The sequence below is a fragment of the Elaeis guineensis genome, chromosome 15 (genome assembly GCF_000442705.2).
Source record: "Elaeis guineensis isolate ETL-2024a chromosome 15, EG11, whole genome shotgun sequence".
NCBI classification, from domain to species: domain Eukaryota; kingdom Viridiplantae; phylum Streptophyta; class Magnoliopsida; order Arecales; family Arecaceae; genus Elaeis; species Elaeis guineensis.
In genome coordinates, this window is record NC_026007.2 from 7,560,898 (window position 1) to 7,632,986 (window position 72,089).

Genomic DNA, 72,089 nt, shown 5'->3' on the forward strand with positions numbered 1-72,089 from the left:
CAAAATATGCAAATTGCAATGGATTGAAGCAAGCATCTCAGAGTTAAAATATTTATTTTGATGATGTGATCAAATCATTTGATTTCATCAAGAACGAGAAGGAGCCATATATTTATAGAAAGGTCAGTGAGAGTATTATCACATTCCTCATATTATATATAGATGAGATCCTCCTGATTGAAAATAATATTTCCATGCTAACTTCGGTTAAGATATAGTTGTCTAAATAAATTCTCCATGAAAGATCTTGGAGAAGCATCCTTCATTTTGTAAATAAATATCTATAAAAATAGATCTAAAAGGATGCTAAGACTCTCGTAGAAGATGTACATAGAGGAGGTGCTGAAAAAGTTTGGCATAAAAAACTCCAAGATGAGGTTGCTATCCCTTAGGAATGGGATTCATCTCTCCAAAAAGATATGCCCTTGTACATCTGAAGAAATTTAGTGCATGAGCAAGATTCCTTATACTTCGACTATAAGGAGCCTCATGTATGCCATATTATATATACGCCTCGATATAGTCCTTGCTGTAAGTATCACAAGTAGATATCAGTCAAATCTAGACTAAAAGTACTGGATAGCTGTGAAGAATATTCTTAAGTACTTGAGAAGGACTAAAGATATGATCTTGATTTTTGAAGGAGGAGAAGGGTTGAGGGTATAAGGATTCATAGATTCAGACTTTATATCTAATGTTAATGATAGAGAGTCTAATCAGGGTGTGCTTCCTTATGTAAAGGAGGTTTGATCTATTGAAAGAGTTTCAAATAACTGATCATTACAAATTTCACCATGGAAGCTGAGTATATTATTGCTTTGAGGCTGCTAAAGAAGCCTTCTAATTTAAGAAGTTTATTGCAAAACTCGATGTAATGTCATCAGATGTCATAACACTATACCGTAACAATAATAGCACTATAGCTCTAGCTAAAGAGCTTAGGTCTCATCAAAAGTCTAAGCACACAAGTGATGGTTTCATATTACTTATGACTACTTCGAGAAGAACTATATCGAGGTGCAGAGCATAGACTCCATGAAAAATATGGCAGATGCACTGAGTGAGTCACTTAGCCAGCAGAAGATTGAAGTGTATCTTGAGAAGATGGGGCTTAGATATATACATGATTGGCTTTAGTGTAAGTAGAAGATTAATAGATGTATATCCTAAGATATAATTTTATATTTGATATCTATGATATTGGATTATTTATTCTATTTATGTTGTTTATATGTCTATGAATTATCTAAAAAATTAATAAGATGATGACACATATTCTCAAGAGTTAAGAATTTGAGGTATGTGTCATTGATGATTAATTTTTAAATACTCTTGATCGATGGATCATCACAGACATGGTGATTGATCTAGATAGATTGATGCATGGATCATTTTTCTTTAGTATAGATGAGTCTCGAATCTACAGTATGGAGATACTGGAGTAAGAGTACAGATGGTTGTTAAAGAATAAAGATATCAAATGTGACTAGTATGAGAAGCCACTTAGATGTCTACTCATTCCTTAGTGACTTATTCGATGCTGTAGTAGTGTGACTAGTCTTTTGACCTATAATACCTCGACTATTCATAATAGGGTTACTATAGTTTAACTACTACACATACATTTGGTCTCCTAGCCATATGGATCCTTATAGTGCATATTAGCTGTAGTTGGTTTATTGTAAGAATAGGATGTGCACCTATATAAGATCTATCATCCTTGGTAGAAAAGAAAGTTAGTCCTATGTAATTTATGAAATCGAGTTCAAAAGATCTTGACTAGGGCAATGTGATAGTAGAAAAAAATTTTTATAATTTTTACATCAGGAACTCGAGTCAAATAAATTTGACATATGATAGATGATGAGATTTGATGAAAAATTTTATAACCTCCATCATGTTAGAACTCATAATAGAAGAACTGAATCATATGGTAACTGCACTTAGAGATTTATCTATTCTATTATACTAGAATGCCACTACATGCTGCTAGGTGTTGCTAATGGATTGTGAGATTTATGAGAATTATTTTGATGGTCAATAATTCTCATTGGTGGAGTTGAAATTATTTCAATCCATTGAAAGGAGTTTCAATAATATTATTGATGGAGATCACAATATTTCTCACTATCTGATAGAATAGAACCTATGGGATCACATACAAAGAGGTTGTATCCTATCAGATAGTTGGATTTAATTTGATATGTCAGAGTTGACATGATCAAATTCAAAGGCAATTGAACTCTTTATGAGATAAGAATTTTGATTTGATCAATATCCAGACCCCTTGAGACTCTATTCATCAAAGTGTTTGATGAGCAGAAGGACTCCTCTCCCCTTTAGATGGTGCCACATTATTTTCTTACATCAATAGTTCAAATTAAGAAAAAAGTCTAAAAGGTAATTGACTCATAGAAGGACTCTTCCCATGAGATGTTGGCGCTCCATATTCTTCATGCTAAAAGGCAAGAGGGCATGCATCCAAGAGAGAGTCCTCTCTCAAGACTCCTATCCCATGCCCTCTAGTTTTCACACCAATAATTCCTCATGCCACATAGGTTTTCTAATGTGAAGAGTTCACACCTCCCTTTGATCACATCAAATTGTGGAATCCTAATCGAAGAAGGAACCTAATGCCTCTAGTCTTTCATACGCCCATTGCCTCACGTTAAAAGGAGTTTTAACATGGACAAACTGGGTGATGCACCTCTTAATGAGATCACACTGAGATATCTAATGCCCAAGGGGTTGCATGCATCAAAGCTCTCATGCCCCTAACCTCTCTCTCTCATGAAAGTGGTTTCATATGCCAAGGCTTCTCACATGAAAGAGTTCATGCTCAAAATTGGGTGCCAAGGATTTCACGCTCCAAGAGTTGGGTGCAAAGATTTTTGTATGTCCAAGAGAGTTGGATGCCTTATCCTTTTACATATGGAAGGTGTTCCATGCCTATGAGTTGGGCACACGTAAAATAGAAAATAGATAAAGGCACTGTTGATTTTCTTGAGAAGAAAAATCAATAAAGGCTGAGGAGTTAGATTTTCTTGAGAAGAGAATCAAGAAGGATCATGAAAGGTTTCTGATCGGTTCATGTGTGGAGCATAATCTATAATGGGAAAAGGCTGAAATTCTTGAGAAGGATTTTCAACATAGAGAAAAAAGAAATCCATCATCAACGAGGATCTCTACAAGGAAGCTAGCACCCCGTTGAGATCAGATACTCTGATCAGATGATGACTTTACGTGGATATTTGTAGAGGTCGGATGCTTGTGCAAATTAAAAGAAACTATGAAGATATCCACAATCATCAGATTGCGGTGAATAACTATCCACACAAAGGTGAAGATCTGATCTTCTTCTTAATCTTAATCTTACTAACTATGAGGGATCCAGGATTGACTCAAGATGAGATCTCGTATCATAATTAATCTGAAATTAATTTTTATTCCACTGCATGATTAATTAAATTTTTATTTTATCCTTCTACTGTGCATATCAATCAATCCCTAGTTTCTCACAGATAAATGAAGGCTATATCCTGTAGATGCCAAAAGTCGATAGCTCGGGTCACTAATGCTCTAAGAAATGAATCCTAGCATCCTAAGAGAGTGGATCAGTATAGCCTTAAGGAGATGGTCTAGGCTGGCTAGATGGAGGAGGGTTTAGTGTCGCCAGATAACTGTTTCTGATCATGAATATCAATGCTCATTGTAGTGATAAGCTATATCAGCCTGACGGACTTAAAAAAAAACCTCCTAGAACAATGATAGTGCCTCCAACAAATCTCTCCTCACCTGTTGTATGTTTAATGTGTACCGCTAAAGCTCTATACAAACTGAACCAACAATCCTCATGGAGAGTCTCTCAATAAGTGAATCATCATCCACTCTATCAAATGATCGATCTGAACTCTCTGGATGACTAATCTAAGAAGGAGGAGCTATCTCTACCTACTTTGCTAACTTTATTAGATCCTCAATCCTCATATGTGCTATAGCATGAGTGCTTGCATGCAAAATGGAATCTTTCGAAGAATGTGATACATAACTATAATGTCTCCCTTCGTTACGAAGAAGATCCCACTGATCATGTGATGTAGTAGCCGCATCTCTACACTTAGCTGACTGGCACTAATATCTTTGATACCCCCAACATCATCTCGATCTAATATAAATCTCAAATGTATTTCTTTATAAACTAGACTTCCAACTCATCCTCTTAATTTTCTAGCTAATTACAATTCCTTCTTGCTTCATTAACTCAAAGTCTATTTTTCTACTCATAATCATTTCGAACCTTGGTCCTTCTTTCTTGCATGGGAGAGTTACTTGGAGAAGCCCTAAATCTTGAATTTTTGCATAGAACTTCCTCTTCCTTTGGATGAATTGCTTCCAAGCTACCATTGGAGAATAAGGACCATAAGAATCGAGTAGAAATAAAGAGAGAAATTTTAGATTTGGTGGGAGAGGGGTTTGAAAGAATTTATGGCTTGAGAAAATTGAAAAAGGAATGATAGAGTCTTGGAATATTTTCAATTAAGAAACCCATCCCAGACATAGAGGTCAACTCCTACTAAATCAAGAGTTGGCTCCTGAAGAGGGTCGACTCCAGTAACACTAGGAGTTGACTCCCTAAGTCTAAAAGTTGACTCCTCAAAATAAAAAATAGTTCAAAAATATTTGATCTAAGAAAAATTGGCTCAAACAGAATAGGATCAATGGTAAATCAAATTAATGATCAAAAATGATATTTAAATCAAAATAAGTACATCAATTTGGGGGATCAAGAATTAATCAATCAAAAATTTAATTATCAATCAAATCAGATGACATCAAATCAAGAAAAAACTAGATAAGGGCTCTAAGGGTGAGGTTCAACTAGGGGATTAAAAAAGTCCTAAAAATCAAACTAAGATGCAATCATGCAAATAACAATGTCAGGCAATGATCTTTTATGAATAAATATCTTATCTTGAAGTTCTTAGATTATGTGATTTTGTGAAATTTCAATAATTAGGTATCTTATGGGAATGTTAAGATTTAATTTATAAGATTTACATACAAATAATTTCTTATGCAATCAAGCTTATTTTGATTCAACTCTCTTAATAATTAATAATCAGAAGAATTAAGAGAGCATGTAGTTTTTTAAGATAAAAGTATATACTTGTTATGAACACTATCAAAACATTCAAGGTAAAGAATAAAATCATCATAATATATATTCTAGTATCATGCATGCACAAGTATTAATAGAACATCAAAATCAATTAATTTAGCAAAATAATATTAGCAAATAGTGATGGTATGACGTAAAAAGATTCAGTTTTTATCAAACACCATCATCCATCTATTTTGAATTCTCAGCATCCATTTTTCTAAAAGTTTACCCCTTTCAAAGCATTGGATGCTTACACACCTACAAATAATCATTTTCTAGTTTTTGGTATGCAAACTTTCTTGCATCCATAGGAGTTAGTGCTCCTGATTCTTTTTAGAATCTAAATTTGTTTAACAAAAATATGACCAATTCTATTAAAATTATATTTAAAAATTTTATAACCTACTTTGTTACATTTAAAGTATGAAATAAAATAATTTTCATGTGATGCTCTAGCAAATGTGTTTTTGACTAATTTTTATTTTCTCAAAGGATTAAAACCAATTCCAGCCTTACTAAAAATAGCTTTTAATTATTCAAAATCAATTGAACCTTTTGAGAACTAAATATGAACTGTTTAGCTATACACTTCAATGTTTTAATCTCCATTCTTAATTTTGCATTTTCTTTGACTAAACACTTTTCAGATTTTAAAAGATTTTTCATTCTTCAGCCAAGGATTTATTTTTTTTTCAAAAATTTATCTTGTTCAATCAAAAGCTTATTCTTTTCTTCAACTAAAAATAGATTTGACCTTTTAATCTCTTTATTTTTCAACCTTGATTTTTTGAAATCATCCATAAGTTCATAAAAGGCTTCAAGTAATTCTTTAAAAGTAAATTTAGAGGAGTTTTCATTGTTGACCTCATCATTATGAGCCATGAGACAAAGAACTATAATACCTTCCTCCTCCTTAGCCATCAAGAATAATTTGTCTACTTCTCATTCATTTTTTCATCTTTCTTTTCTTTGCCTTACTCATCCTTAATCAATGCTTTCATTTTTTTTTTAATTTCTTCTTCTTTTTTTTTTCATCCTCGTAAGCTATGAGGCATAAGTTGGGGAGTACTTCTTTATTTTCTTTGGAACTTAATTCTTCTTTTTCATTTGCTTCCTCATTGATTGCTTCTAATTTATCCCATATTTGTTTAGCTAAAATATAATAAAAAATTAAATTAAATTTATTTATGTCTAATGAATAATAAAGCATACTCATGGCCTTAGCATTTAGTTGGAAGATTTTTTTATCATGTTCAATTAATGCATTGGGTTTGTGTGGGCCATCAATTATAATTCTCCATAAATTAAATAATGTACTTGTATAAAAATTTTCATCCTAGCTTTCCAATAGATATAATATGAGCCATTAAAAAGTGAGGGTCGATTTATAGAATGACGTTCTATAAAATAATTTAATTTGGATGGTCATGATCTTTGGTTCAAGACTGCTAGGTCAACAAAAATATAAAAGCGCATGCTTTGATACCACTTATTGCCCAGAAAGGTTAGCCACCCAAAAGGAGAGGATGAATTGGTTTCTTTAGAAACTTCTACTAATTCTAATAAATAAATAATTATGTGCTTCAATTTAAGCTAATTTAAGTAGTGATAAGATATATGCTATGAGTGTTGCCCAGATATAGCAACCTAAGTGGGGGGGTGAATTAGATTCTTTAAAAATTTTAACTAAATTAGACCTTAAGCAAGTATGTACTCTTATCTAAGCTAATTTGTGTGTTTGATTTGTGTATAATGCAAGCAATAGTGAAATCAAGATATAACTAAGGATATGTAGAAACTAAATCAAATTAAACAAAAATTAAAAGCATACAAGATAAGAGAAAAAAGCCATAATACAAATAAGATAATTTATAGTGATTCGGTGCAATCCTGTACCTACGTCCACTCCCCAAGATTTTCTTAAAAATTTTACTATAATCTTTCTAATTATAGTGTGTTTGTTTTTTTTAGCTCACAAATAAATTCAGTTGATTTTTTGAGATCACCAACCATAATTTTATATCGATAGTTTTTCAGACTCACTATCAATTCAGTTGATTTTTCAGGCTCACCAACCAAAATCTTACACAATTATTTTCTGGGATTAGAATTAAATCTAGTTGATTTTTTGGGGCAACCAACCAAAAACTAACAAGTCCAATTTCGGGCTTGGATGGGCCTAATCCTCAGATTTTTTTTTTCCAAAAAAATTTGTAAAAAAAAATAAAATACAAAATAAGATTTTAGCATAAAATAAAAACTAAAATAGAACTTATTTGAAGCACAGAGAAGAAGCTGAATGATTGATCTTTTGAAGCTTTGTCTTCTCTTCTTTGAAGCTTGAGAAGATATAAAAATAATGAAGATGAATACTCTTGAAAGTCCACTGAAATCTATGCTCAAATTCCTCTTTTTCTTTTCTTTTTGAATATTTCAATGATTCTCACAAAAATAAAAGATTCTCTCTTTAAATCCACTTAATCTCACTTTCCAAATGATTCTCTAGCTATTTATAACCTTAGAAGAGATTGAAGAATGAGTTTTAATCGTTGAAGTTCTTGAAATAGCTGTTAGGAACAAAAGCTAACTGTGGAAGTGATTGAACGGCAAAAAGTTGTAGTTCTAAAAAACTAGCCATTACAGTTACTGGGTTGACTCAATTGATCTCTAGATCCAAAAAATTTAGTCTTCTATCTTTTGCTACCTTCTGAGGCTGGATCGACTCAAACTTTCACTGGATCGATTCAGTTGGAATGCCAAGTATGCCAATGTACCATAGTAGACTCAAAACCTTTCAGGATTGACTAAAAACCTTTCAATATTATTTTTCTTCAATTTTTGACCTTCCAAACTTGAATTTTTTGGCCCCAATCCTATCTAAATATATTTGCTTCCTTCAATTTTATTTTCTCTTCTTCCAATCTTACTTTCTTCATACCGAGCCATCCAAACTTGTGTGAATTTATTCTGTTAAGTGCTTTAACATGGTATCTTGAGAGAATTTATCCTTAAGATAAATTTTTCATTTTGAATACTTGAAAAATCCTCTATCCAATCTTGAAACAAATGATTAGAATCATAATTACTCAAAGTTTAGCAATCATCAAAATTAATCATGGGTTAACAATGAACAACAGTAAAATTAAGATAATGAATGTAAAGCAAGAAAGTAAAATAAGGAAAGCAAAGTACAATACAAATAATTATAAATTTATTGTGGGTCGGTGCAACCCCATACCTATGTCTACTTCTCAAGCTTTTCTCAAAAATTCTACTATAATCAGTCCAATTATAGTGTATTTATTTTATCTGAATACATAAATAAATTCAATTATTTTTTTAGGATCACCAACCAAAATCTTATAAGTCAACTTTTAGGCTTGGACAGGCCTAATCCAAGTTTCTTTCATCCCAAAGAAACTTGAAAGAAAATTTCAAGAATATAAGATATAAGATTTTCAGTACAAATAAAAATAAAAAAATAGAACTCTTTTGAAGCACACAAAAGATGCTGAAGGATGGTTCTTTTGAAGTTTAATTTCTTTTCTTTGATGCTTGAGAGGATATAGATGAAAGTGGTGAAGAATTCTCTTAAAGGCTCACTCAAAACTCTACACTAATTTATTCTCTTTTTCTCTTTCTGAAGAATATTCAATAAATACTCCAAAGAATAATATACTTTTCTTTCAATTCTCTTCTCTTGGCTCTTCATTGAGTTTAAAAATCTTGAAATCCTTTAAAAGAGCCAAACTACTCATTTTTAGCCATTAGGGACTGAAAACTAGCCATTGGAGGACTTTTGTGCAAATCTATAATTTTTGAAAAACTAATCGTTGGAGTTAGAGTTGACTCATGGACTGTAGGAGTCAGCTTGTAGACTCTAGAAGTTAGCTCATGGACTGCATTTAGAAAATCTACTCTATCTTTTTTGAAAGTGTCGACTCAAGCTTTTCAAAAATCAACTCAAGCTCTGTGCCATTTGGTGCCAGTATACCGGAGTCGACTCGAAACCTCCTAGAGTCAACTCAAAATCTTCCAACTTCATTCTTTTTATATTTTAGTCTTCGAACTTGAATTTCTTGATCCAAATATTTCCAAATGATATTTGCTTATTCTAAGTGTATTTCTGTATAATAAGCCATCCAAATTTATGATAATTTATTTTTTTAAGTACTTTGACTTGGCATCCTGAGAGTATTTCATTCATGGATATTTTTTTTATTGTGAGCATCTAAAAAATCCTACATCCATCCTTAAGACTCATGATTAGTACCATAATTACTCAATATTTTTTAATCATCAAAATCAATCATGGGATTTATAATGAGAATCAAATAAATATATACATAGCAAGATAAGTAATAGAACAATGCACAAGACGAGCAAACACAAACAATACAAACATTATAGATTTATAGTGGTTCGGTACCAAATCTAGTATATACATTCACTTCCCAAGTCTTCCTACTCAAAAATTCTACTATAATCCTCTTGATTACGTATGATTATTTTGTTGGGCCCACAATCAAATCCAGTTGATTTTTCTGGGTTAACCAACCAAAACCTTATGTTGATTGTTTTCATAGATTTACAATCAATCCAATTAGTTTTTTCAGGCTCATCAATCAAAATTCTATACCATCCAATTTTTTGCTCTTGGACATGCTTAATCCCAAGTTTCTTTTTTCCAAAAAAACTTGTAAAGAAAATAGTAAAACAATTGAGTACAAATGCAATAAGGTGAAGCTTAAGAAAATGGAACTCATTGAAGCTCGAAGAAGTCATTGATTGATGCTCAATTTTTTGCTCTTGGACATGCTCAATCCCAAGTTTCTTTTTTCCAAAAAAACTTGTAAAGAAAATAATAAAACAATTGAGTAAAAAAGCAATAAGGTGAAGCTTAAGAAAATGGAACTCATTGAAGCTCGAAGAAGTCATTGATTGATGCTCTTTATAGACTTGACTTTCTTCTTGAATGGATGAAAGAGGCTCGAATGAATGTTGAAGAATTTTTTAGTTGGTTGCCCATACAATCAATTCTTTTAACTCCTCTCTGCTTTCTTTTTTAAGGATATTCAATGCACTTAATGAGAACTGAAGTTTTTCTTTTTTTCAATCTTTTCTCTTCTTTTCAATTGAATTCTAAGTCTTAAATAGTCTTAAAATTGGCTTAAGCAAGTGTACTAGTTACGAAAGCCAAAATAATCGTTATACATAATTTTTGTCCATTAGAAATAATCAAAAAAACTAACCATTATATTGTTAGAATGTCTGAGTTGGCTCACCCAAATACTTAGTCAACTAACTCTGGATCTACTCAAACAGCTTGAGTTTGCTAAGAGAAAATTAAAACTTCTATTTTTTCTATTTGCTTGAGACTGAGTCAGCTCAAATTCTATCTTAGTTAACTCAAAGATGTGCCAAATTCTTCCAAGCATACCAAAGATGGCTCATGAAACTTAGGATTAATTCATGACTTTCAATTTCATTTTTTTCAAAATTTGTCATCCCAAACTTATATTTCTTGATCTCAACAATTTCAAACTACTTCAAAACCTTTTCCAACATTGAGATTGCTTCTTCTAGACTTTTTTATGTATCTCTAAACTTTTAAACTTATTTTGTCGTTGACTTATGACTTCCAACTTGACTTTCTTCGTAGTGTGCCATCCAAAACATATATAATTTATCTTGAAAACTCTTTTGACTTGGTTTTTTTGAAAGGATTTCTTTTTTGACTTGATGCATCTTCATGAGCACCTAAGAAACCCTACAATCATTCTTGAAATATGTGTAGGGTTTCAAGGTGGACATGCGCAGTGAAAGCATAACAGATTTCAAAAATTTAAATTATAAAATTTTAAATATTAAACCCTTAAACCAGCACCTCTTTGTTGATTTACAATCATATAACATATATTCATAACAAAATTTAGATATAGAAGAATACCTGGAACGCTTATTCCAAAATCTGACAGAACCTCCACCAAGCGCCCAAGTATTCGCCCTCCAACGGTGATCCACACAGGGCTATGATCAGAGCACCAACTCCTTAAAATAATTTCTCCTCCAAAATTTTTATTTTGAGAATTTTCTTGGATAGTAGGATCTCAAGACCTTCTTCCTCTCCTCCTAGTCTTTCTATCCCTACTTTCTTCTCTCCTTGTCTTCCTTATATCTCTTCCTAAGCTCTTGTCCTTACTATTTTTGAACTTATCCTAATAAGAGAAGGAAGAGACTTGGACAATAGAGAGAGCATGTAAGAAAAAAGTGATAAGAGCGAGAGATCTGAATGAAACAAATCCCCAACGCACGCACCCCTTTTAAATAGTTAGCGATGGGGTGCTCTCGGATTTGATTCGCGCCCCTCTCCACGCACCATCTCCCATCCATCAAAAAAATCTCATGTCCCCTGATGAAATCTCATACTCATCTGGAACATCATGACACATGGAAATCATCAGGAAAACATCCAAGAGACGCTTCGCATAGAAGGACTCTTCAAAATATTTTTTCTCGATGATTCTCTGATGCATCGCGCAACTTCCTTGGCATAATTTTTTTCTACCACATGTCAGTGCATCTTGGTCATCCAATGGACTAAATTGTAGGTACTAACCAGGAGTTTGCGTAAAAAAAATCTGAAGATTAGATGGTGCGTGACAAATAGATTAGAGTCCTTCACAAGTTGGACTCTTGGTTAGGCACATGGATCAAATTGGCAAGATTTTAAATTTTAACCAATTTTCATGATTAAACTAGAAGGTGATTAAGCCACTGAAGAACTCCTCTACACTTAAAATTAAGTCAAGAATCATCAAAAAAATTTTTCATCATAAAACATTTGGATAAACTTGAGGAAGGGGCATCCCATCTCATGGGATGTGAATTCAGGTCTTGCATTCAAAATGGAATCCCATGTGCAAGAAAAATTCTTGACACATGGGGACCTAGTTTCTTAGCTCTAAATTTTTGATACATATAGCCAAGGACTGATCTAACTCAAATCTAAAATTAGTTTGAATTAATTTAGATTTAATTAGCTCAATCTGGAATCAATTTTGAACCCAATTCGAAACAAGGAGCTAGGATTTGCAACATGTGCTAGCATGTCTATTTTGCAAACATGATCTAATCCAATTGGACCCCTGATCAATTTTCTTTATGTGTGACCCATTAGGTTTCACATCTAGCTAGTAGTGGATCTGAGTGCAAGTCAATCTAATTTGATTAAAATTTAATCTAATCGATCTAGATTCAATCGAGCTAATCCGATTTCAGCAATTAGAACTCTTTCTAATTAGTGATTGAATTAAACTCTTTAATTTGATCAAACCCACAAGACAAGATTGATGTCTAGCAATATATCATGTCTACCTAAAAGATATAAAATTTTGATAAAAATATCAAAAATATCCTTCAATGAAAAATTACCATGCAATTCGATCCTTCGATCTTCCTACATCCCAAATATGACTCTAGATATGGAATAATGTCAAATCCAATATCATACTCATATTTCTCTCAATCTTAAATGATGATTTGATTAATAAAATATTAAAAACTCTTTCTAATTTTTATTCTGCTATGATCAAAGGCTTCTTGAATCATCAATCGATCAGAGCAAGTAGGACGTGATCTCTTCTTACCAGAAATGATCGATTCCATGTTGATCTACTCACAATCTTTATACATATTCCATCATATCCAAATCACCCCATACATGACTAAGTCATGAATAAGTATGAACCAAAATATGGATTCATATATATAAAGTTCTATGGTAGTCTCAGGTCAAAGGATTATATGCACAACTTCCATTATAAAAAAATATCTTTTGACGGATAAGTAGATTCCATAAGATGTTTCTTAAGTTGGATCAATTTAGTGAACTCATTCTCTAATGAGCACCTACTTCTTTGGATTATTGTCTCACGTAAGTGGCTTATGAGATCAACCACTCTTTCCATCGAGCTTACATAGAAAGTGCTAGTATATCTGAAATATTGATCTCCTACTCAATGCTCTTATGACTAGAAATATTCTAAATTAGGATTTTTAGGATTTTAGGTCTCATAGGTATGATATCATTATAATCCAAAAATTATTATCTTAATTTATGGATCATCATAATCATTACAAAAGTAAGATGCAGCATATGATGAAAAATACTTTTTATTTATAACATGTCAATTCATGAGTCTGAAAGATTACAAAGAAAACCCATCAAAATATAAATTTCAATTGGCTTACAGGACATATTCCTTTCAATCTCCCGTTTGCACTAAAACCAATCACTCTTATATTTTATCTCCATACAATCGAGGTGGCGATCGAACTGCTGCTGTGGTAGAACTTTAGTGAACAAGTCTGCTATATTGTTCTTTATTTCTACTCGTTCAATGATAACATCTTATCTTTCGATTATTTTACGAACGAGATAGAAGCATCTTAGAATGTGCTTGAATTTATGATGAGATCTTAGTTCCTTTGCTTGAGCAACTACTCCAGTATTATTACAGTAAAATGGTATTGGATTCTCAATCTCAGGAACGACACCCAACTCAGTGATGAACTTCTTCATCCAGATAGCTTTCTTGGTGGCTTCACTTATAGCTATGTACTCTGCTTCAGTGGTTGAGTTAGCTACAGTCTGCTGCTTAGAATTTTTTCAACTAATTGCTCCACCATTAAGAGTAAAAATATATCCTGAAATAGACTTACTATCATTAGGGTCTGATTGAAAACTAGAGTCAGAATAATCTTCTAGTTTTAGATCAGATCCTCCATATACCAGAAAAATATCTTTAACCCTTCTCAAGTACTTAAGAATATTTTTCACTGCTTTTCAATGATCTTCTCCTGGATCAACCTGAAATCTACTAACTATGCCTAAGGCATAGGCAACATTAAGCCTGGTATATAGCATAACATACATGATCGATCCTACTGCTGAAGCATAAGGAATAGAACTCATTCTATTTCTCTCTTCCAGTATTTTAGGAGCCATCTTTTTACAGAGATGTATGCTTTGACTCATGGGTAAGTAACTTCTTTTACTCCCATCCATGCTAAACCTTTTTAGCACTAAATCTATGTATCTGATTTGAGACAAGCCTAACATCCTCTTAGATCTATCTCTATAGATCTTTGTACCTAGTATATAAGTTACTTCACTCAAATTATTCATAGAAAATTTACTTGATAGCCATGTCTTGACCGATTGTAACCTTGGGATATCATTCCCAATGAGAAGTATGTCATCCTTATATAAAACTAAGAGGACAATGGTACTTTCACTAGTCCTTTTGTATACACAAGGTTCATCCACATTTTTGATAAAGCCAAATTCTTTGATTGTAACATCAAAGTGGATGTTCCAACTCTTCGAGGCTTTCTTTAATCCATAAATGGATTTCTTAAGCTTGCATACCTGATTTGTTCTCCCTTTTGAGATAAATCCTTCTGACTGAGACATATAAATCTCTTCCTCAAGATAACCATTAAGGAAGGCGATCTTCACATCCATTTATCAAATTTTATAATCATGGTATGCTGCTATTGCAAGCATAATCCATATAGATTTGAGCATAACAACATGTGAAAATGTTTCATCATAATCAATACCCTATTTTGGTCTGAAATTTTTAGCCACCAATGTAGCTTTATAGGTTTCAACTTGGTCATCTACTCCAATCTTTTTCTTATAGACCTATTTTCATCCAATAGGGATCACGCCCTTTGGTGCATCAACCAAAGTCCATACTTGATTGGAGTCAATAGAGTCCATTTTGGATTGCATAGCCTCTAGCCACTTGTCTGAGTCTCTACTCATGATAGCTTCCATATAGGTCAAAGATTCATCATTCTCAATGATGTGGGATTCATTATTCTCAATAACGAATCCATACCTAAGGGGTGCATTTCATAGTCTATCCGACCTTCAAAGAGAAGGTATATTTTATGGTTGTACTTCATTGATGGGTATTTCTGGTTGAGGATCATCTTGTGCTTGCATTTGTAGGTTTTAAACTTCTCCAAGTTCAATTTTCTTCTCACTGCCTCTTTCTAGGATAAACTCTTTTTCCATAAAAGTGGCATGTTTACTAACAAATACCTTTTATTCAGTAGGATGGTAAAAGAGGTATCCTATACTCTCTTTAGGATAACCTACAAATAAGCATTTATCTATCCTAACACTCAGCTTATGTCCAAAGTTTTTTTTAACATAAGCTGGACAGCCCCATATCTTAAAATACTTAAGATTATGCTTCTTTCCTCTCCATATCTCATATGGAGTGCTTGGCATAGATTTTGAAGGTACTCTATTCGGGATATAGACAGTAGTTTCTAGGACATGTCTACAGAAAAAAATAAATAAGTTTGTAAGACATATCATGGACCGCACTATATCTAATAAAGTATGATTCCTCCTTTCTCCATACTATTTAACTGTGGTATAAGGAGAGGTCTACTCTGAGAGAATTCTATTTTCTTTAAGATGATCTAGAAACTCATTGAATAAGTATTCTCTTCTTCGATAGGATCGAAAGATTTTAATATTTTTTTCAGTTTGTTTCTCAACCATACTATGATACTCTTTAAATTTATCAAAGATTTTAAATTTGTGTTTCATAAGATACACATATCCAAATCTAGATAAATCATCAGTGAACGTAATAAAATAAGAGTATCCTCTTCTGACTTCTATTGTCATAGGATCACATACATCAATATGTATAAGTCCTAATAACTCACTTGTCCTTTCTCTATGTCCACTGAATAGAGTCTTAGTCATTTTTTTCATAAGACAAGATTCACAAGTTTCTAATGATTCATAATCATAAAGATCAAAAAACTCTTCTTTGTATAACTTGTTAATCCTCATCTCACTTATATGATCAAGTCAACAATGCCAAAGTAAAGTTTTATTTACTCTTCTCTCTTTCGCTTTTTGCTTTCATTAATATGAAAAATATTATCATTAGATAAAATCAGAAGACCATTATTAATAATGCCATGATAAAGAATTTTATTAAAAAAAAATTGAGCAACTATTGCTATTTTCATTTATTTCATAACCTCGTTGCAATAGAAATGGTATAAAAATAATATTTCTAATGATCTTAGACATATAATAATAATTTTTTAGCTTTAAGATCTTCCTACAAAGTAATTTCAATATATATGTCCCTACAGTCTCTGCTTGGATGGACTCTCCTCCAACACTGTAGAGTTCGAATTCACCCTTCTTCAGCACTCTAATGTTCTATAGCCCCTGCAATGACTTATGGATATGAGAACCGTAGGCGATATCCAATACCCAAGAGTCTGAATTGGAAGAACTCAATGATAAAATTATATGTATCTCATACATACCTTTTGGTGCATCGCTTGCACCAGCTTTTACAGTTGTAAGATATAACTTGCAATTTCTTTTCCAGCATCTTGCCTTGCCATAGTGAAAGAAGGTATCTTGTCTGGAGACTTTCTTCTCCTTCTTCTTCATCTTGCCACCCTTAGGGTTCAGTACTTTCTTTGAACCCTTAAAGCCTGATTTCTTCTTAGAAGTTTTATCCATAAGAAGAAGTGGAGTCTTTTCTTTCTTTATATGGCTCTCAGCTATCTTGAGCATGTTCAACAGCTCAGGTAAGGAGGTATTAAGTTTGTTCATATGATAATTCACGATAAACTGAGCGAACGACTCGGAGAGAGATTGCAGGATCAAATTCTGACTTAATTCTCCATCCATCATAAAATCTAATTGACCCAATCTAATAATCAAGTCAATGACCTTCAAGATATGGTCTTGTACGGATGATCCCTCAGTCATTCTAGTATGGAATAACTACTTAGATATCTCATATCTAGCAGTCCTACTCTGTTCTCCATACAACTCTTTAAGATTGAGGAGTATGGATTGAGTATCCATGCTCTCATGCTACCTCTGTAATTTATTGCTCATTGAGACTAGTATGATGCACTTGACAGTTAAATTGTCATTCTTTCACATCCTGTATGTAGCTACCTCCTCCTCTATGGTATCATCTCCAACCTCTTATGGTTCGGGGATATCAAGAATATAGGAGAGCTTCTCCTGAGTGAGTATAATTTTTAAATTTCTCAATCAGTCTACATAATTGGGATCGATCAACTTGTTGGAATCTAAAATATTTCGTAATAATAGTGAAGATGCCGTTTGTAGAATTTAAACTATAATGAATAAAGAATATTACATAGGCAAACAACTCATGTTGACTCACAATTAAATAAGATCTTTAGATTTAATTATACCTCCCACTATTTTATTGAATATCATAACTCTCTACTATGATGAATGAGATATATTGCATATTTATCTTAGTGGGATTGAGATCCTAATTCCTCATAATGATCTTGTGTTAACACAACAATCCCTTATGAGTTCATAGGTAGAAAACTCTTTCCAATTGCATCTCATATAATTCTCAATATCATATCTTGACCTCTAAAATATTATTAGCCTTGTGATAACACAACAAGCTATAATATTTTAGTTAAGTAAGACCCTTCATTTCAATACAATCAAATTCGAATATAACTGTCTTTATGTTAATACAACAAAGCAGTCCATCTAAAATTACCATAAACATATTCTATGCACCAGAATTATGTTATATCAATCTTTATGACAAGCCTTGTGGTAACACAACAAGCTAGCCATAGTTCATGATGTAACATTAACTTAGCATGAAGGAAGGCCCCTAGTAGTATTTTTAACATTAGAATTTTTCAATATCAAGATCGCTTATCAAATTGGCTAGGTAAGTAAGGTGAGGATTCCCCCATTGCTTTTCTTAAACACCAATAAATTGGTCAAGTCAGATAATGAAACCAATTAAAGAATCACCTTTAGTACTTTTCTAACATCAATTGATCAATTGATCAAGAATTGATTGACCCATAGTTGGATATCACTACCACTTAATATAATTTTTAATGAGGGCTTTATTGGTCTTATGCACATTCTAACTATATAATGCTAATTTACACTAATATACATCAGTATTAAAATATTCTATATGTACCAGTGTAACATATGGATTTTTATCATCCTAGGACAACCTTGCAGCATAACCTCATTATGCTAGGACAATCTTATGTCAGGATGATAAAATGGTGGATCATATATGCATCAATTCATATCATTATATGAAAGCATAATTAATGATATAAATGATTTTATAGCATAAATCATAATATGCATCACATAAATATTATATATATATGATTGAACCAAACAAGATCGGCTCTGATAACACTGTAGGGTTTCAGGGTGGACATGCACAGCGAAAGCATAACGGATTTTAAAAATTTAAATTATAAAATTTTAAATATTAAACTCTTAAACCAGCATCTCTTTATTGATTAACAATCATATAGCATTTATTCACAACAAAATTCAAGCTATAGAAGAACATCTGGAACTCTTATTCCAAAATCCGACAGAACCTCCACCAGGTGCCTAAGTATTTGCCCTCTAACGATGATCCACACAGGGCTATAATCAGGATACCAACTCTTTAAGATGATTCCTCCTCCAAAATTCTTACTCTGAGAATTTTTTTGGACAGCAGGATCTTAAGACCTTCTTCCTCTCCTCCTAGCCTTCCTATCCCTTTCTTCTCTCCTTGTCTTCCTTATATCTCTTCCTAGGCTTGTGTCCTAAAATCAGACTTATCCTTACTATTTTTGGACTTGTAATAATAAGAGAAGGAAGAGACTAATTGGATAATAGGGAGAGCATGTAAGAAAGAAGAGATAAGAGTGAGAGATCTGAATGAAGCAAATTCCCGACGCACCCCCTTTAAATAGTTGGCGATGGGGTACTCTCGGATTTGATTCGTGCCCCCTTCCACATGCCATCTCACATCCATCAGAAAATCTCATGCCTCCTGATGAAATCTCATGCTCATCTGGAACATCATGACACATGGCAATCATTGAAAAAAAATCTAAAAGACACTTCGCACAGAAAGACTCTTCGAAATATTTTTTTTCTCGATGACTCTCCGATGCGTCGTGCAACTTGGTGTAATTTTTCTCCACCACATATCAGCACATCTTGATCATCCAATTAACCAAATTGCAGGCGCTAACCAGGAGTTTGCATGGAAAAAATCTGAAGATTAGATGGTGCGTGACAAATAGATTAGAATCCTTCACAGGTTAGACTCTTGGTTAGGCGCATGGATCATATTAGTAGGATTTCAAATTTCAACCAATTTTCATAATTAAACCAGAAAGTAATTAAGCCACAGAAAGACTCCTCTATGCTCAGAATTAAGTCAGAAATTATCGAAAATTTTTTTCATCATGAAACATTTGGATAAACTTGAGGAAGGGGCGTCCCATCTCATGGGATGCCAATTCAGGTCTTGCACTCAAAATTGAATCCCACACACAAGAAAAATTCTTGACGTATGGGAATTTGGTTTCTTGGCTCCAAATTTCTGGTACATGTAGCCAAGGGATGACCCAACTCAAATCCAAAATTGGTTTGACTTAATTTAGATTTAATTAGCCCAATCTGGAATCAATTTCAAATCCGATTCGAAATAAGGAGCTAGAATTTGCAACATATACTAGCATGTCTATTTTGCAAGCATGATCTAATTCAATTAGATCCCTGATCAATTTTCTTTGTGTGTGACCCATTGAATTCCACATCTAACCAGCAGTAGATCTGAGCGTAAGTCGATCTGATTTAATTAGAATTTAATCTAACTGATCTAAATCCAATCAAGCTAACCCAATTTCAATAATTAGAACTCTTTATAATTGATGATCGAATTAAACTCTTTAATTCAATCAAATTCACAAGGCAAGATTGACATCTAGCAATGTATCATATACCTAGAAGATATGAAATTTTGATAGAAATATCAAAAATATCATTCAGTAGAAAGTTACCATGCAATTCGATCTTTCGATTTTCCTACATCCCGAATATGACTCTAAATATGGAATGATGTCAAATACAATATCATACTCATATTTCTCTCAATCTTAAATGATGAATCGATTAATGAAATATTAAAAATTCTTTTTAATTTTTATTCTGCTTTGATCAAAGGCTTTCTGAATCATCAATTGATCAGAGCAAGTAGGATGCGATCTTCTCTTACCAGAAGTGATCAATGCCATGTTGACTTATTCACAATCTCTATACTCATTCTACCATATCTAGATCACTGCGTACATGACTAAATCATGAATGAATATGAATCAAAATATGGATTCATGTATATAAAGTTCTATGGTAGTCTCAAGTCAAACGATTATATGCACAACTCCCACTATAAGAAAACATCTTTTAACGGGTAAGTAGATTCCATTAATTATCCTTATACTATTATCTAAGAGGCTTTGGGAAATAAGGTGGTCCATTAGATGGTTATTTAAGAAAGAACATGGCATAGAGGACTCATTGGGAAGTTATTTGGAGGTGAGCTTAGTCCGAAGTGGTCTCTCTTAAGATTCCTTTGGAGTTCCCAACTGATAGGCTTGGATGGGATAGCACTAGTGGGTAGAGAGTCAAAGTCCGTAAGCTTTACACACTTCTTAGAGGTTCTATAGAGAGGTAGAGGGATGCATTGTGGGTTTGGCGGGTAGGTCTTCAATCAAGAGTGGCATTTTTTCTATGGAAGCCGGTTTGGAATCGATTACCATACAAAAGATCCTCCACCGCAGAGATATTCCCATCCCCTTATTGTAAACTATATTATGGAGACTGAAGAATCCGTTGACCATGTGCTCCTCAAGTGTCCTAGAAAAACATAGATTTGAAGCCACGCTTTCATTTTTCTATCACCATCCGTCCAAACTTGGAGTTTGGAAGACTTTCTTCCCACCTAAAGGGGTGGGAAATCTCCAAAAGGTTGCAGATTAGAGGTTTGTTTTATTGTGCTATATTACCTATTACATACATAATGCCAATGAAAGTCCTATACTTATGTCTTGAGAGCTGTACATTCTCGGACGTCATGTGGGCTAAGTCATTTAAAGGGTTGATATAGTGTTTGGAAAATATAGTGTTCTACGCCTACAGATTCTACATCCCGCGTGGTTCGCTTCACTTGGAAACCTCGACCCTGAATTTACTTAACTTCAACTTCGATAGCAATATGAAGAATAAAGGTCTAATTGGTAGAGCAAGCTTTATCGTTCAGGATTCCACATCGTGTTTCATTACAGCAAATAGTTCTTTCCTCTTTGATACAGCGATCCTATTAGCTAAACTGAGGGCTAAATGAGAGCCGATTGTATACCACGATGGTTTTACAGGTAGATCATATCATATTGGAAAGGAATTCTAGAATAGTTATTAGACGATCATTTTAGAAATTCTCTAATCATCCATAGACAATGGATATTAAAACTCCAATCAAATATCACTTTATGTATTATCAAGCATATCTTTAGAGAGGCTGATAGAATGACTGACCCAATGTCCTCTTATGTGGCTGACTCTAGACGATCAGAGTTTTGAGACACCTCGTATCTCAACAGATTATCTTAGGATATTTTGTTGATTGATGTGAATGATTGTATACAAACTTTGCAAAGCGGCTGGGTTGACACGAGAGAGAAGAATTAAAAAGAGAGAGATATATAATAGGGACGCCATTTTACCGGAGACCCACCAACCAGACCACGATAGATGGTTTGGGTGAGGATTTTTCATAATCAGATAAATTCAGAAAACACTCAAATATAATTGAGGGTAACACCCCTCCTGCCAGCTTGACAAAATAAAGTGTTGGGCACCTGTAAAACTCAATGCTAGGCACCAGAAAAATGGTAATGATGCAGTAGATCCATCGCTCGTCATATCTCAGTTCACACAAACATGACGCATTGCAATTCCAACCAAAAAAAATAAATAGGAAAAGAATGAAACATACTAAATAAAAAGGTGGAGCATATAGCATGACTAGGATTTACTTGGTTTCAGTCAGTCTACCTGGCCACTCAATCAAATTTTTCAAAACTAGAACCAGAAGCATAACGATTAATTCGAGACCCATGTGAGCATCGCAGCATCTCCTTCATTTACAGAATGCTATTGACATACAAAATGATAAAACTACACAAGGTTCTTTTCTTTTCCCTTTTTTCTTGGCTCTTTCTTTTTCTGTTTTTATTTGTCAGTGACCAAGTCCACGGTCGCTTTATCTTTACATGTCCACTTCAAATGTGGAAAAGATTTTATCTCAATCTTCTGAATGGCACGTCCAGTAGATCAGCCCACTGCAAGTATTATCAATGTTAGATAGCATTCCATGATGAGAGATGCATACAGTGGAACTAAGCAGGAATACCTGATCAAGACAAACACACATTGAAGGACACCAGCAACCCCTGTCCACACAGAAGGGCCCTTGTCTGTGAGGGCGTCTTGTATTAGCAAACCTACCGCTGCAGCAAGAGAGACAAAGGACACAACATATGCAACAAAGAGCCAGAGCTTCAACCTGTAGCGGCAAGAATGGAATCAATATCATGAGAGAGGCAAAATGTAGAGTTCTGAACAAATACTGATCAAACATTCATCATCTAGTGGCAAGAATTAACAAATGACTAGATAAAAAGACAGCCCAAATGCTGAGAGAATGAGGGAGCCAATCTAAAAGAGTAATACAGAGGGAAAAGTACCCCAATATTGCTTGATTCAGCCCACCAACCTTACCATATTACTGATTTTGTGCATCATGCAAATAAAAGGCCGTACCTGTATATCTTTTTTCATAACAACCCTAAAGAACCATCTGTCATTAAGTGCATGTTTGAGAGTACGTTTGTGCTCGTCAAAAGTGATTTTTAATTTAAAAATAGATTTTTGGATGTTTGGTGATAACCCAAAAGTAATTTGAGACCGCATTAAGAATTTCCTAAAATATGATTTACGTAAAATTGACCTCCTCCCGCTTTCCGTAGATGCAGTCCTACAAACCAAATATCACGTTTATGGATAATTTTTTTTTTTATGAAAATAGTGCGCTATCCCTCTATACCCTTCGTGCATCCACTTCTTCTCGACTCTTTTAAACATATCAGGACTCTTCTTCCCTGACTCCTAAACGTCTTAAACTCTTCTTGAGATAAATTTCTTAGGTTATTCTCTTTTCTAAAAAGAAAAAAAAATCATGAGAAGAAATCTATCATCTATCTTCTTTTTATCTTTTCTACTTTTGCTAGAATACAAATTTAACTCATCGTTATCCCCGATTTTCGTCTTCCCAACGCCTCTCTTCTTTCCATCTCTTATATTTTGATCAGAATCTTTTAAAGCAAAGTATGGCTTCACGCTTCTCTTCTTCTCCTATTTGAAATTAAGTACTAACCCTCTTGGTCTCGCATTCATTCCCTTTTCAAACAGCATCGCCAATGAAATACACTGTAAGTTTTCTCTGTCCCATCCCTCACTATTCCTTTTTTGCTGCCAATCCCCTCTAACATAGCTTTGGAGATCTAGATATAGGGAAGTACCACAGGTTTGCAACATATCCTATTATAATAGAGTAGTTTCGTCCCATTTTCCAACTAAAGTCAGTAGAGTCCACGGCAATTTCTCATCCCCACGCTAGCCACATACTTTTTCTTGTAGAAAAATATATTGACCACATGTTGTCATCATAGGGTGCTCAGTATTGATGATGAATAGCCACATCCCAATATCCTTCAACTTTAAAATAAACTAATTTATTTATCAAAGCGTCTGGTTGATTTCTAGGCACTATTTCACCACCAGTCATCATGTATTATTGAATTGAACAAGTGACAGGGCATGTGGCCCTTCATACTTTCTTCCTAAAAAATTCTTAAATACATATCATTGAATACATCTGAAATTGCATTGCAAGATTGATGCTTCAAACAATCCCACTCTTTATAAATACATAGCAGGACCTTTCAAAGGTTTGGTTGTATAGTCTCCCAATCTCTAATGGCTCACATTTTAACAGCCCCATATCACTGCACCAGGAGTCAGCATCTTAGCAGCAAATGAGAACTTCTATGTTTTTGGCTTAGAAACCTCAATGGCTTGCCCACATGTAGCAAGAGTTGCAGCTTTGCTCAAATCCATGCATTCTAATTAGTCCCATGCTGCCGTTAATTAGTTCATGAATTGTGAAAGAGGAATACAACTAATGCTATTTATCATGTCCCATTAATTAGTTCTATGTAGAAGAAAAGTTATTTCTTTTTAAAAAAAAAGAAATCCACGTAAGTCAAACAAGCAGCAAAATTTTTTAAAATTGAAAAAAATAAAGGAAGTCTTTTTTGGTTTAAGAAATACCTACCTGCCTACCTCTCTGTGTCTTGATTTTTATAATAGTTCTATTCCTCCTAGTCATTAGTTGTTAAATATTCTTTTCTAAATCCTTTGATCCTTCTCTACAAATATTTTTAGCTGTTAAATTTTCAGCATTTATATTAATGTTAAATTTTGAAATATTTTGGTAGTCTTGAAATGGCAAGTGAGCAGAATATATCCCATATTTCAAAGGCACAAAGTTCAAAGACAACAAAAGGTAAAGGGAAAGCTATTGATGATAGTAACGAACAAGGGATTAAGAAAAAGGCAGTCTGGGATAGTAAGAGCCATGCCATTTTTGTTAAGCACTGTAAGGAACTTGTAAGGGCTGGGTACAGACCAAGTACCCATTTCACAAAAGATGGATGGAATTTATTGGTGAAAAGATTTAATGAGGTGGCCAAAAAAAAACTATGATAGGATGCAGTTGAAAAATCATTGGGATAATGTAAAGGAGTGGCAAAGTTTAAACACTTTAGTGGATAAAGAAACTGGATTAGGTTAGGATCATGCAAAGCAAACAATAGATGCTCCAAATGAATGGTGGGAAGAGAAAATTAAGGTACGTATACATATATATATATATGATATTTGATTTATATATTTCGCTATAATATTTATAATAATGAATATTTTTAATATTATGCAGAGAAATCCAGAGTGGGCAAAATACAAGGACAAAGGACTTGAACATTCTTTTGACTTAGATGAATTATACATGGACATGGTAGCCACGGGGAGGCGAGCTTGGGCTCCAAACTCTGAAGTTCCACTTGAGATATCAGAAAATACTGTGAGGAGGTTGGAGATAATGATAGACAAGAGGATACATCGGAATTAGAGAATATGACTTCTAACTTGGACCATAGGGGACCTCACCAACGATCTCAACTCATAAGAGAGCAAGGGAGGCAAGAGGATCAGCATCGAAGGGTAGCAACCAATTATCTACAGCCTCTGCTTTGAACAAGACAATTGATCGACTAGTTGATGTTGTGGAAAGTCGTAGCATGGCCACCTCAATTAGACATGACCCTTCTGGCTGTAGCATTTCAAAGGTAATAAACTTGCTTAGCACACTCCCAGGAGTTGAGTGCGGGACTGATCGCTTTTTACTAGGAACTCGATTGTTCTTGCATTGTGAATGTCGAGAGATGTTTGTTGCATTGGCTAATCCAACTGTACAGCTTGCTTGGCTTAGATCATTTTATGACAAAGAGAACAACCATCTATCTATCGGCTCTTAGTTTTAGATTATTTCAATTTCTTGACTTTATAATGCAGACGTGATTGCTCGAGACTCTGTTGAATTGTTATTGGAATAAGTTTATTATATTTAATGGATCATGAATACTGTATTCTCAACACTTACTATTTGGTTAGTTTTGAAAATAGTATTTATGCTTGGATGGAAATTATTCTTATAATTTTGTAAGATCATGATGTGGTGGTATATGATGTTTTGGTAGGTGCATTATCATTTTTATATTTTTACATGCATATAAATTATAGTAGTTCAATTTTATATTTATGTTTTTTAAGACATATTGTTAATTGATTATGATTTGGGTTTTTTTTCGATTAATGACAGTAAATATGAATCAGAATGAATGGACTGATTCTTTTCGACTAAATAATAATATTGAAGAGGAGAATAATGAAAGTAATATTGAGCTTGATGTACTTGTACTAGCCAGTATAGCAGCATGTGCTGATTATTTTCTCAAATATATTTATAAAGAGCCTTGTAGAGATTCTTCGTATGTTGGTCATGTGTGGGTTACGGATATTTTGAATGGACTTCGTAATAGATGCTATGAGCAATTTTGAATGGAGAAACATGTGTTTCAAAATCTTTGCAGTCTATTTAGAGATAAGTATGGCTTGACAAGTACTAGAGAAATGAGTGTCGAAGAACTAATGGCTATATTTTTGCTAACCTTAGGCCATGGGGTTGGTAATAGATTTGTTCAAGAACGGTTTCAACATTCTGGGGAGACTATTAGCAGACAATTTCATAGAGTTCTTTAAGCATCAGAGAAATTTGCATTTGATATGATAAGATCTCCACCAGATTATAATGATATCATCCCTGAACATACCCGACAAAGATAACAATTTTATCCATATTTCAAAGTAAGGATTCAACACGATATCTTATTCTTATATACCAAAATTATACTTTTCTTCATTTTCATTATCATCTCTATATATTATATAATGTACATGACTGTATTGGTGCTATTGATGGAACACATGTTCGAGTAATGGTTCCTGTGGATAAGCAAATACCATACATAGGGAGGTAATCTTATTGTACACAAAATATTATGGCAATATGTGGTTTGATATGTGTTTTACATTTGTCTGGGCTCGTTGGGAAGGCACTGCTCATGATACATGTATATTCATCGAGGCTCTGCGAAGACCATACTTAAATTTTCCACATCCAAGAGGTGGTGAGCATAACAAATAAATTCAATTACAAACTTTAGTATTGGAATGAATAATTAGGAATGAATAATTATTCTATTTGACATAATATTATTTATGTTTTGATAGAAAAATATTATATTGCTGATGCGGGATATCCAAACATGAAAGGGTATTTGGCACCTTATAAAGGAGAAAGATCACATGTTCCTCAATTTCGACGTAGGAGTCAACCATTACAAGGTCCAAATGAGGTATTCAATCAAGCTCATGCATCACTCCAAAATATTATAAAACGTACATTTGGAGTTGGAAAAATAGATGGGCTATACTTAAGCCAAATGCTTCCATATAAGCTGGATGATCAAACAAGAATTATTGTTGCTAGCATGGCAATTCATAACCACATTAGAAAGCACGCAAAGCATGATGAGTTTGATAAAATAGATAATGATGATAACTATATACCATTTGTTGTAGGTGATCTTAACCACGAGGATATTATACAAGAGCCCATACCAAACATTATGGCACAAAATGATAGCTTTATGGCTCAAGTACGTGATAGAATACGTAATTTGTTAATGAATAGATAGGTATTGAAGTATGTTAGTATAACCTTCTTTGGATTGAACATGCTTAACAATTATTTATTTAATTTTATTTCACTTTTATATTAGATATGTAAAAAAAGTGTTATAAGATTTTTATTAAATTTATTTCATCATGGTACTCATTTATGTCACATCTAAATAATTTTAGAATCATTTTAGATAGTTGTCCTTTTTGGTCATTTTGGCATTTAAAATCAACTTTTGCATTTGCCAACCAAACACACAACTAACCACTTCTACTATTTCAGAACAGCTTTTGGATCTTCACAGCCAAATAATTTACAGCAAAAAATTGATTTATCTTGAAACAACTTCTGATCTCAAAATGCAGCTTTTATCAAAAACTGCTTTTTAACCAAAAGCTACAGCACTTCCAAACAGACCCTAACGAGTGCTCACTTTCAGTCTTCAAACCATCTTTCAGGGTTGTCTCAAATGCAATCTCACTCTGTGTTATATCCACCACTCATGACCATAATCTCCTCGAATTGATGATCATGGAGTTGGATAAGTTTACAATCACGATCATGATTTTAGAATCATCTCAAGTTTTCATGAACCTAATACAGTCATTATCCTTACAAGAAGAAATCATATGGCTTCAAGAGAAAGTATTTGATCCCAACATTTTAGGCACATTTCAGATCTTAGTTTCCCTTTTGTAATTTAATCTTGACTTCAAGCACTCAGTCTGCAAAAAGGACAGCATTGCGATAACTTGCCCAGGACTACTTTGTGATATCATTCACGATTCTCTTTTCTGAATCATAAGTTTGATTTTAATCTCCTAACACTCATCCAATTCTGATTGTTACGATGTTACTTTAATATGAAAGTTGGATATGATCTCACTTAAACGATAAACCAAAGAAATCATTCTCAAGTTTCTTTGTCATCTTTAATTGGACCTAATCAAGATTGTAATGCTAATAATGTTTTATATGATGTCTTTGCTCCACTTTCAATACCATGTGGTTACCTTAAGAAATCAGCACCTGGACTCTCATCTGAACCTTGATTTTATATAAGATCATAGTTCAACTATATTTGATTATGAAATACTAATATGCTCTCATACAATTATAGTAGTAAGAACTTGAAAACAAGATCTTTTAATTTCAACAATACTATGTCATATGATCATGTAGAGCACATTAAAATTTCATGATCGAATACACAACAATAGAAATATTCAATTCTAATCATAACCAGTCATCATTGGTTTTATTTATGCCATTGTTCTACCATGATGTATATATGAAATCCATTCTGATCTTGAATCTGGCCTCTTTTTGAACAGCATTAATTCATCCATCTATGAGCAAACAAAGCAGGATCTGGATCACATTTGAATGCATACCATTGTCCATCATAGATTTGAAGCTGTATATCAGGCTAGACCATGATTTTCGCTTGAAAATCTGAACACTCCTTTTGTTGATGCTTATCTTGCTTCCTTGATCTAAATCTCAAAATAAGCAAAACCTCACAGTCATGATAGTTGTAATTTTTTGAATATAAAAGCAAATCACAATATCATTTTGAGATGTTTACTTGCTGTGATCTTCTAAATATATAGCAAACTCAATCATGTCACTGGTCCTTTGTATCTCTTGGATTTTTCCTTCAATCCATCATGTCAAATTTGAAATTTCTAACCTTATTCAATGGCCATTATCACATAAAAGATTTCATCAGAATAAGAGTGCTACCATAATCTTGAATATGGTACATCTCAGTTCATGGTGAAGGATATATAATCCTGATCCTGATTAAAAGCAAATTGCATAACTGTAACCACCACCCTAATGAAAAAGGAAAAAAAACAAATTGTATTGTCTTTTGCAAAAACATTGTTCTTGACATATTAACAATAATTTTCTCCATTTCCATCTAGTCTAGTTTTTCTAACACAGGTAAAGAGAGAAACTGTTGCAATCACATAACTCATGTAACTTCCTTCTTATCCATGCTTTATTTTCATTTGACTCAAGGTTTTAAGTGTCAGGTGCCAATCTCATGATACCATGGCACTGGCATGGTACTTGCCATGCTTATCAGTGCTTGGCACACATCAGCATGGGCACAAGCTAGCACACACCATGAATGCTTACACCATTAGTAGTTTGTGTTTACTAGAAGCACCCAATCACAACCTCCAAAACACTCCACAGCTTTGTCTCCAACTTTTGGAACTCTTCTAAGCCACCACCAGTCCATTGCTAGCACGCAAGTTGTTCATAATTACATTTGTGCTACCCTAAATACTCACAATGGGGATTTGGACATCCTATGCATTCAGTTTGAAATTGCTGGCCCATAGTCAAACCCCTCTCACCTAGAGTCTGAGCCATGGTAGCCAGGTCATTAACTTTTAAATGTGCCCATTAAATTCTGTTATCCTATACATTTTAGCCTCTGCTACATGCAGCTAGCAAGTTACTCAATTATCAAAAGTTTCCTTTAAGATATCAGCCCACTGAAAAACTACCGAAGCTGCCGAAACATAGAACTTAAATACAAATGATTCACTGATATTTTAGTTGTTATTAGATTTCAGATATCCCCAACAAGATAGATATTGCAAAATCACCATGTTGGTGCCTTAAAACAAACACCAATCTAGTTATAAGTGTCTTTTAGTGATATATTGGACTTCAATACTATCATTTGGTACATTGCTACTGCACAAAAGGTAGGGGCAAGCCAAGACAACAACCATATCAACTAAACAATTACTGCTTGTTTTCACCAATGCAACTGCTTGTGATAAGAAATTAAATTTATGAAGGAAAAAATAGAGTGGAAAGGTTTAGGATCAAATAGAGTTGAAAGGTCGAGCACTTAATAACCAATTATAGATAGCAGCCCCTAAAAAGCTCCACACAAACATCAAATGCTTTTTACTTCTAAATAGTCTGCCAAATATACGAGTTTCTTCTAGGGACTCAGGAAGCAAAATTTGAAGAAAGACATCCTAGCTGCCACAAGAATTGCAAAATTTTCTGAGACACCTCTTAACAGCTCCATAAATGCCCTCGTTAAGGCTTTGCAAATTTCACAATAAGCCAACAAGAAATAACTAAACCCCTTCTTAATTTCATTAACCATAGCCAGTGCAAGATAGATAAACCAAACACCAACTCGACCTTATGGCCAAGCAACTGGCGTAGGTGAGCCCCCACGGACCTAACCAACCAATGAAATGCATCACTTGAACTTTGCTTAATTAAATTGTGAATATTCCCAACTATGATACCGAAATGAACCTTGATCACACTACAAATTAACCATAATTAAACATGCATCACCACAATGTTCTACCAATTTGAAAATAACAACTCTTATAGAGACTTGACCAGATGTGTGTATACACCTTAGGCACCCTCTTTAATGGCCCTCTGCATGAATGAAACCTCCAATCAGGGGCACAAAATAACTTAATTCACCAAAACTCCCTTACCAAAGCCATAAAAAGTCTAGAAGTACAACAGAACCATGGTCAACCCTAGGTCAATCCTGGGTCAAACCGTGGTCAAACAATACCTATATCTTATAGAATACCTCCAAGACTTCTAGAATCAATTCCATTATCTTTTTTATTTGACTTTCATAACTTCATGTTAAAAATAGAAATTTGGGTCACAATGGTCTTATCAACCAGCATCTGACCATACCTGAGTCCTGGTTAGACCAACTCAGATTGATCCCATCCAAACATACTCTTGTAATACCTGCTTTATGCCTACAAAAAGTTTCAGTTTAATCCAAGTTGTCTAACCCCATTTTCCAACAAACCAAAGTTGCCTACTCAATAAGGTTTAATACTTGGTCAATTCTTGTCACCCAGTTTTGTGGCATTTTCACAGCGACTCAACCAGCTGAGCCATGCCATCCATTTGTTTCAGAATTGACCATTGGATCAGTTTGTGCTTCTTAAAACCAAATCCTAGCCCTTTATGAACTGTGATTCATGTGAAAGTCTAGGAACCCATCAACACTTGACGTTTGGACTCACTTAAGCCATTTGACCTTTAAAATTCACTAGAAGGATTAATCTCAACCCTTGAGCCAGCCACTCCTCACCAATAAACAACACCACCTCCATGGAATAGGAAAGGGAAACCTTTCAGCTCTTTTGAAATCTTTTGATTTCTTGGCCACTTTTTTTTCCAGTTATAGCATCTACCCCTAGGATTAGGCAAGGAAACTGGAAATCTTGTGGAAACCCTGCTGCCATTGATTCTCCCAACCGTTCTCCAATGCTCTAAAGCCTTGAATTCACCATTAAGACCTCCAAGAAACAAAGGTCTAGCCATCTCCTTCTTCTCCAAGTCTAGATCTATAGCATAGATACAAGAAAGTTCAAGAGAGTGAATAAAGGAGCAAGGAGCCCTTAAATAGCATCTCAACAAAGAGGAGGGCTCCAAAAGGGTCCTTTCGCAGAAAAACAGCACCTCAAAACCACCACCACACTGGAATGAGATTTGCTTCCTTCCCCTCTTTTAATTTGAATATTGTGAATCTTTACTTCAATAGCATGAAATTTTCTATAATTAATTGCTTATTGCTTAATGAATAAAGTCAGATTTGATTCCATGAATTTTCCTAAGTTGTTAGTTCAATTTCTTACTTATTTTCTTGTTCTTTTCTTGACTTTTCCTTTCAGTCAGTCCATCTAAGGGAAGGTAGGGCCCTTTGACCTCACCCTCAAGCCATCCTCAGTAACCCCAACCCCAAGTTAGACCTCTTAAACCTTGCATGCAACCCGGTCTAAGGCCAACAAGGGTTTGATTTCTAATATGGAGGCAATACACGTGAATGCCAAGCAACTAGGCTTACATAGTCATGCCCTGGTCCTTGAGTGGTATTACGGTGGTATCATGGATGCTCGGATTCATATTTGGGATGTAGATTTGGAGGCATGCTGAACCATATGCTGTGAAAAGCTGGACCATATGCATGCTGTGAAGAACTGAGCCATAGGCATGCTGTGAAGAGCTATCCTGATATGAGTTGAGATATCCCGAGCCTCATTTATGCTAATAACAGATATCTTGAACCTCATTCATGTTGATAAGAGGTATCCTGAGCCTCATTTATGCTGAGTTGAGATATACTTGACCATCTCCATACCAAGCTGAAGTATTCTATACTTAGCCATCTTCATGCCATGGCAACCATCCACACCATACAGAAAAGGCCAAAAACAATAAAGACCCCCATGTGGAAGCATATGAAGACTAAAATTTCTCCACACTCTCAGCTCCTGATTGACAACCTATGTAATTAATAAGTGAGACCCTCATGTACCATGACATGACACCACTCATTCAATTTAAGAAGGCCAACAGGTCAAGCACGATCCCCAAGGATATTCAAATCCTCCACTCAATATATTACCAGTAACAGCCTCCTCACTCTACAGGAGCGATTAAGGGCTGGATTATCTTGCCCACAATGACATGTGCAATGGCCCTTCAATCTCAGGATTGCACGATCATACAACTGTGTGATCAGCTATTCGACATCTTCTATATAAGCAACCAAAACCCCGAAGATCAAGGTAAGTCAATCAATCCCTCTCAGAGAACTCATTGCTGCTCCTATTGCTCTCTGAATCTGACTTGAGCGTCAGAAGGTCCTCGTCGGAGCGAAAACCTCCGGTTTGGACTTGTTTTGCAGATCACTTCAGCACCAGCATCCCTGCGCGAGGCTCAGCCACCTTCTCTCCAATCTCGACCGAATCGAGCAACAACAAATAGAGGAAGGGCCTATTTTCGCATCATGCCACCAAAGAAAACTACCAGCAGACAATCGAAACGATCTGCTGTCCCTCGAACTGCCACTGGTATCGGAGAAAATCATGCACCGGCATCACAACAACCGGCCCCTCCACATGGAGGGCTCGGTCCATTTTTCGGGAAGCCAAGTGAGTATGCGATAGCGCCACGCAAAGTTTCTTCACAACATTCCAACGATGCCTCTTCCAAAAATGGGGGAGCCTGTGCCGATAGTGAGACCCCCACATCACCATCACCACTAGCACCACCGCCTCCACCAGCCGCGGAGATAAATGCGGATCAATTCAATGCCTCGATCCGACGAGTATACACCTGACCATTGCGATCTAAATGATGCGGCGGAACAACGATGCGCGGCGAAAGACACATCTTGCTCCCGCACCCATGTCAACCTCGACCTTTATGGCATTGTGCCCGCCACCTACTTGCAATGAAGGCAGAAAAGTCAATAAGACAAGGAAGAAGATACGAAAATTCTTCGATCCTCAAATTATTTTATTTTTATATATATTTTTAAAATTCTTGAGCAGGCTCAAACAAGGAAGGAGATCACGACGCTGAAATAAAAATGAGACAACGAAAATTTTTTAATTTTCAAATCCAAAAATTGAATTCTTAGAGGGATCCAAATAAGAAAGGATATTACAATATCCAGGACTACAGCAGACTGGAATCCAACAAAAGAGGAGACTCCCTCAAGTTTCCATAACTCAAGACCCTCCTGATAAGAGATTTTCGAATTGCCATTCGATATTTTATTTCTTTTCTTGCTAGCAGAGCTACAGGATCATGAACATCCGAGCTGAGGATCACGTTTGAGCCAAAGAAAAAGGGGAAAAAAAAAGAAGAAAGCCCAAAGCCTGTCCAATGGAACTTGATGTGCAATAATGCTCGTCTCATCACTCCACGTTATGATATAAAAAAAAAATGAAGAGAAAAGAAAAGAGATAGAGAAGCAGGGGAAGAAAAGGAAAAAAAAAAGGGAAAGAGGTGGCGGCCAAAAGCCTCCCCTCAACCCATCACGCATCCAATCGACCTCCCTCATGACATCCCTGTGCCTTCGACCGACGCCAAGGAGGGCATCGACAGCCCCATGGCTCTCCTCCCATGTGCTCTCGTGCATCTCCAAGGCCGAACCCTGCTGGATCGACGTCCCGACTCTTCCTGCGCGCCCATGAGCGTCAAGCCCCATCGAAGCATCGGAGCAGGGGCCACAAAGCCTCCCACACCGTTGCACACGTCGCCGACCAGATTGGCAATCCCAGTTCCTCCCGCACACCCACGCACCTCCGATGCCGACCTTGCCCAGATCTGCCTTCTGTGGTGCTCTCAACCTCCGAGCTCGCCACGCCCACACGTCCTGTCGCCGACAGCGCCAAGGCCTCCTTGCGCATGTCCGACCTCCACCGATGTCTAAGGCTCCCACCTCCAACATTCAAGCTCCTAGATCCATCGATCCGAGGCCTCCTTGTGCATGTCCGATGTTCGTTGGCTCCGAGGCCCCCTACGGACAGCTCCATGGCCTGATCCTTGCCTCCAAAGTCACCCACCGTGCGCATGTGCGATCTTTGATGACAACCAGCATAGCCTAGTGGTGGACGATCAGGATCCTCAGCCCTTGCAACGCGGCAGACGTCGACGAATGATGGGAGCACACCTGGTTCATCTCCTGCAACCAACCACTCCTCGCCATCTTAACCCGCAGCAGTATAGGCCCCTCGAGTTCGTCGCCTCTAACCTTGTCACTATGGATGCCAAGGGGCTCAACGTCGGGGTCTTCTGCGGTAAGTTCCTTAATTGCTAAGATTGCCTCAGTTGGGCCCATGTCCACGACACCCAACTTCGCTACAGCGCCTCCTCAGCTAGATCCATGGCAAGGTCAACCGCCAGATCTACTACCACGATGAGCCTGCCGAGGGGCCCGAGCAGCAGCGACCATTGGACCCTCAACAAAATGCCCCTGAACGAAGGAACCTCTGGTGCTGGCAGCAACCGCCATGAGGGCATGGTAGGCATCACTACTAAAGGGGTCTTCGAGAGACATGCGAGATAGAGCTACTAAGCCACAGTCATCCATGGCTACCCTAATTTCCTCTTCGGCCTCCCATCTGCCATGAAGTAATTCCCGAGGGATACGCTCCCCGATGTTTTTCAGGGTCTTGATCAACTCTTCATCACTGCAACTTCTGTTGCAATCTGCTACTGTCTTCCAGGCTGGTACAAAGGAGCTATTTCCAAAAAGAAAGCTGAGCCGAGGCCAAATAAAAGCCCATCCAAGGTGATCATGCCAATCCGAGGTAAAAGCATACAGATCCGAGGTAAAAATCTGCAAATCCGAGCTAAAATCTGCAGATCCGAGGTAAAAATCTGCAGATCCGAAGTAAAAATCTGCAGATTCGAGATAAAAGCATACAGATACGAGGTAAAAATTTGCAGATCCGAGCTAAAATCTGCCCATTCGAGATAAAAGCATAAAAATCTGAGGTAAAAATCTACAGATCCGAGCTAAAATCTGCAGATCCGAGGTAAATTTACAAATTCGAGATCCGAGATGAAATCATGCAGATCCAAGATGCAGGCCAATCTGAAGCAAAAACAAGTCCAAACTGAGACAAATAATAAGAGTCAAGCCAAATCTAAAAGCTCCCAAACAGAGCTCACAACTCTCATAGTAAAAAGTTTTCAGACCTTATTTATTATCCTGCATTGTTCTTTTTGAACAACAGATCTTCAAACACTTAAGCTGGAGTGGAGGTCAATCCAAGACCACAACGATGATGTGAGATCTATATCATTAAAGAGACGACCTCCCAAAAAACTAACCTCAAAGGGTCAACATCACCAAAAGGCCAACCTGAGCAAAATAGGATAATATCAGTCTAATTACCTGTTGTTTTAATTGAAAAATCAAAAGATCCAGCTAAAGCCAGTCTGATAAATCCTCTCATCTTTTATGTGCAGGTTCGTAACTACAAATCTCAGACGAACCCCATCGATCTCTATCTGGACCAACTCGTTAAGTTTTTCTCCGAGCCGTACTCCTGCGGAGGACAATCTACAGGACCTCCACAGCCTGTTGAGTTATCTCCGAATTCTCCAGCCCGTGAATCTCTATTCAAACCAGCTCATCGAGTTTTTCTCCGAGCCATACTCCTATGGAGGACAACCTACGAGACCTTCGCAGCCCATCAAGTTATCTCCGGATCTTTCAGCTCATCGGTCTCTATCCGGACCAGCTCGTCGAGTTTTTCTCCAAGCCGTACTCCTGCAGATAACAACCTACAAGACCTCCGTAGCCCGTCAAGTTATCTCCGGATCCTTTAATCCGTCAATCTCTTCCGGACCAGCTCGTCGAGTTTTCTTCGAATCATACTCCTGCGGAGGACAACCTACGGAACCTCCGCAGTCCGTCGATCTCTATCCGGACCAACTCGTCGAGTTTTTCTCCGAGCCATACTCCTACGGAGGACAACCTACGGAACCTCCAATCCATCGAGTTATCTCCGGATCCTTCAGTCCATCGATCTCTATCCGGACCAGCTCATCGAGTTTTTCTCCGATAGTACTCCTGTGGAGGACAACCTACAGAACCTCCGCAGTCCATCGAGTTATCTCCGGATCCTCCAGTCCGTCGATTTCTATCCGGACCAGCTCGTCGAGTTTTCCTCCAAGCCATACTCTTCGAAGGATAACCTACGAAACCTCTGCAGCCCATCAAGTTATCTCCGGATCCTCCAGTCCGTCGATCTCTATCCGAACCAGCTCGTCGAGTTTTTCTCCAAACCATACTTCTGCAGAGGACAACCTACGGAACCTCTGTAGTTCGTCGAGTTATCTCCAGATCCTCCAGTCCATCGATCTCTATCCAGATCAACTCGTCAAATTTTCCTCCAGCACGTCGATCTCTATCCAGACCAGCTCGTCGAGTTTTTCTCCGAACCATACTCCTATAGAGGACAACCTAAAAGACCTCCGCAGTCCGTCGAGTTATCTTCAAATCTTTCAGTCCATCAATCTCTATCCGAATCAGCTCGTCGAATTTTTCTTCGAGCCGTACTCCTACAAAGGACAACCTACGGGACCTCCACAGTCCGTCGAGTTATCTCCAGATCCTCCAACCCATCGATTTCTATCCGAACCAGCTCGTTGAATTTTTCTTTGAGCCTAACTCCTATGAAGGACAACCTACGAGACCTCCACAGCCCGTCGAGTTATCTCCAGATCCTCCAGTCCGTCGATCTCTATCCAGATCAGCTCGTCGAGTTTTCCTTCGAGCCATACTCTTGTAGGACAACCTACAGGACCTCCGCAATCCGTCGAGTTATCTTCGGATCTTCCAGCCCATCGATCTCTATCCGGACCAGCTCGTCGAGTTTTTCTCCAAGCCGTACTCTTGCAGAGGATAACATACGGAACCTCCGTAGCCCGTCGAGTTATCTCTGGATCCTCCAGCACGTCGATCTTCATCCGGACTAGCCTTTGATCGACTAAAAATGAGCTGTGCACAAGCTGCCTCTCGCATTACGAGAAGCGCACACACTGCCACTCATAAGTTGAGCTGAGCATAAGATGTCACTCGCATGATAAGTGCATAAGATGCCTTTGCGTGAAGAGCAGAACAGAGATGGACATCCTTAGGCTTGAGGCATCATATCAGCAGTACTTTCGTCTGATTCTTAGACTCAGGAGTAGAGGAATAGTATTACGGTGGTATCATAGGTGCCTTGGATTCATGTCCGAGACATAAATTTGGAGGCATACTGAACCATATACTGTGAAGAGTTGAGCCATATGCATGCTGTGAAGAGCTGAGCCATAGACATGCTGTGAAGAGCTATCCTGATATGAGCTGAGGTATCCTAAGCCTCATTTATGCTGATAAGAGGTATCCTGAGCTTCATTCATGCTAATAAGAGCTATCTTGAGCCTCATTTATGCTAAGCTGAGGTATACTTAGCCATCTCCATACCAAACTGAGATATTCTATACTTAGCCATCTTCATACCATGGCAACCATCCACACCATGCAGAAGAGGCCAAAAATAATAAAGACCTCCACGTGGAAGCATATGAAGGTTAAAACTCTCTACACTCTCAGCTCCTAATTGGCAACCTATGTAATTAATAGGTGGAACCCTCATGTACCATGACGTGACACCACTCATCCAATTTAAGAAGGCCAACAGGTCAAGCACGATCTCCTAAGATATTCAAATCCCCCACTTAAAATATTACCAGTAACAGCCTCTTCACTCCACGAGAGTGATTAAGGGTTGGATTATATCACCCACAATGGCATGTGCAATGATCCTGCAATCTCAAGATCGCACGATCATACAACTGTGTGACCAGCTATTCGACAGCCTTCTATATAAGCAGCCAAAGCTCCGAAGACCAAGGTAAACCAATCAATCCCTCTCAGAGAATTGGTTGCTGTTCTTATTATTCTCTGAATCTGACTTGAGCGTCGGAGAGTCCTCCTCGAAGCGAAAACTTCCGATTTGAACTTGTTTTGCAGGTCACTCCAGTGCCAGCATACCTGCGCAAGGTTCAGCCGCCTTCTCTCCGACTCGACCGAATCAAGCAGCAACAAGTGGTATGGACATTGCTTTTGCTTAGGGCAGTTTGAGTGGTAGATCCTTTCACCAATTGTACTGTTGACCTTACCCTACCCTTTAGTTCCCTTCCAATCCTTTTTCCTTTTAGTTTATCTTTTAGGTTTCAAAATTTTTAGACCTAGGTATAAAAAGTATGGGGCAACTCCAAAATTTGACCCAACTGCTGGTTGGCCCACCTCGAGCCATGTCCATAATGTTCATCATAATAAAGGCATCTCAAGACAAGATGAAAAGGTTAGCAGAAAATGAGATTTCCTTAGGGGCTATTACTTGGTGCAATGGTAAAAGGCTTCGGTTGACAAGCACAATGGAACAATTCTGAGTCCTGTGACAGCCAGTTTGGGCAAAAAATTACCAAGATTGGGTTTGTCCCAAACTTACTGCTCTTAGGACCCTGGATTACCAGCAGCATAGCTGCGTAATGCGCTTTTTCTAGGAGCGGTGCTCTTAATAAGATTGTATGCTGATTAATAAAACAAAAAATCTTCAACACCACAACAAAATTGCAACTCAACAAAAGATATTAAAGAGCTTTTCCTAGAAAAGTTTTATCCATCTAGCTATAGGACCTTCTAGGCTTCATAGCAATTGACATATCCCCCACCTTCTTAGACATGAATATGTAATGTCTAATGGAATTTGCAAAAGATCATGGTTACTACAAAAAAAAAAAGCACCTTATTCATCCAAAATAATTTTAAGGTGATTAAGCCAAATTATTACAGAAATAATTGACTGATTTGTTTTTGTCTCAACCATCTAAAGGTACCGCATAGGGGATAAATCCCTATGGCGAAAAAAAATCCACAAAACATATAGTGGAAAAGGCCCATCTATCACTAGGAACAAGAACCGAATCTATAGCATTGCGAAAATCAATCTCAAAGAAATTAAACAAACCAACTTAACTGATAAATCCTTAACCACAGGAATGTTGGGAAAAACAAGAAACTCCACCTCGTTCTATCCATTGTCCACTTAGATATCATGAAGCAAGAGATATTATAAAATTTGACTGAGTGCCATTTCGAGGTGAATAGATAATTTCATGACCTCTAAAATATAGCTCAGGCATTACAAATTTCACTAACATAGTGTCATTACCATGTTCGCATGTTAAATCAATATTCGCATGCCTTATCTTGGCATATTAAGTTGTCTTGAGTTTGTTTTACAATCAATATGGGAGTGAAATTAAATGGGTATTGTTGGGTATAAAATACCCCCCAGCCGAAGTTCGTGACAGGAGTGACCCTCCGGAGATTCTACCGACTTCCGACCTTCGGCGACATCTCTCCGAACCCCTCTGGCGGCCGAGCCTTCGCAACACTCCCAAGTTTTGCCGACGGATAAGCCCCCACCAGCGTCGACCAGATTCTTCGCGACGGACGGACTCCACCCAAGTTTCCACAGCGATCGACCACCTTCTAGATTTCGCCCGGACTCCTACGGGAGCCGGACTTCGTCCCCGACTCCGGCTGCAGGAAGACTTCGTCTAGACTCCTACGGGAGCCGAACTCCGCCTCCGACTTCAACTGCAGGTAGACTTCGTCCGGACTCCTACGGGAGCCGAATTTCGCCCCCGACTTCAACTGCAGGTAGACTTCGTCCGGACTCCTACGGGAGCCGGACTCCGCCCCCGACTTCAACTGCAGGTAGATTTCGTCCGGACTCCGCCCCCGACTTCAATTGCAGGTAGACTTCGTCCGGACTCCTATGGGAGCCGGACTCCGCCCCCGACTTCAACTGCAGGTAGACCACGTCCGGACTCCTACGGGAGCCGGACTCATTCCCGACCCCGGCTGCGGGAGGACTTCGTCCGAACCCCTACGAGAACCAGACTTCATCCCCGACTTCGACTGAAGGAAGACTTCGTCCGGACTCCTACGGGAGCCGGACTCCGAGCTCCTACTGCAAGCAACTCACTCTGAGTTTCCGCTGCAAACGATCTACTTCAAATTTCTACCATGAGCGGTCCGTGCCGGATTCCCACCGTAAGCCTTCGCCCAAGCTTCCATTATGGACGAATTCCTTTCGGATTTCTGTTACAGACAGGCCTTGGCCGAGACTCCTCGACAAATGATCCCATCCGGGCTTCTACGAAGACCGGACTCCAACCGAACTTCGACCGACAGACCTGGACCCCCTGGTAGGCCGCAGTAACGGCCACGACTCTGCTCCACTTCCTGCAACAGATTCCGCGTGGCTCCATCACTCCCTGGCAGGCCGCAGTAACGGCCACGACTCTGCTCCACTTCCTGCAACAGATTCCGCGCGGCTCCACTCCCTGGCAGGCCGCAGTAATGGCCACGATTCTGCTCCACTTTCTGCGACAGATACCGCGTGGTTCCTCCACCCTCTGGCAAGTCGCGACAACGGACGCCGCTCCACTTTCCGCAACAGACTCCACGTGGCATGTCCCGGTGATGGCCACGATTCCACTCCACTACTCTTCGCAACAAACTCCTCCTGACCCTGAGCAGCCCACTGCCAGACGGTTACAAACATCGCTATCAGTCTATTGCCCCCTCCGCCTATAAAAGGGGACCCCAGATACATTATTCTCTAAGCTCTAATTTCTATCCCAAAACTCTGCTAAAATTTTCGTTCGAGCACTCCATTCTTGTTGAAGCAGAGAACTGACTTGAGCGTCGGAGGGTCTTGCCGGAGCAACCCCAACTCCGGTTTAGACTTCTTTTGCAGGTTCCGACGGCGACCGCGACTCCCTCGACTCCAGCTTCTCCGACGCAGGCGGCTTTTTGCACCAACAGGTATGTTCTTACAACTTTACGACAAGAAGATGGTAGTGTATGACCTTCATTGCTTATAACCCCATCCATCTTTGACAATCAGGATTGTTCATGGTTACGGTTTTGTTCCTCAATCATTGCAGAAAACTTCAACTATTTCCACACAAGATGCTAAAATCATCACACCCAAGTTTGTCTTTTCTAAAGCTAAATGTGTTGTTTTCAAGAAAGATGGTGGTCATTTACATGCATTTTCAAATATAACTAACAAAACACAACTACAAGTTATAATGAGAACATAATTAAGGTCTATTCACAGGAAAGTTTGAGTTTTCTTAGAACATACAGTTAGCGTTCAATTCTTTAATAACAAGGCCACAAAAAGGCTTCTCAAAGCATTATATATGGAAGTATTAATTTGAGGATGATAACCTTGTTAATTTAAAAGACTTCTGCAGCATTATATAGCCCCCGCCCTCCAGAAATTTAAACACAACTACTCTCTTAAATATGACAACAATCTTACAATGCACCATGGGAGATAAGATCAAGGTGTCAAAAAGTTCTAAGAATTCAAAAAACTAAAGAAAACTTTGATCCCCAAAGTAGTTGAGTATCACTCCTCTTTTTGCAACCAATCTCGTACTATCATTCACGTATTGGATGAAGAATAAACATGCAAGAAGAGGGACGTTATATTACTAATTGTTTGGGCATCCACAAGAGAAAACACAAAGGAGCTGGGCTGAAGCAGGATAAAACTGCATTACCCAAGTATACCATATCTGCAGCAGAAGAAGAGGGAAGATAGTAATAAATGGAAAATACTGTTAAAACATGGATACAGGACATGATCAATCCTGATCGCCCTAAGTCAAACTAGTCAAAGACCAAGTTTTAGGACCTAGGTTAGTGTAAACTAGGGTATCCCAATTTCTATATAGTTGGGACCAATCAAGTTGATGGCCGACTCAACTAGTACCAATTAGTACAACACTTGAGATCTGTTAATAAAGAGAGTCTGAGGCTCTGTCTCTTGGTTTCACACATAGGAGAGGGAAATAGAGAGAAACGAGAGGAAAAAGGGCGGAGGAAGAGCTAGGATATGCTTTTCCCTTTTTTTCAAAGCAGTGGCGTTGGTACCAATACTAGTGGCTTTAACCCAATATCAAGCTCAAAAAGCCTACCCCAATCTTAAAATATAAAAAATCAAACTCTGAAAACACTAAATATATACTCAAAATAATAGACAACAAAAAATAAAGCAAAATACAAAAAAAAAAAAAAATAGCATCCCGATAAATCATAGCAACACCAAACTATCCTAAGTGCCAAGAGGACATCAAGACATCCTAGTGACATTAGTGTCATCCTGGTATCATCCTGACCCAGCCCAAACTGGTAAGGGTCCGAGCACCATGACTCAGAACCTTGCTTAAAAATAAAATAAGGCACCATATGGTAAATTACTATTTAAGCAAACCCTATAGTCAATCTAAACCCTTGGTTAAAGATGAAATAAGATACCATATAGTAAATAACCCTTTAATCAAATCATATAATCTAAACTTTCTAAGAAGTCCTTCGTATACTGCCCCATGTTGCAACTTCAAAAAAAATGGTTGCTATTATTTTGTTTTCACTAATAATCTCAAGGTTTTTCTTTACAATTTCCTCAACTTTTGGAGGTATTTCTTTCCCATTAAACCATCATATCGCTTATTTCCCATTAAATCATCTTATGTCTTAGCTACATTACCTCAAGGTTTTGAAAGGAAGAGATAACATCTAGATATGCAATGCTTATTTCACAGACCCATCTACGTACAAGTTGAATCTCCATAGATAGGTTATCAATTTCTTAACATTGGTTATATCAATGGATTGCATCCATTATAGCAGTGAAATCATGTGATATCACTATTTCCATATAATTATCATGTCCCATGAAGTGCACATACACCGACAATTTTATTCACCAAACAAACAAAAATCAAATTACAAATTGAACATCTCCTTTTAATTTTATTCTACTAAAAATGATACAATCTAATGGATAAGGACTACTATTCTCCATTGAACAGAAGCAACCCTTTTTAAAGGACTTTGACCTCTTCTTGCATGGCCATCTAATCTCTCCATCTGCCTATAAGACTTCAGAATATCTGCAACTGCTGCCCGATTTTGCATTAGCAACCTACATATATATTCCTCCCTTCCAACAATAAAGACAAGTTAAACGATATCTACACTTAAAAACCAATATAGAAGCACTCTGAATACATCCTCCCCACAACTCCAACACTTCATGTTTCACTCTTACAGCAAACATCATTTATGTAAACAAGTTAAGCGACTTTTATCCTCCATGTTTGATTCTTCCCCTTAAGAATAAGTCAGAGGCAAAGCCAATAATATGTTTTATGAACAATGTCCCAACATGTACCAAAAGCTACCAGTTAGTTTGCAGCATTACAACTAATTACCGAGTAAAACTGACCAGCAAAAAAAAATTAGTAGCTAGCAAACATCCAGAATCTTGTTCTACCACATATATCAATCAAGTCAGATGACTGTGTTATGATTTCTCTACAAAAGTAACAAGGATTCGCATCACATTAGTTGAGAAAGTGGGATCAAGAAGCTCAAATCAAAGACTGATGGAACCAGTTGAGTAGAGACAAATCAGCAAGTAGATAAAGCAAGGGAACGATGGATTGGGCTGGTTGGGAGAGTCGGACCTCCATTCGCTGTCCCCATAGGGAGAGTAGTAATCGTAGCTGACATCGTCTCTGTTGACGCAATTGAACATGAGAGCCGCCAGAGACGCGAAGATTCCTGCGGAAACCCTAATGAGCACGGGAAGATCAAGAAGAGCAGCGGCTTTGGAAGACGACAGGATGATTGGGTGGGTGGCCTACCAGGGAGGTAATGGAGGAAGGAGACCTTGACGGCGCTGCAGACGACGGCGTCGACCCAAAACCACCAGCCGGCCCCGAACACGGCGCCGGCGATGCCGGGTCCCATGATCTCCCACATCAGCGACAGGTTGTCCATGGCCTCGCTCGCTCTATCCCCCTTTTCTCTCTGATCTCTTCTTCTCTCGTCTCTCTTCCTCCAACTCTATCTCCGGCTGCTTCGGTCGATGGCAAAGGTTTTTACGGGTATCTCCTTTCTTGTGGGCTCTTATCTGCTATGTATCTTTTGCCTGCACTCATCGAATATCAACAGCTAGTCTCACTGGGAGTCGTCAAAAAAAATTGTAAAATAATTTAAAATCTCGCTAGAAGCAGCCATTTTTTTAGCATTCTCGTTAACTAGCCCGGTGATTGAACGATGTCCGAACCTATTGTTTTTGCAATACAAAGGAATATCCATCGTAGTGATAAATTTTAATATAAAATAAATTATAAATATAATAACTTAGTTTATAATTTAATTAAAATAAATTAAATATAAATTAAATATTTAAAATAAATAAAAAAATAATGATTTATGATATTTAGAATATAGTAGACATGATGAAGTATGGAGTACATAATGCTTTATTTCAAATCATTCAATCTTCCTTGGGATATACGTTTGCATTCTTTTTTAGTTGTTTAAATGTAGTTGATGGTTCAATTTTTTTTTTTTGAGAATTATTTTTTTTTATGTTCATCCATACTATTGCTTTTTTGTTGTGGTTGCATTATATAACATATTTATTAATAATTATTTATTTATAAATATATAAATAATTTATATTTTTTATCATTATATCAATTTTGTCTTCAAATTATGGTACAATTTTTTTTTTAATTAATTTATATTTGATCTCTAAGAGTTCATTGGTATCATTGCTATTTCTTTTTTTGTTCTCCGATACCTACACATTTACCGATTTTGGCTAGTTAACAACTGAATATAATTATTCAGATAAGTTTATATTGGACAGAGGTGATAAACAAAAAATGTTTGAGAGCAATGGATTGAAGAGTAGGGCGGAGTAGTATCTTTTTATTATTTTATTTTATTTTATTTTTGAGAGTTTTTTTTTTTATGGGTTGGGGGAATGCGTAAAAGCAACACTGTTGGGATGACCATTCCCTGGTGTTTTCTAATTCGCAAATTTTTGATCACGATGTAGCCTTTGCAATGCTTGGTCCAGGCCAAGAACACAAGCCATTGAGAATTTTGCTATTCTTAGCACTCAATAAATAATATGGTCATCAGTAAATGGCATTTATTATTGAAGATGCTTTATATTTGTATTTATTTAATTGCTTCAATTCAAAATTCGTGAATCGAAATTTGATTATTGAGTGGATTCTATCATTTTTTTGCCTTTGTAGCTCACACATTTATGCTTTTATCCAAATGGAAGGTATATTGTGAGCCATTTGGGCATTACCATATTGGATTTGATATGAACCCAAAATACTGATGTACCAATGTTGTGGGGACTGGGGGCACAGTTGTACATTATATTTCCAATTCTATTGGATGACCAATTGATCCACCTCCTCGCCAGTCTTGCAAGCCAATGTATGTCAATAGAAAAATATATCATTGAAGGCCTAGCATTCTGAGTTCTAACATTAGGTCTTAGCCCAAATCTCATACATCTCTAATTCGAAAACCAAATAAATCAGAATCTCATGGGATTAGTGTTATATTGAGACCCTCAAACATGTCATAGAAAATGTACACACAAGTTTTTCTATACCAACTGCTCAAACTACGTACTTATAAAGAGAATGTGTTTTTTGGATAAATAGGATATGATGTCAAACAGAACTGAAACATCTGAATATGCGTGACTATTTTGAGAACTTAACAAAACTATGAGAGGCATCTGTTGAGCTAAAAAAATATGTGCTTATTTTGAGAACTTAACAAAATTATAAGAGGCATCAACTGAGCTGAAAAGTTATTTAAGAAAAAAAGTTGTTAAACCAGCAGAAATTTATGCAGTATTTTTTTCATAATATAAGATGAGATAAGCAACTTAAGTTTACCTGCATTGTTCAAGATCATCCATAGATATACCACATGCAGCGATAGTTTCTTTGAAGTAGCATAACAGCAGAAATTGACATGATGTAAATGAAGAAAATGGACAAGTGATTTCATGCATGCATTTCAAAAATTTTTCGAAATAAATTACAATAAAAAATAATTATATTAATCTCATTAATCTAACGTGCATATGATCTGATTATTAAATTACTTACGCTAAGATCTATGACATGATATAATACTTATAAAATTTAATAACAAAACATAAATCGAATCTATATGATCAAAACAATATTGTAGATTAAATCTACAATGTAATTGAGTTCAGAACTCAATACCTGAGTGCAAGTAACTAATCACCGCAACTGAAAAATGTAGATCTGAGGTCCATCGGGTTACTCATAGCCGTACAGGATGTTCGGCCTCTATAAGACTGATCGATCTTCTCGAAAATATTAGCTCGCGCGAAGATCTTCTTAATGGCCAATCTCACTCCTTTGGATCTCACGGACTCTTCTGAAGCCAAAGATGAACAAAGAGGATGATGTAGTGGTGGAGGGAGGGAGAAGAACTTTCTTCTCTCTTTGTTTTCCACTCACCCAAAAATCCTAAATCACTCATCCAAAGAGGAGACAGCACTCCTCTATCTCACACGCCAAGGTAGGCATGCCCACCCCAAAACCTCATGCCCCACTCTCATGGTGAAGTCTCAAAATTTCTCATGATAAAATCCCTCTTCTTGTTGCACAAATAGACTCCATCTTATGGTGGGTAGTGAGGAGTGGATAGGATTAAGTTCAAATCAAATTTGAACTTAAATTCAATCAAGTTTAACTTGAATTCAAATCTAATTTGAATTCAATCTTAAACCAAATTTTATCCTCATCCACAAGGGCATTGAGAAGGGGCAAGAATCATCTATGGGCATGAGAAATAATTCATATGAAATCTAAATTTGTGTGAAGGAATGTTGGGCATGGGAAAAGGTGGTTGGTGCCAGGGTTTGGTCCAATTCAATTCAACTCCTATTTGTTCCAATCCAAACCAAATTTGGTTAGACAAAAATAAAGGGTTGAACCTAATCTAATTAGGCATTAAATGAATTTGATTAAATCCTAATTCAATCAGAAATTAATCAAGTCCAATCTCTGATCAAATCAGAAATCAAACATCTTTAGCAATTAGGTCATCTCATAACCTAATCAGGTCAAACCTAATTGAATCTAATTTAATTAAATTTGATTCAAACTTTATTGCTTAATCAAATTAAGCTAATCAGCAATCTAATTACTAATTAATCTTCTATTAATTCACTAACTCTTAGCAAATTATTTTATCATAATTTTTGTATAAGGTTAATCATCAATCATATTGACGGTTATATCCTTGAACGATTCTCAATCGTTGATCAGCCATCTAATCAGACAAAAATTTCTTTTGTATGTAGCTCCATAGATTCGAACCTAAATTGATAGTATAAGAATAAATTTTTATACTAATCGAAGTGACTATCTAGCAATGATATCCGACATCTAAATAGGCCGAATAGTTGCAAAGCAACATTCAAGAACCCTTGGCATATGGTTACCATATAATTCATCTCTTTGACCCTTAATGCTCAAAATGACTTCAGAGTTAAACTGTCAACTCTTAATCAGTACATCCATTATGTATCTCAACCTCATAAATCTTATGACTCCTCATAAGGACTATCCTGATCAAGATTTTATTGAATTGAAATACAATGTAGCACTACCTCTTGAAAATAAAAGTAGTCAATCCCATCTTGACTCACATACAGACTTCGTAAATACTTGACTATGTTCAAAAATCTTCCATCACTGAATTAGAAATTTAGATAGTCTGGTACCAAAGTACAGTGAGTTGCTTACAAGTCGTCGTAGTGATCTCAAGTCAGAGAGATACTTATATCCATATCCTTCGCAAGCTACTCTTGACAGCAACATACTCTATAGTTGGATCATGTTCAGTGAGATGTACTCCTATATCTCATCTGCATGCCATACCAGTATCTCCATACTCCTTAATTATGAGGGCAACCAGTCCATATGACACACAACGACTTATACTTGATAAACATTACCGTCCTAGTAAAAATGTATTGTTTGGTCGCAAACAAATTTAAGAACTATATTTACAAAGAATATAATTGTAGATGATTGACTTTATAACATATTTTCTAATAACTTTCACGAGACTAAAATCAATCAGAACAGTATCTAATACCCATCTTCTGTTGAAAATTATGTTCCAAAGCCAATCGTCAGTGTATTGATGGTTGAGCTTATTATTATAATTATATATAAATTATTAAATTAATAAATATTATTTGATTTTTTCATCACTGTGTATATCTTATTTTGAACTCCTATTATGTAATGAAGTCCTTAGGACTAATTGATTCAATATAAGAGGATATATCGTTTAGTCCTTAAACTTTAAGTTCATGACTAAATGATATACTATTATTAAGATGATAGCTATATCAAGTATAGGTCATTGTGTGCCATATACGTTAGTTGTCCTCTTAACTAAAGCGTGTGGAGACACTGGCATGGCATATAAGTGAGATGTAGAAGTACATCTTATTGAACGTGATCAACTGCTGAACACTCTGCTGTCAAGAGTAGCTCACGAAGGATATGGATATAAGTGTCCCTTCGATCTGAGATTATCATGATGATTTACAAGTAACTCACTATGTTTTAATGTCGGACTAACTAAATTTTTAATTCAATAATGAAAAATTTTTAGACATAGTTAAGTACTTGAAAAGTTGGTGTGTGAGTCAAGATGGAGTTAACCCCTCCGAATAGGTAAGAGTTAATATATCAGTGTATTTCAATTCAGTAAAATCTCAGCTGGGATAATCCATGTGATGGATTCTAAAAATTAAAATATAATATGGATGATCATATCAGGGTTGACAGTTAAATCCTAAGTCATCTTAACATTTGGTTCAAAGAGATGAATTATACGGTAACCATATGCCAATAGGTTCTTGAATCATGCTTTGCAATCTTTCAACCTATCCGGATGTCGAGTATCATTGCTAGATGGTCACTTTGATTGGTATAGAAAGATTGTTTCTATACTACCGATTTAAGTTCGAACTTATGGGATCACACTCAAAAGAAGTTTCTAACTGATCATATGGCTAATCGATAATTAAGAATCGTTCTAGGATAAAACAGTAAATTCGATTGATAATTAACCCTGTGCAAAATTATAATAAATCAATTCACTAATTATTGATAAATTATAAGAAAATTGATTAGTAATTAAATTACTAATTAGCTTAATTTGATTGAGCATTGAGGTTTGAATCAAATTTAATTGAATTAGATTCAATTTGGCTTGATCCGATTAGGTTATGAGATGATTTAATCGCTAAGGGTGTTTGATTCTTGATTTGATCAGGACTTGAGCTCAATTAATTTTTGATTTGATTAAGATTTAATCGAGACTATTTGCTATCTAATTAGATTAGATTTAGTGATCTAATTAAATCTAACCTAATTTGGTTGGGTTAAGAATCCAATTGGATGAGAAAATAATTCAAATTCAAATCCCTTGCGCCTCCTTTCTCTGTGCCTTCTTGTTCTTTACGTGAGAAATTTTCTTTTCATGAATTTTTCTCATGCCCAGAAGCTTTTTCATATCCACATCTAATTTTTTTAAATTAAAAATTAATTAGTTTAAATTTGAGTTCAAATAGGTTTGAATTTAAATAAAAATCTAGAGTCCACATTAAGTTGGACTCTTCTCTTCACGCCATCACTTTTCTCCATGCATAAAGTATTTTTGTGTGAGATGTTTTGCACCATTCTGATATTGGTCAACCCCTCTCTGAGTTCATAAGATGAGAATAAAATTTAGTTCAAAATTTAATTCAAATTTGATTTGAATTGATGATAAGGATCAACCAACATTTGAAATTGAACCGAAACTACTTTTTTCTTATCCTTATCTTCCACGGGACACCACCCTTAAGAAGAGATTAGTTTTGTATGAGATTAAAAGTGATTTTTGGCATGAGAAACCTGAGAGTTGGGGTGTAAAAAGTTAAAAGTGGGTTGGACTTCCATGCATGAGAAACAGAAGAAATGTTCTTCCTCTCAGACGTGAGGTGTAGGGTTTAGGATTTCAACTCTAGATTTTGTGAGAAAAAATATACAAGAGTGAGTTTTGTTCATGAAGAAAAAATGAATAGTTCAAAGCATGCATGTTTAAAATTTTATAGTGAAAAAATAAAAGATTAAATACTTTAATCTTCTAAACATGTCTTAGATCAGATCTAAACTACTTTTTAAGGATCTATGATATTAAAAATTTACATATAAAATCTGATATAAAATAGAAAACTACATCAATCACATCGATGCCTTAAATATGATCTAATCTTTAGATCACATCGATTGAGTTCAGAACTCATCAACTTTTCATGGATCGATAATCTCCATTGTTGGTAGGTATGGTATGAAGCTCTCACTGATGCCGAGCAGCTGCACAGATCATCCGACCTCTACAGATCGTCCACTCGAATTTCTGATCAAATTTTTCTTCATGATAGTGTGAGCTCGTATCGAAGGTTCTAGATGGCTGATCCAAACTCCTTTCTTTGGATCTTCTAACCTTTTTCGGATCAGAAGATGAAGCTTTACAAGGAGGTAGTGGTGTGAGAGATTAAACAAGACTCACTTTTATATTTTTCTTCACACAAAATCTAGAGTTGAAACCCGAGACCCTACACCTCATGCCTGAGAGGAAGAATACTTTCTCTGTTTCTCACGCACGGAAGCCCAACCCACTCAACTTTTCATGCCCCAACTCTTAGGTTTCTCATGCCAAAAATCATTTCTAATCTCGCACAAAACTGATCCCTTCTTAAAGGTGGTGTCTCATGAAAGATAAGGATAAGAAAAAGGTAGTTTTGGTTCAATTTCAAATATTGATTGATCCTTATCATCAATTCAAATCAAATTTGAATTAAATTTTGAATTAAACTTTATTCTCATCTTATAAACTCAGAGAGAGATTGACCAATATTAGAATGGTGCAAAAAATCTCATGCAAAAATATTTTATGTGTGGAGAAAGGTGATGGCATGAAGAGAAGAGTCCAACTCAATTTGGACTTTAGATTTTCATTCAAATTCAAACTCATTTAAACTCAAATTTAAATCAATCAATTTTTAATTTAAAAAAAATTAGATATAGACATGAAAAAGCTTCTGGGCATGAGAAAAATTTATGTAAAAAAAATTTTTTTGCATGAAGAATAAGAGGGCATAGAGAAAGGAGGTACAAGGGATTTGAATTCGAATTATTTTCTCATCTAATTAGATTCTTAACCCAACCAAATTAGGTTAGACTCAATTGGATCACTAAACCTAATCTAATTAGATAGCATATAGCTTTTATTAAATTTTAATCAAATCAAAAATTAATCGAGCTCAAATCCTGATCAAATCAAGAATTAAACACCCTTAGCGATTATGTCATCTCATAACCTAATCGGGTCAAACCAAATTGAATCCAATTCAATTAGATTTGATCCAAACCTCAATGCTCAATCAAATTAATTTAATTAGCAACTAATTACTAATCAATCCTCTTACAATTCACCAACAATTAGCAAATTGATTTATTACAATTTTTACATAAGGTTAATTATCAATCAAATTGACTGTTTTAGCCTAGAACGATTCTTAATCATCGATTAGCCATATGATCAGTCAAAAAATTTTTTGAGTGTGATCCCATAGATTTGAATCTAAGTCAGTAGTATAAGAATAATCTTTCTATATTAATCAAAGTGACCATCTAGCAATGATACCCAACTTCTGGATAGGTCGAAAGATTGCGAAGCATCATTCAAGAACTTACTAGCATATGGTTACCGTATAATTCATTCTTTTGATCTAAATGATCAAGGTGACCTAGGGTTTAACTGTCAATCCTGATATGATCATCCATATTATTTTTTAATTTTTAAAATTCATCACATGGATTATCTCGATCGAGGTTTTACTGAATTGAAATATACTGATACATTAACTCTTACTTATTCAGAGGGGTCAATTCCATCTTGACTCACACACCGACTTCTTAAGTATTTGACTGTGTCCAAAAATCTTTCATCACTGAATTAAAAATTTAGGTAGTCTAGTATCAAAGCACAGTGAGTTACTTACAAGTCATCATGGTGATCTCAGATTAGAGGGATACTTATATCCATATCCTTCGTGAGCTACTCGTAACAGCAGAGTGCTCAGCAGTTGGTCATGTTTAGTGAGATATACTCCTACATCTCACTTGCATGCTATTTCAGTGTCTCCATACTTTTTGGTTAAGAGGACAACCAACGTACATGGTACACAATGATCTATACTTGATATAGCTATCATCCTAATAATAATATATCATTTGGTCGTGAACTTAAGGTTTAAAGACTAAATGATATATCCTCCTATATTGAATCAAATAGTCCTAAGGACTTCATCACATAACATGAGTTCAAAATAAGATATAGATAGTGATAAAAAAATTAAATAATATTTATTAATTCTATAATTCATATATAATTATAATAATAAGCTTAACCATCAACAGACTGACGATTGGCTTTGAGACACAATTTCCAATAACTTCTACTTAGACTAAAGTCAATCAGTACAGTATCATATACCCATCTTTGATTTATAGTCTTCAAACTCCTTGACACCAAGGGCTTTGGTAAATGGGTCGGTCAGGTTCTTCTTTCCATCGATCTTCTGAAGCTCGACGTCATTTCGATCCATGATCTCTCGAATCAGATGGTAATGGTACACAATATGCTTGGTCCGCTGATGTAACTTCGATTCTTTCGCTTGAGTGATGGTGCTAGTATTGTTGCAGTACAACAAGACGGGCCATCAAGGGAGGGTGCCACTCTGAGCTCATTGATGAATTTCTATAACCACACAGCTTCCTTCGCAACATCGAATGCCGCGATATATTCCACCTCGCAAGTAGAGTCGGCCATAGTGTGCTACTTGAAACTCTTCCAGCAGATTGCTCCACCATTCAGGATATAAATATATCTCGACATGCTCTTGCTGTTATTATGATCTGACTGAAAACTGAAGTCTGTAAACTCCATAAGTTTTAAGTCGGATTCTCCAAAAATAAGTCACTGATCCTTAGTATTTCTCAAATACTTAAGGATGGTCTTTACGACCTTTCAGTGGTTCTCCTCTAGATCGGATTGGTATTTGCTCACTACCTCTAGTGAGTATGCCACATCCGATCACATACATTTCATGACGTACATAATAGATCTCACTGTCGAAGCATATGAAATTCTACTCATATGCTCTCTCTTTCAAGGAGTTGTCGAGCAATTACTCTTCGAGAGAAAAATTCTTTGACCTATCGGAAGATAGCCTTTTTTGAAATTCTCCATACTGTATCTTTTCAGCACAATATCAATATACATCGATTGGGATAATCCAAATAAACTTTTAGATCTATCTCTATAGATCTTCATCTCAAGGATGAAGGATGCTTCTCCCAAGTCCTTCATGGAGAACTGTGATAACAACCAAACTTTTATTTCCTATAATATAGGGATGTCATTTTCGATTAAGAGAATATCATCTACATACAAAACAAAAATAATTATCACAGAGTTATTAACCCACTTGTATATGCAGGATTTCTCTTCATTCTTAATGAAGCCATACGTTATGATCACTCTATCAAAATGCATGTTTCAACTCCGAGATGCCTACTTAAGTCCATAAATGGATCTTTGAAGCTTGCACACCTTAGACTCATCTGTGGATATGAAACCTTCAGATTGTATTATATACACATCTTCTTCCAGCTCTCCATTTAGGAAAGCTATTTTCACATCTATTTGTTAAATTTCATAGTCCAGATGTGCTGCTATTGCAAGCATGATCCGAATGGACTTGAGCATTGCCATAGGAGATAATATCTCATCATAGTCAATACTATAATGCTGACGGTAACCTTTGGCAATCAGATGGGCTTTATAGATCTCTACCTTCCTGTCTGCGCCCTTCTTCTTTTTGAGATCCACTTACACCCTATAGATTTTCACCCTTCAGGTGGGTCAACCAATGTCCATACATTGTTGATCTTCATGGATTTTATTTCAGATTTCATGGCTTTCAGTCACTTATCAGAGTCAGACCTCTGTATCACATCCATATAGATGATCGGATCCTCATTATCCTCATCAAGTTCAATCGGATCACCATCTTGGATTAAAAAATCATAGAATCTATCCGGTTGACGTGATACTCTATCGGATCTCCTTAAAGATATTTCTACAATAGATTCCGGATTTGATCTAATCAAGTCCAACTCTATGGGTTTACTACATTATATCGGTTCTTCTACCTATCGAACTTCATCAAGTTCAATCTTTGAGGTATTAGTTTCTTCTCCAAGGAACTCCTTTTCTAAAAAGACTGCTCTATTACTGACAAACACCTTCTGTTCGTCAGTAAGGTAGAAATAATACTTTTTGATCTCTTTTGGATACCCTACAAATAGATACTTATCAGACCTAAGTTCAAACTTATCAGTTTTCAAATGTTTGACGTAAGCCAGACATCCCCAAACCCAAAGGTGAGAGAGTGCTGGCTTATGCCCTGTCTACATCTCATATGATATTTTACTTACGAATTTACTCAAAATTTTATTTAAAATATAACAAGCCAACTCGAGTGCATATCCCCAAAAAGAGATCGATAGACTTGCAAAGCCCATCGTGGATCGAATCATGTCTAACAAGATTCGATTCCTTCTTTCTAATACACCATTATGCTGTGGTGTTCCAGGAGGGGTTCATTGCGAGAGAATTCTATTCTCTTTTAAGTATATCAAAAACTCACTGAAGATGTATTCTCCTCCTCGATCAGATCAAAAAGTTTTAATACTCTTTTCAATTTATTTTTCTACTTCATTACAGAATCGTTTGAACATTTCAAACGATTCAACATATGTGTCATTAAATAGATGTGCCCATCCCTTGATAGGTCATCTATAAATATAATAAAATAATAATATCCATCTCTGACACTGATATTTATCGATTCACATACATCAGTATGTATCAAACCTAGAACTTTACTAGCTCACTCATCTTTTTCAGTAAAAGGTGACTTGGTCATTTTTCTAAGAAGACAGGACTCATAGGTTGGAAATGATTTATAATCACTGATTTTGAGGATTTCCTCTTGTGTCAACCTGTTTATTCTATTCTTGTTAACATGACCTAACCTACAGTGCCAAAGATAGATATTGGAGACATCACTAATTCTAGAGCATTTGCTGGATGTGTACATTACACTAATAAGTTGTAACAATATGTAAATATCATTGCTTAGTTATCCATTTATCACATTAACATCATTCATAATGATATTAAAATTAATTTTTTTATTAAAATTTTATAACTATACATGGCCAAGAGGCCTACAGAAATAATGTTCAATAAAAAAGAAGGACAAAAGTGATATTCACTAAAAATAATTATATTGGACTTGAATATAAGCTTAATAGTCTCTAATGCTAGAACTGGAACTGGTCTTCCATCTCCAACATTAAGGAATCTTTCATCTTTTTCAAATCTCCTACTGACCTACAGACACTGCAACGAATTGTAAATATTAAAAGGGCTTTCGATATCTAATATCTAGGTAGTAGAATCATAAATTGAGAAATTATAAGGTATTATCATATAATTATCTTGTCCAACAATAACTTGCTTCTTTCTCAGTTTATTCGGATCCAAGGAGACAATGTACTGAAGATAATTCATCTTCTAGTACCCCTACTTCTTGCAGTAGAAGCATTCCACCTGACTCTGATCGGACATAGATTTCTTGGTCTGACTGGGCTTGGGTGCCCTAGTATTTTACACCATTTTTTTGTTTTTCTTGTTATTTTTTCCTTTCTTAAAGGGTCAACATCCAGAAGAAGACCCTCCCACAACATTCATCGACTCCTTGTGGAGCTGGTGATCCTTCTCAAAGTTCTGTAGCAACCCCAATAAATCATGATAGTTGATCGTAGGCTTTGTCATTCGAAAATGAGTAAAAAAAGAAAGGTAGGACTTAGGCAGAGAGTTCAGAATGGCATCTTTTTTCAGCTACTCATACAAGAGAAACCCAAGCTTGCTTAAGCGCTCAATCATCTCGATCATGTACAGTACATGATCAGTGACTGATGCTCCTTCCCTCATTCGAGCATTGAAGATGGCACAACTAGTCTTGTACTTCTCAATATCGTCGGATGTGCCAAAAGATTCATTCAATATTTGCAACATGTTCTTGAAGAAAATATGCGGTAGTGTAGTGCATGCAATTTAAAAATTTTATGCAGTAGAAACAAGAGATTAAATGATTTAATCCTAATCACATACATAAGATCCTATCTTAGACTACCACATCATAATTTTTGATATAAAAATATGTACTTTAGATCTGAAAATAAAAATCGCATCGATCTCATCGATGCTGAAATTCTAGATCTAAGTATTAGATCTACCATAGGAATCAAAACAAATTAGAGATCGTTACCAAACAAATTTGATCTTGATCTCCTCTAGTCCAACAGTTAGAGAAGGTGTTCCTTAGGTCACTCATAGCCACACAAAGTCGTTTGACCTCTACAGAAAGATCCACGCGAAGACAGGTGCAGATCAAAAACTTGGAGGTGCTAGCCTGCAGGCAACTTCGACAGCTGATTTGTTCCTCTTTCTTCAAGTATCTTGGATACTCCAAAGCAAGAGAGGATCAAGAGGAGGTATAGAAGAGGAGGAGAAGAGGCTCTAAAAATAAAAACCAGTAAGAGATTGATCATAGGATGTCCAAGAGAGAGGACCCCTTTTTATAGATTGGGAATTAGAGTTTTCCAAGGAAAGGCACCAAGACTCAATGCCAAAACCTCCTTTTGGCATTCCTAAAAATTTTAAAAAAATAATTAGGATGTGGATAAGGATTTTGGAGTCTCACACACTAAAGAATTCTTCAAGAAAAATAAGAAAAAAATTAATATGATACCAGTAATAATCTATATACGAAAAATCTTTTTCCTAGTTTACCTCTTATCTCTAATTTGAATCGCATTCGAATTAGGCAAGAGATAATATTATGACTTATCAGCTATTGCTGCCCACTCTTATTAGACCCTCTATCATGACACCAAAAATTACAATCCAAATCCAATTAGGCATGGAGAAATTAGTATGGGTTCAGGAGTGGCACAGAAGATAAGGATAAAGTCTTAGTTTGACTTGGACTTTTCATTTCTAATTCAATTCTAACTCAAATCAAATTTGGATTGAACCCACTAATGGAAATAAACTTAATCCAATTAAAAATTTAAATATCTCATCCAATTTTTAACCTAATTAAGAATTAGTTGAGTCAAAATTCTGATCGAATCAGAATCAAATTTTTTTTATAATCGAGCTCGATCATATCAAACCCAATCAGAGTCGAACTGAATCTAATTCAGTTAGACTTGATCCAAAGATCTTTGCTCAATAAAATTAAGTCAATTTATAATATAATTATTAATTAATTCTCTAAAAATAGTAGAGTCTCAGTCACAGTGGGACTCTCCCTCAGAGTCCTAGTCCGAATAGGACTTTTCATCAAAGTTACAATCCAATTGGACTCTTCAGCCATCAGATCTGACCAAATCTTCTAATACATGTGATCCCATAGGTTTAAACCTAAACTGATAGTATAGGAATAACTTTCTATACCAATCAATGTAACCATCTAGCAATGATGATCTGACGATCAGATAGGTCGAAATATTGCAAAGCAACCTTCTAGAACCTACTGGCATATGGTTATCATATAATTTATTCTTTTGATCCAAATGTTCAAGGCGACCTAGGGTTTAACTATCAACCCTAATTTAGTCGATCACATTGTATTTTAACCTTTCAAATCCATCTCATGTATTATCCTGATCAAGATTTTACTGAATTGAAATACACTGATGCATATCTCTTACTAATTCAGAGGGATCAATTCTATCTTGACTCACACGCCGACTTGATAAGTACTTGACTACATCCAGTAGCCTTCTTTCTCTGAGTTAGAAACTCAGATAGTCTGATACTAAAGTACAGTGAGTTGCTTATGAATCACCATGGTGGTCTCAAATTGGAGGGATATTTATATTCATATCCTTCATGAGCTACTCTTGACTGCAGAGTACTCGACACATGATCACGTTCGATGCGAATGTATTCCTACATTTCATCTGTATGCCATAACAATATCTCACACTCTTTGATTAAGAGGACAACCAACTCATATGGCACACAATGATCTATACTCAATAATACTATTGTCCTATTAATAGCATATCATTTGATTGCAAATATTTTTAAGGACTTAACAACAAATCCTCCTTTGTCGATTAATTATAGTCCTAAGAATTTCATTATAACATAGGAGTTTAAATATAGACAATTTGTAATAAAAATATCAAATAATTTTTATTAATAAAAATTTATATATAATTTATAAGATGAGCACAATCGTCAACAGACTGATGATTGATTTTGGGACATATTTTCTAACAACTACCATTTGGACTAAAGTCAATCGGTATAGTATCGAATATCCATCTTCGACTTATGATCATCAAACTCTTTGATTTTGAGAGTTTTAGTAAATGGATCGGCCAGATTCTCTTTTTCATTGATCTTCTGAAGGTCGACGTCGTCTTGATCCACAATCTTCTGGATAAGATGATAGCAGTGCAGAATATATTTGGTATGCTGATAGGATCTCGGCTCCTTGGCTTGAGCAATGGCTCCAGTATTGTCATAGTATAACAAGATAGGACCATCAATGGAGGGTACCACTCCAAGCTCATCGATGAATTTTCGTAACTATACAGCTTCCTTTACAGCATCGGATGCTGTGACATACTCTGCTTCGCAAACAAAGTCTGCCACAGTGTGCTGCTTGAAACTTTTTTAGCAGATTGCTCCACCATTTAGGATAAAAATATAACCTAACATACTCTTACTATCATCATGATCTGACTGAAAGCTAAAGTCAGTGAACCCCATCGGTTTTAAGTCAGTTTCACCATACACAAGCCACTGATCTTTAGTATTTCTCAAATACTTAAGAATGATCTTTATGACCTTTCAATGGTTCTCTCTTAGATCAGACTGGTATCTGCTCACTACCCCTAGTGAGTATGCCATATCTGGTCTCGTACATATTATGGCATACATAATAGAATTCATTATCGAAGTATATAGAACTCTACTCATACGCTCTCTCTCTTGAGGAGTTGTCGGACAATTTTCTTTCAAAAAAAATTTTTTTTAGCCTACAGAAGATAGTCTTTCTTGAAATTCTCCATGCTGAACCATTCAGCATGGTATCTATGTATGTGGATTGGAAGAGTTCGAGCAGTCTCTTAGATCTATCCTTATAGATCTTCATCCCTAGGATGTTGGCTGCTTCCTTCAGATCCTTCATAGAAACTTGTGATGACAGCCATACTTTTATTTTTTGTAATGCAGGGATATCATTTTTGATTAAGAGAATGTTATCCATGTATAACACAAGAAATATAATTATTGAACCATTTGCCCACTTATATATGCAGGATTCTTCTCCATTCCTAACGAAGCCATACGTTCTGATCACCTTATCAAAAGTATGTTCCAACTTCGAGATGCTTGCTTCAATCCATAAATAGATCTCTGAAGCTTGCACACCTTAGACTCATCTGTGGATGTGAACCCTTCAGGTTGTATCATATACACCTTTTCGTTCAGCTCTTCATTTAGAAAAGCTGTCTTCACATCCATCTGCTAGACTTCATAGTCCAGGTATATTGCTATCACAAGTATGATTTGAATGGATTTTAGCATTACTATAAGAAAAAATATCTCACCATAGTCAATACCATAATGCCGATGATAATCTTTGACAACCAAATGAGTTTTATAGGTCTCCACCTTCCCGTCTGCATCCCTCTTTCTCTTGAAGATCTACTTACACCCTATGGGTTTAACCCCTTTAGGTGGGTCAACCAATGTCCATACATCATTGACCTTCATGGACTCCATTTTAGATTTTATGGCTTCAAGCTATTTATCAAAGTTAAACCTCTACATCGTATCCATATAGGTGATTGGATCCTCCTCATTCTCATCGAGTTCAACAGGATCCTCATTTCGGACCAAGAAACCTAAATATCTGTCCGACTGATGCGGTACTCTATCGGATCATCTTAAAGATGTTTGTTCATTGAGCTCCAAATTTGATCTTATCAAATCTGGTTCAGATGCAATCATTGGTGTCGGTTCTTCTACTTGTCGAACTTCATCAAGTTCGATTTTAGAGGCACTTATTCCTTTACTAAGGAATTTCTTATCTAAAAAGTGTGCCTTATTGCTGACAAACACCTTTTGTTTAGCAGACATGTAAAAATAATATCTCCTTATTTTCTTGAGGTATCCTATGAAGTTACATTTATCAAACCTAGGACTGAGCTTGTCAGTTTGTAATCATTTAACATAAGCCAGACACCCCCAGACCCAAAAGTAAGAGAGATTCAGTGTACGCCCTGACCAGATCTCATATGGTGTCTTACTAACTGACTTCCTCAGTATATTATTAAGCACAAGACAAGTTGTTTCAAGTGCATATCTCCAAAAAGAGATCGACAGAGTTGCAAACCCCATCATAGATCGAACCATATCCAATAAGATTCAATTCCTCCTTTCTGAAATGCCATTATGCTGTGGTATCCTTAGAGGGATCTATTGGGAGAGAATCCCATTCTCTCCTAGATATGTCAGAAATTCACTGGAGAGGTATTCACCTCCTCGATCAGACCAAAGAGTTTTAATATTTTTTTAGTTTATGTCTTTATTTTATTACGAAACTGTTTGAACATTTCAAACGATTCGAATTTGTATTTCATCGAGTAGACGTACCCATACCTAGATAGATCGTCAGTGAACATAATGAAATAGCTATACCCTCCTCTAGCACATGTGCTTATGGGTCCACATACATCAGTATGTATTAGATCCAGTACATCACTAGCTCATTCATCTTTTTCAGTAAAAGATGACTTGATCATCTTTCCAAGCAAACAAAACTCACAAGTAGGTAACGATTCGTAATTATCTTTATCAAGAATCCCTTCTTGAGCTAACCTATTCATCCTGTTCTTATTGATATGACCTAGCCTACAATGTCAAAGGTAGGCATCTGTGATATCATCTATTCTAGGACGTTTATTTGAAATGTACATTATATTAGGCCTAGATACAACATAAATACTATTGTTCAACTGTCTACGCAAAATTGTAACACCGTTCAAAATGATATTACAAAAATTTTTCTTTATTGATAATTCATAATTAGAATTGGCCAAGAAGCCTACAGAAATAATATTTAAAAAAAAATTAAGACAGTAATGATACTCATCAAGAGCAATGTAATGAGACTCGAATACAAGCTTGATGATTCTTAAAGCTAGAACTAAGACAGTAATATCTCTCACCATCTCCAAATCTTTTAATGACCTGAAGACCCTGCAACGAATTGTAAATATGAATAGGGCTATCGGTATCTAATACTCAGGTTATTGTATCAAAAAGAGAGAAGTTACAATGTGTTATCATATAAGTACATTGTCCAGCAATTGATTGCTTCTTCTTCTTTAGCCTGTTCAGGTCAAGAGAAGCGATATACTAAGGACAATTCCTCTTCCAGTGACCCTGCTTCTTGCAAAAGCAGCGCTCTGCCTGACTTTGATCAGTCTTGAACTTGAATTTTTGGGACTGACACCCAGCATCAGGTACCTTCTTATTATTCTTCTTTTTTTCTTTCTTAAAGTGACGATAATTATCCGAAGAAAATCTTTCCACTAGATTCACCATCTCCTTATGGAGCTAATGATCCTTCTCAAAAGTCTCTAGCAACCCCAACAGATCGTGGTAGTTGACTATAGGCTTCTTCATTCTGAAATGACTGAGGAACGGTAGGTAGGACTTAGGTAGGGAGTTCAAGATTGTATCCTTCCCCAGTTGTTCATGCAAGGAGAAGTCGAGTTTGCTCAGTTTTTCAATTTACTCGATCATGTACAATACATGATTGGTAATAGATGCACCCTCCCTCATTCGGGCATTAAAAATGATGCAACTAGTCTTGTGTCGCTCAACATCGTTAGGAGTACTAAAAAAATCCCTCAATACTTGAAGCATTTCCTCTGGCTAAGCTTCTTCAAATTTTCGACTGAACTTGTCGTTCATAGAGGCCCGCATAATGTAACAAACCATAATGTGGTCGTTGAGCCACTTCAAATAAGTATCTCGAACCGCACCTCGGGCGTTGGAAGTAGGCTCTTTAGGTGCCGGATCTATTATCACATAAAGGATCTTCTCATACTCTAGGACTATATTTAACTTTCGATACCAATTATTAAAATTTAGTCCGGTAAGCTTCTTATTCTCCCACAGTGATCGGAGTGACAAGTTTGAAGCCATATCTGCACACACAAGAAAAACACAAAACCTAATTAGTATATAAATTTGTTAATCCTAAAGATTTTAACTTTAGCTTAAAGGTCCTCCCACTATTTTATACGAATTGATAGCCTCTACCTCCAATTCAAGAAATTACTTTAATTTTTTAGTGGATACTAGAATCCACACAGACTACATATAGGCCCGAGGATGGCTCGATCAACCCATATGCACCTATGGGTAGGATCTCAACCAATTATTTTTTTAAATAATTTTTAGTATTTAATTTAGCCTCAGATTTCATTTCAGTAGGTGATGGGCCTCCACTGAAAATTTTGGTTAGGTCAAACTATTAACATGAACCTACTCAGTGATTCTACCTAATGAGTGATCAGGCTTGAGGATGGCTCGATCAATCCAACTATCATCAGATAGTTCAACAGAGTCATCATATGATGAATGATAATTTTATTATTCAGAGTAAACACCAGACGGATGGCACCTGTAATGTCAATCATAAATAATGGACCCATTACCATCCACCTTAATGGAAGGCTATGATCTAGTTATCACCATAACTAGCTCATTTTAGGGACCTAATAATTTAGAGAATTTAGTCAGTTTAGAGAAAAAGAAAGAAAAAAAAATCAATCAGTAGATCACAATCCTCCCACTGACTTCACCAAGTCATTGAATCGGGTTAGGTCATGCTGATTGAACTGGCACTTGGATCAGTCACACTGATCAACCTTAATGGCATGGGCTAACTCGAATCACTTAGCGATTAACCAAACTCTAGTTCACCAAATTGGCCAGGTAAGTAAGATCGATGAAAAGGTCTGCTAAGCTTGCCTTAGACATTATCGAAATGGCTAGATAAGCTGCTCTCAATTAAAAATCACTGATTGTGATACCACCAAACTTACCTTAGATATCAATTGGTTAACTAGTTTCGATTTGACCAATCTAATGATTCGAATTCAACCACTAAGCCACAATCAAGATCCATTTGGTCTAATCAAAGATATGGAGTTGACCATCTACAACTATTGTACTAGAGAAACTCTGATTAATCTAATTCAATATTTGGTTAGACTTAATCAATTTTTCTACATGATCAATCAATTCTTTGATTCTAACCTTAGGTCTTATCTAATTAAAAAGAAGGATCTAATTTAAGCTAACCCATGCTTCATATTTTATGCAATGTCATTAGATCTAAATCACAATTCTAGATCTATTAGGTTTAACATTTAATTCTTAATTAAGTTTTGCATCAACATGGTTAAGATTTTGAAAATAATTTTTTATGTAAATTTTTTACATCAAATCATAAAATCTTTTAGATTAAATCTAAATTTTTATAATTTTAAATAAAAATAATATTGATTAATCAAGATTAGATGTAACAAGTTTCTTCGCAACTTGCATCACATACAACAACATCTAGGATTTCAAGATCTAGGATTTTACAAGAAAGTAAGTTTTTTCTTTTCATTTTTTTTTCATGGGACCTCATAGTGGCACCCCTACACATCATGAAGAGCACCCCATTGAATAGGAGGAGGAGGTCATGAAACCCTACTTGCTCCTATGATCGGATGGCCTGGTGATTACCCAATCCGAGTACTTTGCTACTTAGAATATCTAATCTAAACAGATGATAATCAAATATGAAAATAAACTAATTTAGATCTAATCTAAATCATAAATAATCAGATTAAATAAAAAAAATCAGATCTAAAGTCATATTAATTCATATCAAAGCAATCTGATTCTGATACCAGTTGAAGGAAATATGCAGTAGTGCCGTGCATGTAATTTAAAAATTTTATGCAGTGAAAACAAGAGATTAAATGATTTAATCCTAATCACATGCAAAAGATTCTATCTTAAACTACTACATCATGATCTTTGATATAAAAATATCTACTTTAGATCTAAAAATAAAAATCGTATCGATCTCATCGATGCTGAAATTTTAGGTCTAACTATTAGATCTACCATAGGAATCAAAATAAGTTAGAGATCGTTACCAAATAAATTTGATCTTGATCTCTTCTAGTTCAATAGTTAGAGAAGGTATTTCTTAGGTCATTCATAGCCACACGGAGTCATCTAACCTCTACAGAAAGATCCACCTGAAGACTGGCGTAGATCAGAGACTTGGAGGTATTAGCCTGCAAGCAACTTCGACAGCTGATTTATTCCTCCTTCTTCAAGTATCTTGGACACTCCAAAGCAAGAGAGGATCAAGAAGAGGAATAAAAGAGGAGAAGAGGCTTTGAAAATAAAAATCAACAAGGGATTGATCATAGGATGTCTAAGAGAGAGGACCCCTTTTTATAGACTAGGAATTAGGATTTTTTAAGGAAGGGCACCAAGAGTCAATGCCAAAACCTCCTTTTGGCATCTCAAAAAATTTCAAAAAAATTATTAAGATATGGAGAAAGATTCTAGAGTCTCACAAATTAAATAATTCTCCAATAAAATTAAGAAAAAAATTACTATGATACCAATAATATTCTATATACAAAAAATTTCTTTCCTAATTTATCTCTTATCTCTAATTCGGATCACTTTCAAATTAAGCAAGAGATTATGACTCATCAGCTATCGCTGCCCACTCTTATTGGACCCTCTATCATGATGCCAAAAATCATAATCCAAATCCAATTAGGCATGGAGAAATTGGCATGGGTTCAGGAGTGGCGCAGGAGATAAGGATGGAGTCCTAGTTTGACTTGGACTCTTCATTTCTAATTCAATTCTAATCTAAATCAAATTTGAATTAAACCCACTAATAGAAATAAATCTGATCCAATTAGAAACTCAAATATCTCATCAAATTTCTAACCCAATTAAAAATTAGTCAAGTCAAAATTCTGATCGAATCAAGATAAAATTTCCCTTGTAATCGGGCTCAATCATATCAAACCCAATCAGAGTCGAACTGAATCTAATTGAATTAGACTTGATCCAAAGCTCTTTGCTCAATCAAATTGAGTCAATTAATAATCTAATTACTAATTAATTCTTCAAAAATAATAGAGTTTCAGTCCCAGTGGGACTCTCCCTCAGAGTCCTAGTTCGAGTATGACTCTTCACCAGAGTCACAATCTAATTGGACTCTTTAGTCATCAGATCTGATCAATTCTTCTAATACGTGTGATCCCATAGGTTTGAACCTAAGCTGATAGCATAGAAATAACTTTCTTTGTCAATCAATATAACCATTTAGTAATGATCACCCGACGATCGGATAGGTTGAAGTATTGCAAAGCAACCTTCTAGAACCTACTGGCGTATGGTTATCGTATAATTCATCTCTTTGACCCAAATACTCAAGGTGATCTAGAATTTAACTGTCAACCCTAATTTAGTTGATCACATTGTATTTCAACCTTTCAAATTCATCTCATGGATTATCCTGATCATGATTTTTCTGAATTAAGATATACTGATGCATATCTCCTACTAATTCAGAGGGATCAATTCTATCTTGACTCATACATCGACCTGATAAGTACTTGACTACACCCAGTAGCCTTCTGTCATTGAGTTAAAAACTCAGATGATCCAGTACTAAAGTACAGTGAGTTGCTTACAAGTCATCATGGTGGTCTCAAGTCGAAGGGATATTTATATCCATACCCTTGACGAGCTACTTTTGACAGTACAGTGCTCGGCACATGGTCATGTTCGATGTGAATGTATTTCTACATTCTATCTGTATGTTATAACAGTATCTCAACACTCCTTGATTAAGAGGATAATCAACTCATATAGTACACAACGATCTATACTCGATAATGCTATCATCCTATTAATAGCATATCATTTGGTCGTAGATATTTTTAAGAACTTAACGACAAATCTTTCTTTATCGATTAATTATAGTCCTAAGGACTTCATTACAATACAAGAGTTCAAAGATGGATAATTTATAATAAAAATGCTAAATAATTTTATTAATAAAAATTTATATATAATTTACAAGATGAGCACAATCATCAACAGACTGACGATTAGCTTTGGGACATATTTTCCAACAGTCCTGTGGCTGAGCATTCTCGAAATGATGGCTAAACTCATCATTCATTATCGTCAGCATAATATAATGAACTGTAGTTTGATCAGTGAGCTACTTCTGATAAGTGTCTCTGACCGTGCTACGTGCGTTCGGAGCTGACTCCTCGGGTGCCGGATCTGTCAACACATACAAGATCCGTTCGTGTTCTAAGACTATTTTGAGCTTTCTATACCAGCTATCAAAATTTGATACCATAAATTTATCACTATCTAATAGTGATCGGAGCAACAAGATGGTGGCCATAACTTCAAAAGAAAAACTAAAACCTAATTAGTATATGAATTGATTAAGCCTAAAGATATAGATTTTAGTCTAAAGATTCTCCTACTATTTTATACGAATTAGTAGCCTCTACCTCTAATTTGAAGAATTACATTAATTTCTTAGTGGATACTAGAATCCACATGGATTGCTTACGAGTCTGAGTACGGCTCGACCAACCTCTGTGCTCCTATGAGTAGGTTCTTAACTAATTATTTTACTAAATAATTTCTAGCATTCAATTTTACCCCAGACACCTCTTTAGCAGGTGTATGGCACCTCCACTGAAAGTTTTGGTTAGGTCCAAACATTAACATGCTAGAATTTAATGCATCTAACAAACGAGTGATCAGATCTGAGTGTGGCTCAGCCTACTTGACTATCATCAGAAAGACACAACTAAATCAACATATTATGAATGATAATTCTGACAGTCAGATGAGCACCCAGCGTGTAGCACCTCCAATGATCATCTAAACTGTTGGACTCATTATCACCCAACTTAATGAGAGGCTATGATCTTATCACCATAACTATTTTATTTTTAGGAATCTAACAATTTTAGAAGATTTAATTAGTTGAATTGAGAGATGAGAAGAGACATGACTAGTTAATCTTAATCCTTCCACTGACATCATCAAGTCAGATTAAAGAAGATCAGTTATAAGTTGGTCTAGCCAACCAGTCATAAATCCTTCCACTGACTTCACGAAGCATGAAAAGGACTCAAGACAAGTTGAACTAGGGGTATCTAAATCAGTTATACTAATTTCCTAGTTAGCATAGGTCAACCCCAATCATTAAGTGATCTAATCAAAATATGATTCATCATGTTGGTCAAATAAGTGAGATTAGTGGGAGGAATATGCCATTAACTCGACATAGATTCAATCTATGCGAATAGCTCTCAATTAATGACCACTGATCAAAGCTGCTATACTTACCTTAGACACCAACTGGTTAGTCATTTTCAATTTGATCAACTTATAGACTTGGGTTCGACCACGGAGCTATGATCAAAGTCCATATTGATCAATCAAAAATATAAACTTGACCAACTATAACTATTGAAATTGATCAAGAGAAGAAATTGACTCAATCAGAATTAACTTTTAATTAGATTTGATCAATTACTAACATGGTCCATTATCAATGATTTCTAACCCTAGGTCTAACCCAGTTAAATGGACTTGACTCGAGCTAACCTATTAACCCATGAATTATGAAATTAATATTTTAGATCTTTGATTCTCAAATCTAGATCGCTTAATTCTTAATTAAATTTTGGACTGACATGGGTTCGAATTCGATGTTTGAAAATAATATTTAATTTTGTAAAATATTTTTACAATCAATCATCTAATGATTAAAATACTAATTTTAGATCTAATATATATTATTTTATATCTAAAATAAAATTTTAAAAATTTTTTCATTATTCATCATCATGGAAAAGACCACGTAGCACCCCTACACGTCATAGGAGATCTTATCGAATGGGTAAATAGTATTGTGAAATCTTGATTTCTTTTATGATCGGATGGCTATGAGAATCTATCCAATCAGATTATTATATTATTTAAATTTTAAATTAATTATTTAGATCTAATTTAAATAATTAAAATCAAATTTTATAAAGATCAGCATAAATTAGGACAATCTTTGCACTATAAGGGATAAACCTTATAGCAGGACAATCTTATATGAGTTTGTGCGATCAAATCTATAATTAATTTTAAATCTAAATATTATATATCAGATCTAATCTAAATTAAATTATAGATCTAAATATATATAATATCAAGTTATATGCAAAAAAAATTATGTCATAAGAAGCTGGGTTCTAATACCAATTGTAGGAAAAGCGGGTAGTTCAAAGCATATATTTTTAAACTTTTATAGTAAAAAAATAAAAAATTAAATATTTTAATTTTCTAAATATATCTTAGATCAGATCTAAACTATCATTAAGAATCTATGATATAAAAAATTTACATATAAAATTTGATATAAAATAAAAAATTACATCAATCATATCGATGCCCTAAATTTGATCTAACCTTTAGATCACATCGATTGAGTTCAGAACTCATCACCATTTTATGATTCAATGATCTTTACTACTGATAGGTATGGTATAAAGCTTTTGCTAATGTTGAGTACCCACACAGGTCATCCGATCTCTACAAATCATCCACTCGAAGCCTTGTTCGGATCTTCCTTCGTGAAAGTGATAGCTCGCGTCGAAGGCTCTAGGTGGCTGATCCAAGCTCCTTTTTTCAGATCTCCCAGACTCTTTCAAATTAGAAGATAAAGTTTTACAAGGAGGTGATGGTATGAGAGATTAAACAAGACTCACTCTTGTATTTTTCTTCTCACAAAATCTAGAGTTGAAACCTTTGACCCTACACCTCACGTCCGAGAGGAAGAACACTTCCTCTGTTTCTCATGCACAGAAGCCCAACCCACTCTCAACTTTTCACACCCCAACTCTTAGGTTTCTTACACTAAAAATCACTTCTAATCTCATACAAAACTGATCCCTTCTTAAGGGTGGCATCCCATGGAAGATAAGGATGAGGAAAAAATAGTTTCAGTTTAATTTCAAATGTTGGTTGATCCTTATCACCAATTCAAATCAAATTTAAATTAAATTTTGAATCAAACTTTATTTTTATCTTATAAACTTATAGAGGGGTTAACCAACATTAGAATGGTATAAAAAATCTCATGCAAAAATATTTTATGTGTGGCGAAAAGTGATGGCGTGAAGAGAAGAGTCCAACTCAATTTGGACTCTAGATTTTCATTCAAATTTAAACCCATTTGAACTCAAATTTAAATTAACTAATTTTTAATTTAAAAAAAATCAGATATTAATATGAAAAAGCTTCTGGGTATAAGAAAAATTTATACAAAAAAAATTTTTTGCATGAAAAATAAGAGGGCGTAGAGAAAGGAGGCACAAGGGATTTGAATTCGAATTATTTTCTTATCCAATTGAATTATTAATTCAACCAAATTAGGTTAGACCCAATTGGACCATTAAACCTAATACAATTAGATAGTATATAGCTTCAATTAAATTTTAATCAAATTAAAAATTAATCGAGCTCAAGTTCTGATCAAATCAGAAATCGAACACCCTTAGCGATTAGGTCATCTCATAACCTAATCAGGTTAAACCAAATTGAATCCAATTTAATTAGATTTGATTCAAACCTCAATGATCAATCAAAATAAGCTAATTAATAATTTAATTATTAATTAATCCTCCTACAATTTATTAATAATTAGTAAATTGATTTATTATAATTTTTGTGTAAAATTAATCATCAATCGAATTGACTATTTTATCCTAAAATGATTCTTGATCGTCGATCAACCATATCATCAGTTAGAAACTTCTTTTGAGTGTGATCCCATAGGTTCGAACCTAAGTCAGTGGTATAAAAATAATCTTTCTATACCAATCAAAGTGACCATCTAGCATTGATACCCGATGTCCGGATAGGTCAAAAGATTGCGAAGCATCATTCAGAACCTATTGACATATGGTTATCGTATAATTCATCTCTTTGATCTAAATACTCAAGGTGATCTAGAATTTAACTGTCAACCCTGATATGGTCATATATATTATATTTTAATTTTCAAAATCCATCATATGGGTTATCTCAGTCGAGATTTTGCTGAATTGAAATACACTGATACATTAACTCCTACTTATTCGAAGAAATCAATTCCATCTTGACTCACACACCGACTTCTCAAGTACTTGACTGAACCCAAAAACTTTTCATCATTGAATTAGATATTCAGATAGTCTGACATCAAAGCACAGTGAGTTGCTTTCAAGTCACCATGGTGATCTCAGGTCGGAGAGACACTTATACCCATATCCTTTGTGAGCTACTCTTGACAGCAGAGTGCTCAGCAGTTGGTCATATTCAGTAAGATATATGTTGGAGTTTTATGATTTCATGCATGCATAATTTTATAAAATAAGTACGTAGTAAAATTTTAAAAATTTTTAGATTAAGTCTAATTTAATCTAAGCATGCATAAGATCAAATCTTTAAACCATAAATAGGATCATCATATGTGAGATAAGATTCAGATATAGAAATTAAATAAAAAAATAAATTAAAAATATATCTGGACATAGATCAATCTTCAATACGAACAGATGATTATGGATGTCTTTCGAAGGTCTCTTTTAGCCACACAAGTATTCGACCTCGACGGATATCCATACGAGACTCTGATCTGATCAGAAGTCTTTTGATTTCACCGAGGTGCTACCTCTCTTGTAGAGATCGCATCTTGTTGGTTGAAAATATTTTTTTTTCTTAAGATACTCTTAGAGAATAAGAAGATGTAGGAGGATCTTGATCTCTACGTTAGAGATCATGAGAAGAATCC

At 35.7% G+C, this 72,089-nt stretch overlaps 1 protein-coding gene and 1 pseudogene across 1 annotated transcript; one reads left to right on the plus strand and one right to left on the minus strand.

The window, feature by feature from the left end:
- Positions 1-22,082: 22,082 nt before the first annotated feature.
- LOC105034630 (uncharacterized) lies at positions 22,083-45,039 on the minus strand. The gene is made up of 4 exons (XM_010909850.4): positions 44,662-45,039; positions 44,482-44,578; positions 22,525-22,677; positions 22,083-22,453 (listed from the first exon to the last, which is right to left on the minus strand). The coding sequence occupies exons 1-4, from the start codon at positions 44,795-44,797 to the stop codon at positions 22,417-22,419; spliced, it is 423 nt and encodes a 140-aa protein (XP_010908152.1). The 5' UTR covers positions 44,798-45,039; the 3' UTR covers positions 22,083-22,416.
- Positions 24,678-25,362, plus strand: LOC140854020 (uncharacterized; annotated as a pseudogene).
- Positions 45,040-72,089: the final 27,050 nt, after the last annotated feature.

Coding starts and splice junctions, on each gene's coding strand:
- LOC105034630 (XM_010909850.4), bottom strand. CDS start 44,797: ATGGACAACCTGTCGCTGATGTGGGAGATCATGGGACCCGGCATCGCC. Junction 22,678..44,481: donor TATGGGGACAGCGAATGGAG/GTCCGACTCTCC, acceptor TTGCCGCTACAG/GTTGAAGCTCTGGCTCTTTG. Junction 22,454..22,524: donor TGTGTGTTTGTCTTGATCAG/GTATTCCTGCTT, acceptor TAATACTTGCAG/TGGGCTGATCTACTGGACGT.